At 45.6% G+C, this 71,255-nt stretch overlaps 1 protein-coding gene across 1 annotated transcript; it reads left to right on the forward strand.

Moving 5' to 3' along the window:
• The first annotated feature begins 3,726 nt into the window (after positions 1 to 3,726).
• On the forward strand, positions 3,727 to 49,021 carry EFCAB8 (EF-hand calcium binding domain 8). Its single transcript, XM_058176723.1, has 20 exons — positions 3,727 to 3,806; positions 4,578 to 4,690; positions 5,323 to 5,396; positions 8,067 to 8,197; positions 10,767 to 10,834; positions 11,937 to 12,085; positions 13,483 to 13,620; positions 16,324 to 16,419; positions 17,997 to 18,224; positions 20,684 to 20,754; positions 21,911 to 22,118; positions 23,552 to 23,779; positions 27,994 to 28,131; positions 31,370 to 31,591; positions 33,885 to 34,043; positions 37,637 to 37,805; positions 38,811 to 38,943; positions 40,099 to 40,300; positions 46,014 to 46,112; positions 48,681 to 49,021. Exons 1-20 carry the CDS (start codon positions 3,796 to 3,798, stop codon positions 48,891 to 48,893), a joined length of 2,850 nt encoding a protein of 949 aa, XP_058032706.1. The 5' UTR covers positions 3,727 to 3,795; the 3' UTR covers positions 48,894 to 49,021.
• The last annotated feature ends 22,234 nt before the right edge of the window (positions 49,022 to 71,255 follow it).

Below are 71,255 nucleotides of genomic sequence, written 5' to 3' on the forward strand. Positions count from 1 at the left end.
GGACAAATACTTCGAACATTGCAGATTCTCTTTAGCAGGAAAAAAATAATGCCTACAAGTTGCCTTATAGCAAATCCAGAGGGAAGGGATAATTAGAAATCAGGATCAAACCCACCATGGTCTAGTGCAAGGGTCTCCAAACTCGGCCATTTTAAGACTTGGGGACTTCAACTCCCAGAATCCCCCAGCCAACCGTGCAAATGGCTTCCCCCTTGAGTTAGCTCGTCCGAAGGTCACAAAAGGGGATCACAGGAGGCTGCAACTGTTATAAATAGGAACCAGTTGCCAAGCGTCTCAATTCCTGATTTTATTTATACACTTTTCTTTAACATATATAGGTATTTAGTAAACAGTGTATTGTCTGGGTCATTTTACATATACATAATTCTAGTATTTATTTATTTTATTTATTTATTATTTAAACTTTTATACCGCCCTTTTCCTGAAGGACTCAGGGCGGTGTACAGCCTACATTAAAACAGTTAAATATACAAACTTAAAATAATAATTAAAAAACTTATTCAATAAAGGCCGAAATTAAAACCGTCAAATTGACCATATTAAAATACCCAATAAAATTATTAAAATTGAAAAAAAATTTAAAAATTTAAAAATTTAAAATTCAGGCCAGTCCCGCTTGGATAAATAGATAGGTTTTCAATTCCCGGCGAAAGGTCCGAAGGTCGGGTAATTGGCGTAAACCGGGGGGAAGTTCATTCCAGAGAGTAGGAGCCCCCACAGAGAAGGCTCTTCCCCTGGGGGCCGCCAGCCGACATTGTCTGGCGGACGGCACCCTGAGAAGTCCCTCTCTGTGAGAGCGTACGGGTCGGTGGGAGGCATGAGGTAACAGCAGGCGGTCCCGTAAGTACCCGGGTCCTAAGCCATGGAGCGCTTTAAAGGTGGTAACCAGCACCTTGAAGTGCACCCGAAAGACCACAGGCAGCCACGGCAGACTGCGCAGGAGTGGTGTTACCCGGGAGCAACGTGATGCTCCCTCAATCACCCGCGCAGCTGCATTCTGGACTAACTGGAGTCTCCGAGTGCACTTCAGGGGTAGCCCCATGTAGAGAGCATTGCAATCGTCCAGGCAAGAAGTGACGAGAGCATGAGTGACCGTGCATACGGCATCCCGGTCCAGAAAGGGGCACAATTGGCGGACCAGGCGAACCTGGTAAAAAGCTCTTGATGAAGCTCTTGATGAAGGTATCTTTTCTTTTACATATGTACACTGAGAGCATATGCACCAAGACAAATTCCTTGTGTGTCCAATCACACTTGGACAATAAAAATTCTATTCTATTCTATTCTATTCTATTCTATTCTATTCTATTCTATTCTATTCTATTCTATATTCTATATTCTATATATATATATATGATTGCTTATTTGTGTTGTCCCTTATGATTCTTGATGAAGGTATCTTTTCTTTTATGTACACTGAGAGCATATGCACCAAGACAAATTCCTTGTGTGTCCAATCACACTTGGCCAATAAAAAAAAATTCTATTCTAAATTCTATTCTATTCTATTCTATTCTATTCTATATTCTATATATATATATATGATTGCTTATTTGTGTTGTCCCTTATGATTCTTGATGAAGGTATCTTTTCTTTTATGTACACTGAGAGCATATGCACCAAGACAAATTCCTTGTGTGTCCAATCACACTTGGCCAATAAAAAAAAATTCTATTCTAAATTCTATTCTATTCTAATAATATTCTTTACTTGTGTATAATAAGGTTCTTCCAACTTCTAATTACTACCTTTATTATCTAACCATAATCCCAAATTAGAAAATATTCTGTGTCTTCTTTGTCCTTTATTCTTTAATGTTAACCTATCTGTTTCTGCACAATGTAGCATTTTTGAAATTATATTTTCATCTGTAGGCGTTTCCTCATTTTTCCAGTATTGCGCAAATACAATTTTCGCTGCCGTCAAAACATGTAGTATTAAATATACATTCCCTTTGTCATATACCTAACAGAAATGTTTCTGGCTTTAAATCTATGCATTGCTTTATCAATTTCTCTAACCATGCATGACTGTGTGTATCTAACCAAGCGTCTGAATTTTGATCAGGTGACCACGGGAATATGGCCACTGTCTTAAGTGTGAAAAATGGTCACGAGTCATTTTTTTCCCAGCGCCATCGTTAACTTTAGATGGTCACGAAAGGAATTGTAAGTCAAAGACAATCTGTGGCCCTATGGGGAAAAAAATTCAATTTCTCAATTTTATGTTTGCCATAAGAAGCTTCTGCACTGCAACGCGAGTCGGAGTCCAAATATTTCTTTGCTTTCCCACCCAAAAATTACATTCCTTTGGGAAAACTTTTATTCATTTTTGACCGTTGTTCAGGCGTCAAGGCCCAAGGATACATCAACGTTATAAATGTTTTCTTTCAGTTTCTGATTCGGTGTAAATGTTCAAGCATTGTATTGTATCCCAAGTTTCTTGCGTGTTGCAATTTTACAATTTTAAATTTCTCATATCCTGCTGGGGGCCTTTTATGGGTGGCTTCCCCCCATTAAGGAAGGGGGAAATATTGACCCCCAAGCAAAAGACTTTCTCCCAGTGCAGGGGTCTCCAACCTCCAACTTGTGGACTTCAACTCCCAGAGTCCCTCAGCCAGCAAAGCTGGCTGAGGAACTCTGGGACTTGAAGTCCACAAGTCTTAAAGGGACCAAGGTTGGAGACCCCTGTCCCAGTGGGAGGGCTGGGGGGGATCATAGGGGGAGGAGGAGGGGGAGGGGGAGGTAGCCTCTTAAGACCCATTTCCCGAGTCAGGGGAGTCAAGGGGAAGTGAGAAATTCTTTTTTCTTTTAATTGCTAATTCCAGAGAAGAGGAATGCAGCTCCCGCCTCCACCTTGTGGGGCGGATGGGTTACGTCTGCCATCAGAAATCAGAAAGCTGAGGCTGGAAGGGACCTTGGAGGTCTTCTAGTCCAACCCCCTGCCCAAGGCAGAAGACTTTGTATCATCCGGGTTGTCTACTTTTGAAAACCTCCAGTTTTCATCCATGATTTCTGGAGGAAAGTCATTTTGCTGATTAACTGTTCTCACTGTTATGAAATTTTTCCTTAGTTTTAGATAGGATCTCACACTGAGGGGTTTCCACCCATTGCCTCTCCTTCCTTCCTTCCTTCCTTCCTTCCTTCCTTCCTTCCTTCCTTCCTTCCTTCCTTCCTTCCTTCCTTCCTTCCTTCCTTCCTTCCTTCCTTCCTTCTCAGTATTTTCCTTCTTTCTACATTAAAATCTTCCGTCCTTCCTTCCTTCCTTCCTTCCTTCCTTCCTTCCTTCCTTCCTTCCTTCTCAATATTTTCCTTCTTTCTACATTAAAATCTTCCGTCCTTCCTTCCTTCCTTCCTTCCTTCCTTCCTTCCTTCCTTCCTTCCTTCCTTCCTTCTCTCTTTCCCTTCTCAGTATTTTCCTTCTTTCTACATTAAAACCTTCCTTCCTTCCTTCCTTCCTTCCTTCCTTCCTTCCTTCCTTCCTTCCTTCCTTCCTTCCTTCCTTCCTTCCTTCCTTCCTTCCTTCCTTCCTTCCTTCTTTCCTTCTCAGTATTTTTCCTCTTTCTACATTAAATCAATCCTCCCTCACTCACTTCCTCATCCATCCATCCATCCATCCACCCATCCATCCATCCCTTTCTTAGGTGTGTTCTGTTCACAAGTGTGAGGTTGCCACAGCTGCCTTCTCTCTTTTTACCCAGAGTTCTTTGACATTGGAGGCAGCAAATGTGACCGTCTGTTTTCCTTGGTCGATCTGGACGGATGTGCCACCGCCATGGACTACTGGTAGGTCCTATGGGGGGGGGGGTGTGGCGTTGGAAGGCCCGGCTGGCCCATCTCCTCTCACTGGGGGCATCTGTGGACTGAGAGGAGCCCTTGCTGAAGAACCACCGAGAGCCACAAAAAATTCCTGCTTGTTGGCTTTCTGCTTCTCTACCCTGGCTTCTTGCCCTTTCAGCGTTGGTAGGAATTGGTGGGCTGGGGGAGGGGGGGGTTGGTCTCACCCACACTGACAAGCCAAAGCATTCTTTGTAGCCTGGACTAGATGTTCTCTGAGGTCCCTTTTCAACTCCTTGACCCCACAGTTGTGGTTGAAGATCTTCCACTGATGAATATCTGAAAATATCTGCATGAAATCATCCAAGCAGAGAGAGCTCACGTTTTCCTCCTCCTCCTCCTCCTCCTCCTCCTCCTCCTCCTCCTCCTCCTCCTCCTCCTCCTCCTCCTCCTCCTCTCCTCAAACTCCCCTGCCTTCTCGCACTGATGATATTATCTAGTTGGGTCATTCATGAAACATCTGCAAGAAAGCAACCAAGCTCAGAGAGCGCCAAGGACCTCACAGTCTTCCTCCTCCCCCTCCCCCCCTCCCCCTATTCCTTCCTTACTAGCTCTGATGATAATAGTTTGGTAGTGAAACATCTTCAAGGAAATGTCCAAGCTTGGAGGCCACCAAGGTCCTTCTGCAGGTTGCCAATGAGCAGCCCGTCTCCACCATGCCTTGCCAGGCTCGGTGCCCATAGCAAAATCTTTCTACTCCTTCCTTCCTTTTTGAACTAGGACAGATGGGTGCAAAGGGGTTTTCTGCGTTGGCGACTTGAAGGGCAACGTCCTGATTTTCACCTCCACAGATGTGGTCACCAATGGTCTCTTCAACGTCCGTGGCTACATAGGTGAGAGACGCCGGTTGGCAGCAGGGAGGGAGCGGAAGCTGGGAACCGGGTCGGGTGTGTGTGTGTGTGTGTGTTTCCTCCTTGGCTAGCAAGGTGGACCGGAAAACTAACTCCACACCAAGACTAATGCTACTTTTACAGGTAGTCCTCGACTTACAACGGTTCATTTAGTGACCGTTCAAAGTTACAACCCCCCCCCCCGAAAAAAAAGTGACAGGACCATTCCTCACACTTATGACTGATGCAACATCCCCAGGGTCCTGTGATCAAAATTCCGATGCTTGGCAACTGACTCGTATTTATGACAGTCACGGAGTCTTGGGGTCACTTGATCCCCTTTTGTGACCTTCTGACCAGCGAAGTCCATGGGGGGAAGCCAGATTCTCTCAGTGATTCACTTAACAACAGTGGCAAGAAAGGTCGTGGAATGGGGCAAAATTCACTTAACAAGTGTTTCGCTTAACGATGGGAAATGTTGGGCTCCATGGTGGTCGTAAGCCGAGGACTACCTGTATTTGGTACTCTGGGATCAGCTCCCAGGGTGGCTGAACTAGCCAATGCTGCACTATTTGGAGCGGGAGAAAATGGGATCTACTGGCTCACCAGCGATTCCTTGGATTTCGTCCTCGCAGGGGGCTTAGGCAGAGTGCCCGTCCATCTTCTGATGAAGGGGAAGACTCTGCTGTACCGGAATTTCACCGTATCGGTAAGTCCTTCTCTCTTTCTTTCTCTCTCTCTTCCTCCCTCTCTGTCTTTCTATCTCTCCTGTCATTCTCTCTCTCTCTCTCTTTCTCTTTCTGTCTCTCCCTCCCCTTTTCTCTCTTTCTCCCCTTCTCTTTCTCTCTTTCCCTCTCTCTTTCTCTCTCTCATCATTTTCTCTCTCTTTCTTTCTCTTTCTCTCCCTTCCTCCCTCTCTTTCTCCCTCTCTCTGTTTCTCCCTTTTTCTCTCCTTCTCTTTCCCCCCTTTCTCCTGGTCCAGTCTGGAGTTAGGATGGGTATGGTTGCTCTCAAAACCCACCATTTTCTTTATTAAATTGCTAGGAAGTGGTAATCCAGCATCAACCAGTCTTTGGAGGCCTTAAGATGTCTCTTCTTAACATGATGTTCACGCCGTAATGGCCAAATTCTGTTAAGAACTTTGCAAAGTATTTTCCTTCCAGAGTTCAGGTGGCCCTAATCCTTCTGGGCTTTTATGGGGGTCAGTTCAGGTGTGTGCAGAGACCCATTTCTTGGTTGTGCAGGTGACAATGAGGTGGATTAGTTTACAACTATCTGCTTTTCATTTTTGTATGGTTTGCAATGAATCAGTGAAAAGACTTGCCTTCAAAAGTTATGGGTGTTCCATCACTGGAAGTTTTTCAGAAGAGATTGGACGGCCATTTAATAGAATGGAATGGAGTGGAGTAGAAATAGAATAGAATAGAATAGAATAAAAATAGAATTAGAATAGAATTAGAATAGAAATAGAATAGAAATAGAATAGAATAGAATAGAAAAGGGATGTGGTGGCTTAGTGGGTAAGACACTGAGCTTGTCGATCGAAAGGTCAGCAGTTCAGTGGTTCGAATCCCTAGTGCGGCCGTGTAACGGGGTGAGCTCCCATTACTTGTCCCAGCTTCTGCCAACCTAGCAGTTCGAAAGCATGTAAAAAATGCAAGTAGAAAAATAGGGACCACCTTTGGTGGGAAGGTAACAGTGTTCCGTGCGCCTTTGGCGTTGAGTCATGCCGGCCACATGACCACGGAGACGTCTTCGGGCAGCGCTGGCTCTTCGGCTTTGAAACGGAGATGAGCACCGCCCCCTAGAGTCAGGAGCGACTAGCACGTATGTGCGAGGGGAACCTTCACCTTTGTAGAATAAAATAGATGGAATAGAACGGAGCAGAAAAATAAAATAGAGAATAAAGAATAGAATAGCTTTATTGTCACTTTGAATGCACACTAATCGGCATACATTAAAATGAAATTTCATTGCATACAGCTCTCAAAGGGTCACCACCTCCAATATACATTATATAACCATGACAATAAATGAATAAATAAATACAAAATTATGCATATACCCACATATATTATATGACACAGAGAAACAACAGTCTTGTTCGGATGTATACATGTACATGGTGAGAAAAATGAATCTTGCAAGTTTACTAGACGGATGGCCTAGGGAACAAAGCTGTTTCAGAATCTAGTAGTCCTGCTAGAAATACTTTGAAACCTCCTCCCAGAGGGGAGCAACAGAAAGAGACTGTAAAGTGGATGTATGGGGCCTCTAACAAAGCTTTGAACTCTAAGAACATAGCGTTTATAAGCAGCATTCTGAATAACAGCGAGCTTCGTTTAATCCTCTCCATTGTCCTCACCACTCTCTGTAGGGACTTTCTATCTGTGGCGCTGCTGCTACCACCAAACCAAACAGGGATGCAGTTGGTTAAAATGCTCTCAGTCGTGCCTCTGTAAAAAGTGGCCAGGACGGAAGGAGAAAGATGTGCTCTCTTAATCCAATTCAGGAAATGCAGATGTTGGTTTGCATGCTTCGCTAAGGATGATGTGTAGAGAGACAGTTCAGATTGTTGGTTATCTGCACCCCCCAGATACTTAATACTGTTCACCACCTCTACAGCTGCATCTCTGATACGGAGTGGAGTATGACCATGCTGGCTCTTTCAATTTACTGGGATGGATTAAGGTCTCCTGCCTTGGGCATGGGGTTGGACTAGAAAACCTCCAAGGTCCCTTCTAGCTCTAGAATTCTATGATGCTATCACAACAGACTACTGTATACATTGTTGGGTCCTGTTAAATATTCACTGAATTGTCACACTATCCAGCCCGGATTAAATCTTGTAGTTTGACAGCTGGATTTGGGGTGTTGCTTCCATTTCGTCAATTTATTCTAGAGCAGTTTTGTCCCCCATAAAAGAATTTCACAGGTATTGGTGATACTTCAAAAACCTGGAAAACTGACAAGATGGCAAAATCACACATCCCATTCCCTTCCAGCACCACAGATGTTCCCTAGTTGGGTCATGAAACATCTGCCAGCACACAACCAAGCTCAGAGAGCACCAAGGACCCCATGCAGAGTGGTATTTAGCTGGTTTGGATGAACCAGTAGTGGAAATTTTAACTGGTTTGCCAAACTGGCAAATACAACCTCTGGCTGGCCTCGCCCCTGCCTGCCTGCTGTGTTGAGTTGGCCACACCCACTCAATCATGATCCCCACCAAACCACACCCACAGAACCGGTAGTAAAAAAAAATTGAATCCCACCACTGACCCCCACGGTCCCAGTAAATTGTCATCCCCTAGCCTAGACATTGCTGGTGCAAAGTTGACTCCCCCTCCCCTCTTCTCCCCCTCCCCAACTTCTGCAGGCTGTGCACGGAGACTGGTGTCAACAGGTGATGTACATTCCTCAGCTCAACTTGGTTGCTTCCTGCACACCGGCTGAGAAGTCTGCCATGGCGTTGACCTCGCTACCCCTGCATAACATCGGAAAAATCCAGTAAGAGAGGCTATAATTTCTTTTTGCGTGAAGACTGATGCAAAGAACGAGTGAAGCCGCTCTGCTTTGTCCCTAGTGCCTGTTATTTCCTTGCCATCTTCTCTCTTTAGTGGACTGACTGCTTCCTTGACTTTTTTCCCTTGTTATTAATACGTTGAAAGAAACTTTCATTGCACACCAGAACAACTAGACACAAGGACAGTTTCCCCCCGAAGGCCATCACTCTGCTAAACAAATAATTCCCTCAACACTGTCAAACTATTTACTGAATCTGCCCTACTATTAATCTTCTCATAGTTCCCATCACCCATCTCTTTCCACTTATGACTGTATGACTGTAACTTTGTTGCTGGCAATCCTTATGATTTATATTGATATATTGACCATCAATTGTGTTGTAAATGTTGTACCTTGATGAAGGTATCTTCTTTTATGTACACTGAGAGCCTATGCACCAAGACAAATTCCTTGTGTGTCCAATCACACTTGGCCAATAAAAAATTCTATTCTATTCTATTCTAAAAAAATTATCTTTGGCTCACAAAGCAGAGCTGTGAGAGGGATGTTGGAGTCCTAGTGGACAACCATTTAAATATGAGCCAGCCGTGTTCAGCAGCTGCCAAAAAAGCCAACACAGTTCTGGGCTGCATAAACAGAGGGATAGAATCAAGATCACGTGAAGTGTTAGTGCCACTTTATAATGCCTTGCTAAGGCCACACTTGGAATATTGCATCCAGTTTTGGTCGCCACGATATAAAAAAGATGTTGAGACTCTAGAAAGAGTGCAGAGAAGAGCAACAAAGATGATGAGGGGACTGGAGGCTAAAACATATGAAGAATGGTTGCAGGAACTGGGTATGTCTAGTCTAATGAAAAGAAGGACTAGGGGAGACATGATAGCAGTGTTCCAATATCTCAGGAGCTGCCACAAAGAAGAGGGAGTCAAACTATTCTCCAAAGCACCTGAGGGTAGAACAAGAAGCAACGGGTAGAAACTGATCAAGGAGAGAAGCAACTTAGAACTAAGGAGAAACTTCCTATCAGTGAGGACAATTAACCAGTGGAACTGCTTGCCTCCAGAAGTTGTAGGTACTGCATCACCGGAGGCTTTAAGAAGAGGTTGGACAGCTACTTGTCTGGAATAGTACAGGGTCTCCTGCTTGAGCAGGGGGTTGGACTAGAAGACCTCCGAGGTCCCTTCCAACACTCTGTATTCTTCCACTCTTGATGGAGAAAGTCATCAGCACCACAATGAGCCATTTCCTGAACAGGCTACGCTTGGCTAGGTTTGTCTTCCAGCAGATGTCAGTCCAGGGTAATTTAAATCCTTCAACCTGCAGTTTCAGGCATCTTTGAAAGATCTGCAATTCGGTTTCGGAAGACAGCATCCATGTCTTCTGCTGGAAGTGGGGGCGGGGCAGTAATTGACAACACAAGTAGCAGACCTTTTTCCTCCTAAGATCGTATCTCCCCGGATCCTTTACAGCGTTGCCAAGTTCATACATTTAGATTAAAAGTTATATTACAATGCAAGAATCCCATTGCAATATGGGACATTGGGCAGCAGGTGGCAGTGTTGCTTACTGTATAATTAGAACAAGGAACATGGAATAATAGAATCTTTCTTTCCTTCCCTCCCTCCTTCCCTCTTTCCTTCTCTCATCTCTTTCCTCTCTCCATCCTTTGTTTCCCTCCCTCCCTCCCTCCTTCCTTCTCTCTTTCATCTCTCTTTCCTCCCTCCCATCTCTTCTTCCGTCCTTCCTTCCTTCCTTCCTTCCTTCCTTCCTTCCTTCCTTCCTTCCTTCCTTCTCTCATCTCTTTCCTTCCTCCCTCCTTTCTCTTTCCCTCCCTCCTTCCTTCCTTCTCTCTTTCATCTCTCTTTCCTCCCTCCCTCTCTTCCTTCCTCCCTCCCATCTCTCCTCCCTCCCTCCCTCCTTCTTCTACCTCCTCCTCCTTTCCTAATCATTGTGTCTCCTTCCTTTCTCCTTTGCTTTCTTCATTGCTACCTCCCTTCTTCCTTCTCATCTCTTTCCTTCCTCCCTCCTTTCTCTTTCCTCCTCCTTCCTTCCTTCTCTCTTTCATCTCTCTTTCCTCCTCCCTCTCTTCCTTCCTCCCTCCCATCTCTCCTCCCTCCTCCCTCCCTCCTTTCTTCTACCTCCTCCTCCTTTCCTAATCATTGTGTCTCCTTCCTTTCTCCTTTGCTTTCTTCATTGCTACCTCCCTTCTTCCTTCTCTCATCTCTCTCCTTTCCCTTCCTCTCTTCCTTCCTCTCTACATCTCTCCCTCTCATCTCTCCTTCCTTCCTTCCTTCCTTCCTTCCTTCCTTCCTTCCTTCCTTCCTTCCTTCCTCCCTCCCTCCCTCCCTCCCTCCCTCCCTCTTTCCTCCCTTCCATTCCTCCTTTCCTCCTTTTATTACTTTACACATAACTCAAAGTTTCCCAATCATCTTGTTCTACAGATACAATACTTGGAACCAAATAAATACCTGGGTGGTTTATCGCAATTTAAAATCCCTGAGATGCCACTAAAGAAATTGAATTAAATCAAGGCTTCTTCCTGTTTGCCCAGGTCGGCTTTGATTGTCCTGCGGAAGGGGATCCTGTGCTTTGACTACTCAGCCGAAATGAACATCGTAGGTAGGTGTTCCTCAACCACCACCCGCTTTAAAAGGCTCACCTGGTGCGCCTTTTAATGGGTGCATTTGGGTGTTCTTCTAATCAAACAAAAGGTGATTAAAAGGCCGGAGGCTAAAATGTATGAAGAAGGGTTGCTGGAATTGGGTATGTTGAGTTTAATGAAAAGAAGGACTAGGGAATGACATGATAGGAGTCTTCCGATATCTCAGGATCTGCCCCAGAGAAGAGGGAGTCAAGCTATTCTCCAAAGCAGGGGGTCTCCAACCTTGGCAACTTTAAGACTTGTGGACTTCAGCTCTCAGAATTCCCCAGCCAGCTGGGAGTTGAAGTTCACAAGTCTTAAAGTTGAGGTTAAAGTTGAGTTCTTCTTTTAGAGTCATATGCATCTTTTTCATCATTCTGATTATTCCCTGTGCCATTCTGTTACTCTGTAATTCCGTAAGGGTCTTCTGCTTTAGCAGAGGGTTGGACTAGAACAGGGGTCTCCAACCTTGTCAACTTTAAGACTTGTGGACTTGAACTCCCAGAGTTCCTCAGCCAGTTTTGCTGGCTGAGGAACTGTGGAAGTTGAAGTCCACAAGTCTTAAAGTTGACAAGGTTGGAGACCCCTGCTCCAAAGCACCTGAAGGAAGGAGAAGAAGCAATGGGTGGAAACTAATTGAGGAGAGAAGCAATCTAGAACTAAGGAGAAACTTCCTGACAGTGAGGATAATTAAACAATTCAATTTTTCAGTTTAACAGAATTGGAAGGGACCTTGTAGGTCATCTAGTCCAACCCCTCCCACCCAGGGAGGTTAAATAGGAGTTGAAATCCACAAGTCTTAAAGTTGATAAGGTTTAACCTCAAGGTTGGAGACCCCTGGACTAGAGGACCTCCAAGGCCCCTTCCAGCTCTTGTTATTCCGTAATAAGGGTCTCCTGCTTGAACAGGGGGCTGGACTAGAAGACCTCCAAGGGCCCTTCCAACGCTGTGCTTCTCTTGAGCTGAGGCTTCTGGAAGTGACAATCTGATTCTATGGGATAGAAGTCTATCCTTTGTGTATCGGCATTTCAGAAGAACCGAGGTTTTAAACCATGGTTTATTTTGCTCTTTTCTTGCCAGTGACGGGGGGCTATGATCCCCTGATCCGAATCTGGAATCCATACGTGACCAACAGTCCCATCACTCAGCTGAAGGGCCACTTGACAGCTGTCACTCACATCATGATCAACGGGCAGAAGAAAACCATTGTCAGCATCTCAAAAGACAAGGTGAGGCAGAGAGAGCTTACAAAGATAGTCCCCGACTTAACGGTGTTTCGTTTAACAATGGTTCAAAGTTAGTGTTGTGTCTGCGCCCCCTGAGCCGGGCCTCCTGCCAGAAAGTGACTTGGAAAGTGAGGGGGAAGGGCCGTCAGGACTTACCTGGGGAGCACCGGCTTCCCTGGCTCAGCTCCAGGAGCCAGAGGCAGGCCAGGTGGAGGAGATAACGAGGCCTCCGTCCCCTGACTCTTCCCCCCCCAGGCCATGCCTCCAGACCCAGCTGATGGCAATCAGGCCTGGCTGGACCCTAGGTTTCGTAGGCAGGAGAGGCGGGAACAACAGAAGCAGGGGTGGGCAGGCTTAGGAAGTGCTGAGTCATGGAGCCACACCCCACAGGATATAAAAGCAGCAAGAGCTGCTGTGCCTCTTCGTAGCAGGCAAATCAACTGATTAACTAAGAGCTGAAGTTTGTTCCTGGGTGACTCATCGGCGTCGAGGGAGATAACAGAGACACTTGGCAGGCGCTCACTATTCTGCTGCCAGAGCTGATAGTTGCCAGCTAATTAAGTCATCGCTCGTGTCTCCCGGACTGAGGAGGGGGACAGAACAGTTAGGATGGGCTTGGGGAAAGAGATTTACGGCCTGTCCTCGCATTTACAACCATCACAGGAATCTCCTAGTCCCAGAATCACAATTTGGGCACCTGCCAATCACTATGATTAGTGACAAATAACGTCAACCAGGGAGACTGGATTCACTTAGTGACCGTGGTAAAAATGGTCATGAAATCAGGTCTGCTCATGAGATGACTTGCTTTATGACTGGCCTGACTTACAACAGAAAATCTGGACCCCATTATGATTGTATATTGAGCAGTCCTCGATTTATGACCGTTTCACTCTTCTATCTCAAAAAACTAACTTCAAATCTGGCGATCACACTGAGTATCAACAATGCCCACAAGAAATCCTCGACGTACGACCACAGTTGAGACCCAAATTCTGCTGCTAAGCGAGAGACTGCTCTTAAGTGAATTTTGCCCCGTGTTACAACCTTCCTTTGCCACGGTTGTTAAATGAATCACTGCAGTTGTTAAATTGATAATACGGTTGTTAAGTGAATCTTGGCTTGTCAGAAAGCTGCAAAAGGGGATCCCCGTGACCCCAGGATACAGCAACCATCATAAGTATGAGTCGGCTGCCACGTGTCTGATTTTTGATCAGGTGACCATGGGGATGCCACTACTGCCGTAAGTGTGCAAAATGCTCCTAGGTCACTTTTTTTCAGTGAATGTTCACTAAATGAAACGTAAGTCGACGACTCCCTCTACTGGATTTTTGGCTGGTGATCCTGGCTTGAGGACGGGATCTGCTTTCCTTTGAGATCTTCTCTTCTTCCCTCTCCAGAATATCCGCGTCTGGGATCTGCTGGATCACTTCTGCCTGCAGTCGATTCATGGCCGGAACGTCCCGTTGGGCAACTGCCCCATTTCCTCCGTCTACTATCATCGGCATCAGAATATCTTGATCTGTGCCACTTACAAGGTCAGGGCTGGCTAGGCGGGGTGAACGTTGGCTTGTTTCCCTGGGCGCTCATTGGGCAAGTCTACAAATTGAGAGCGAATGCCACTCCTTACTATTTATTTATTTATTTATTTATTTGATTTCTATACCGCCCTTCTCTTGAAGGACTCAGGGCGGTTAACAGCCAGAATAAAAACAACATAGACATAAACAAAAATTAAAAACAAAATTAAAAAACTGATTCTAAAATTGGCCAAATAAGTTAAAACTATCGTAAACCAACGTGAAAAACCCCCATTAAAATTTCGTTAGGCCAGCCCCGCGCGGTGGAATAAAAAGGTCTTGAGCTCGCATTTGAAGGTCCAGAGGTCGGGGATAAATAATAAAATATAATAATAATAATAATAATAATAATAATAATAATAATAATAATAATAATAATAATAATATAAAAATATAAAAATATAAATATAAAAATAATAAATTAAAATAATAAAATATAAATGTAATAATAATAAAATAATAATTAAAAATAAAAATAATAAAATAAATAATAATAAAATAATATAATATAAAATAAAAAATAAAATAAAACATAAAATATAAAAATAAATAAAATACTTGGGTTACGAAATGTCTGCAAGGAAACAACCAAGTTCAGAGAGCACCAAGGACCCCACAGTTCTCCTCCTCCTCCTCCTCTCTGCAATCCCCACTCCCTTCTACTAGCACTGATGCTGTTACCTAGTTGGGTCATGAAGTGTCTGCAAAGAAACAACCAAGTTCAGAGAGCACCAAGAACCCAACAGTTCCCCCCTCCTCCTCCTCTCTGCAATCCCCACTCCCTTCTACTAGCACCAGGGGTGAAATCTAAAATTTTTTGCTACCTGTCCTGTGGGTGTGGCTCGATGGGTGGGTGTGTCCTGTGACTGAGTGGGCGTGGCCAACTCAATGTCACTCACAGCCATGCCCACTCAGTCACAACCCCCCCCACCAAGCCACGCCCACAGAACCCAGTAGGGAAAAAAAATAATTTCTATTCTGCCTTTTCCCTTTCCCTCGCCACCTGTTCTCCCTTTACCTAGGCCCCGGAGCCGCCACCTGCCTCAGCGGGGTCGGGGAATGCACCATTCCCCAACTCCGGCCTTTCTCCGGAGCTGCCGCCCACTCACCGCCCGCTCGCTGCCTGCTTGCCCTTCGCCTTTGGTCAGGGGCCGGGGCAGTCACCCCCTGCTCGCCGCTTCCTCAACCGGGTCGGGGAATGCACCATTCCCCGACACCAGCCTTTCTCCGGAGCCGCCGCCCGCTCTTCCTTCGCCACGCGGCATATACTTACTTTCTTCCAGCGGCTGGCTGCCAGGAAAGGCAAGCGTCCAAAAGTTACCGGAGTTGCTCTCCTTGAATATGCCGCCTTGTTTCATGCGCTGGCTGCACAAGCGCACACTCAACCTGCCGCTGATAAATAAATGAAATAAACGGTGTGTGCTAGCGCAGCCGGTGCATGGAACAAGCAGCAATGGCGGTGGCATATTCAAGGAGAGGGACTCCAGGAACTTTTGGACGCTTGCCTTTCCTGGCAGCCAGCCGCTGGAAGAAAGTAGCGTGGCGAAGAAAAAGCGGGTGGCGGCTCTGGGACAAGGCTGGTGTCGGGGAATGGTGCATTCCCCGACCCGGTTGAGGCAGGTGGTGAGCAGGGGGTTGCTCCGGGGTCTCAGGGGAATGAGGTATTCCTGGGCCCTGACCAAAGGTGAAGGGGGAACAGGCGGCAAGCGGGCAGCAAGTGGGCGAAGGAAGAACGGGCGGTGGCTCCGGGGAAAGGCCGGAGTCGGGGAATGGTGCATTCACTGACCCGGTTGGGGCAGGCAGCGGCTTCGGGGCCTCGGGGAATGGGCCCCAGCCCCTGACCCAAGGGCGAGCAGGTGGCAAGCTGCCTTCCCGGTGTTCCGGTGTCCAGCTTGCGAAGGCTGGACTGCGGGCTGTGGAGTGGTTTAGGGGCATGGCCAGCCAGCGACTGCTACCGGATCGGCGAACCAGAACCAAACTCCGCTACCTACTCACCCGATCCGGTCCGATCTGGTACCATTTCACCCCTGACTAGCACTGATGATGTTACCTACTTGGGTCATGAAATGTCTGCAGGGAAACAACCAAGTTCAGAGAGCACCAAGGATCCCACAGGCCTCCCCCTCCTCCTCCTCCTCCTCCTCCTCCTCTTCACAATCCCCACTCCCTTTTAGCACTGATGATGTTATCTACTTGGGTCATGAGATGTCTGCAAGGAGACAACCAAGCTCTGATAGCACCAAGGACCCCATAGTTCTCCTCCTCCTCCTCCTCCTCCTCCTCCTCCTCCTCCTCCTCCTCCTCCTCCTCCTCCTCCTCCTCCCCCTCCTCCTCCTCCTCCTCTCTGCAATCCCCACTCCCTTCTACTAGCACTGATGATGTTACCTAGTTGGGTCATGAAATGTCTGCAAGAAAACCACAAAGCTCAGAGGTAGCCACACTCTATAATTTCTCAGGATGTATATTGCAGGTTGGAAGGTTTAGTCCGGCAAGATTCCATCCATTTGATGCCGACTAACGAAGAATTTCACTCAGAGAACATAGAACACAAAATAATAGCATTGGAAGGGACCTTGGAGGTCTTCTAGTCCATCCCCCTGACTCGATTGGGTCTCGCTGTCTTTGGGCTTCAGCCTGACACTTGGTCCCATTTTACTCCAGATTGGGTTATTCTTTGGCGCTGAATTCACCGAGGTGGAACTGAAGACCCAAGAACCTCTGCTGTGCTGTGCCCTCTACAATAAGATCTTCAAACAGGTGACAATTCTGACCTGGGTGGATTGTTGTATCCAGCTGCTTTTTCAAGCCAAGGAGATTTTGAAATGCGGAATCAAAGAACTTGAAGGGAACTCCCAAAGGTGCTTTTTACACCTTCTTGGGGTTTTTTTTCTTGGTTTTCTTCTTTCAAAACGTTTTGCTTCTCATCCAAGGAGCTTCTTCGGTTCTTGGATGAAAAGCAAAACATTTTCCAAATTAAAATGTTGAGACTCGAGAAAGAGGGCGGAGAAGAGCAACAAAATGATTCAGGGACTGGAGGAGAAAACATATGAAAAACGGTCGCAGGAATTGGGTATGTCTAGTTTAACGCAAAGAAGGACTACATGATAGCAGTATTCCAATATTCAAGGGGCTGTCTGCCATTTTGTAAGTTACCTCAGACAGCTGGGTTGTTTCATGTACCTTGATGAAGGTATCTTTTCTTTTATGTACACTGAGAGCAGATGCACCAAGACAAATTCCTTGTGTGTCCAATCACACTTGGCCAATAAAAAATTCTATTCTATTCTATTCTATTCTATTCTATTCTATTCTATTCTATTCTATTCTATTCTATTCTATTCTAAAAAAGTATGTAAACGTGGAGTAGTGTAACAAGAGTGGCTTCACGTTTTACACCGGAAGAGAATAATAGAATTGGTGCTTTTTCAAGAGGCAACTGGACTTTCTGGTTTTAATAACAACAACAACAACAACAACAACAACAATAGACTTGGAAGGGACCAACAACAACAACAACAACAACAACAGAGTTGGAAGGGACCTTGGAGGTCTTCTACTCCAACCCCCCTGTCCAGGCAGCAAACCCTACACCATTTCAGACAAATGGTTAACCAACATTTTCTTAAATTTTTCCAGTGTTGAAGCATTTTCTTTGAAGACATTTCACTTCTCATCCAAGAAGCTTCTTCAGCTCTGACTGGATGGTGGGGAAGGGAAGGATTCCTCCACAGTTCAGTCAGAACTGAAGAAGCTTCTTGGATGAGAAGCGAAACATGTTCAAAGAAAAACCAGAAAGTCCAGTTGTCTCTTGGAAAAAAAACACACCTTTGGGACGACCATGACTTGGATAATGGAGAATCTCCATCAACAACAGAATCAGAAGGGACCTTGGAGATCATCTAGTCCAGGGGTCTCCAACCTTGGTCCCTTTAAGACTTGTGGACTTCAACTCCCAGAGTCCCTCAGCCAGCAAAGCTGGTCCCTAGTTTAAGACTTGTGGACTTCAACTCCCAGAGTCCCTCAGCCAGCAAAGCTGGTCCCTTTAAGACTTGTGGACTTCAACTCCCAGAGTCCCTCAGCCAGCAAAGCTGGTCCCTAGTTTAAGACTTATGGACTTCAACTCCCAGAGTCCCTCAGCCAGCAAAGCTGGTCCCTTTAAGACTTGTGGACTTCAACTCCCAGAGTCCCTCAGCCAGCAAAGCTGGCTGAGGGACTCTGGGAGTTAAAGTCCACAAGTCTTACAGGGACCAAGGTTGGAGACCCCTGTTCTAATCCAACCCCAACTGATCCAGGGTCAGCTAACCCAACTGATTCTGGGATATTTCCCCCTACAGGCAGTCAGCGGCTATTACAACGGGATGGTCACTGTTTGGGATGTCATGACAGGACAGAAGATTATGGAGTTTACCACCACCTCAGACCAAGCCCTGGAGATGACCGCCATGATCTTTGATCCGCCAGAACGGCGACTCATCACCGCTCTGAAAAACGGGATGATCAAACTGTGGAACTTCAACAACGGGGCTTGCCTGATGGAGATTCCCTTTGAGGAGAAGACTGAGGTGGGTGGAAGGACCAAGGTTGGTCTAGTATGAACCAAGGTCCCAAAAGTGCTTTTTTTCCAAGAGGCAACTGGGCTTTCTGGTTTTTTTCTTTGAAGACGTTTAGCTTTTTCATCCATGAAGCTTCTTCAGCTCTGACTGGGTGGTGGAGAAGGGAAGTATTTCTACTCCTTGCAGACAGCTGGTCATTTGCATCCTTTCTGAGAGTCATTGAGGCCACCTGGAGGTTTATCTGTGTCCTCGGGGTCACCTGAGTGGTACAAATGAGTGGTGGAGCCTTCTTCGAACTGCTGAAAGGACCATGTTGTAGACTGGAGATAGATGACGTCGTATCTGTTGAGGGAAGGCTATGTCAGTTTTGACATAGATGGTGTCAACCCTGAAGCTGGCCTGGCTGAAGCCATCTGGGAGCTTCAGTGCTGCCACACTGGGAGCTGAGGGATAGGGAGGGGGGATTAGAGAGAGTTGGGGCTGCGTCGTCAAAACAAAATGCTTTCTCTTGGGAACCAAGGACATTCTCACACCTGGCCGGAGGAAGGAGGAGTGATGTCACCTGACCAGCGGACACTGCCTTGATTGGGCCATGTGACTGATGGTTTGGAATTGGGGGCAAAACTTTCACTTTTAATTAGGTGAAAACCACGGGACCCTTCAGTGTCAGTTTTCACCAGATGTGGTCCGCCAGCAGGCTGCGGAGCTGGCAACGGAGTCGGAGAGTGATGAGGCAGAGGTAGGGCCAGGGCCATCGGGGAGTGAGGTGAGGACTCCAGAGCCTCCAGAGGCTGATACTGGTGGGGCAGAGGAACAGGAGGAGCCTTTTTCCTAATGCACTCATGAGAAAAGCTTCCAGAAGGCAAGAGCAGCTCAAGCAAAAAGGACAACTTGGGAGTAAGGCCAAGAGATGATTGGCCCCTCCCATAAGGCTTAAAACAGACCAGCAAAGGCATTTGAGCTTTGCTGGAAAACAACATTGGTAGCTTCATCTTCTGCTTCGTCTACGTCTTGCATTTATTTTTGTGACTTCTGAACGTTTGCCAAGAAAGGCCTTTGGCAGTTTGCCTAATTGCACCAAGGTTTGTGATAGGACTGAGGAATTTGTGTTGGGAGGAATTTGCTTTAATTTGAATTGAATGACGCTGGGAATGAAGTAATTCTCAGCTGTTCGAATAGTTTTTTGTTTTTTTTCACGGACTGAGTTTCCGACTACCTACTTGGGCCTGGGTCACAATATGTGCCAATATGATATTTCCGATAAAACAATTCTTTTTTTTTGTTTCTCATAAACATATTTAATTGTACAGTCTCTTATTCATCATTAATCATACATATGATCCTTTAACTTTCATTTTAATCATTCATCATCCTAAAAAAAGTATATTAAGATATATTCAGGGTTGCTCTTTTACCATAAATAAAACAATTTTTTGAGGAATCTAACTGCCTCGGAGTTTTTGCTTGCGATGGATCTATTACTTGGAACTCTGACAGATGGCCTCTTTGACCCCTCTTTCAAGCCAGTGGTCCTCTCTCTCCAAAATGTGGACTTTGCTGTCTTCAAAAGAGGGGCCTTTGCCTTTTAAATGCAGATGGACTGCTGAATCTAGTCCTGATGGGTTTTTTCTTCTATGTTGTGCCATGCATTTGTGAAGTGGTTGTTTTGTTTCCCCAATGTACAGATCTGCACATGGGTCACTGCATTGTATTGCCTATACCATGTTGCTCAGTTTGTGCCTGGGTGTTTTATCCTTGGGGTACACAATACAATGCAGTGAGACATGTGCAGATTTGAAGAAGGCTCCACATCCATTTGCACCACTCAGGTGACCCTGAGGATATAGACTAACCTCCAAGTGGCCTCAATGACTCTCTAAAAAGATACAAACAACCAGCTGTCTGCAAGGAGTAGAAATCCTTCTATTCCCCACATCCAGTCAGACCTGAAGAAGCTTCTTGGATGGGAAGTGAAATGTCTTCAAAGAAAAAACAAGAAAGTCCAGTTGCCTCCTGGAAAACATGTTTCCATTTACCTCTTCCAACTGTAATTTCTTTCTCCAGTCAATTTTCCTGCAAGATGTGGCCAAAATAAATGAGACACAGTTTTGTGATTTCGTCTTCTGGACACATGGCTGTTCAGTCTCTTCTTAAAAACCTCCAGTGTTGAAGCACCCACGACTTCTAGTGGCAAACAGTTCCACTGGTTAATTGTTCTCACCATTAGGAAATTTCTCCTGAATTCCAGGTTGCTTCTCTCCTTGATTAGTTTCCATCCGTTGCTTCTTGTCCTGCCTTCAGGGGCTTTTGAAAATAAGTTGATCTCCTTTTTAAGAAGGGACTGGATGAAACAGTATAGGGTCTCCTGCTGGAGCAGAGGGTTGGATTCTGATTCATTGATGGATGGCCCATGGAGATAGCTTCCTACCCTCCTTCCTCCTCCTCCTCTTTTCATCTCTTTCCAATAGACCAACTGCATCTTTTACATGAACCACAGGATTTTTATCACAGATTGGACCAAGAGAGTGACGTGGTATCGGTAAGTCAACACCAAGTTGGGTGAACTTTTCTCTTTTCAGATGGGGAGGGAGTGAGGAACAGTGAGGAAGAGAAGAGCGGTTGGGTTGGGTTGGGTGATACGGCCTCTGCTTTTTCACCCAGAGCTCCTGAGGTCAAGTACTCCAGGAACAAGGTGGGAAGAAGTTGCCCAGCGGGGGGCCACCATAAGATGTAGAACTTGCTTTAGTGGGTTTCAGGCTTCCTGAGAAGAACTGAGAAGGGCCGGTTCTCTGAACCCTCGAGATGGCTTTCTCTGAACCAGGAAAGACCAACAGAAGACAATATTTGGAACTGAGAGTGGAGTTACAGATATTTCCCAGAGTTGTTCTCTGAGCTTGGTGGTTTTCTTGCAGATGTTCCATGACCCAACTACGTAGCATCATCAGTACTAAAAGGGAGTGGGGTTTGTAGGGAGGAGGAGGAGGACTGTGGGGTCCTTGGTGCTCTCTGAGCTTGGTTGTTTTCTTGTAGAAGTTTCATGACCCAACTATGGAACATCATCAGTGTTAGATGGGAGTGGGGATTGTGGAGTAGTAGTAGTAGTAGTAGGACTGTAGGTTCCCTGGTAATCTCTGAGCTTGGTGGTTTTCTGGCAGATGTTCCATAACCCAACTAGAAAACATCATCAGGACTAGAAGGGAGTAGGGTTTTAGAGAAGAGGAGGAGGTGGAAGTGGAGGAGAATGAGGAGGAGGAGGAGGAGGACTATGAGGTCCCTGGTACCCTCTGAGCTTGATGGTTTTCTTGCAGATGTTCCATAACCCAACTAGGGAATATCATCACGGCTAGAAGGGAAGGGGGTTTTAGAGAGGAGGAAGAGGAGGAGGAGGAAGAGGAAGAGGAGGAGGTAGAAAAGGAGGAGGTGGAAGTGGAGGTGGAGGAGGAGGAGGACTATGAGATCTCTGGTATTCTCTGAGCTTGATGGTTTTCTGGCAGATGTTCCATGACCCAACTAGGGAACATCAGCAGGGCTAGAAGGGAAGGGGATTTGTGGAGAGGAGGAGTAGTAGAAAGACGGAGACTGTGGGGAGGGGAGAAACTGAGAAGAATGGTTGGGTTGGGTGGCTCTTCTGTCCTTCTCTTGGCGGGAGGTGGAGCGATGCCTGGTCCTTCCCCTGGTCCTTTCCTCCTGGGCAGAGACTCCAAAGACGAGAACAACGTGATTGAGTGCAAGCGCTGGAAGTCCTACCACGCGGAGGACATCCTCTCCATGGATGGGTACGCCAATAAGCTTCTGGTCACCTCCTCCAGCAACGGAGACATTGTCCTCTGGTACGTCAACTCTGGGCAAGCCTTCTGCCGCTTCAACGCCTCCGAGAGTCCTCTGGCGCTCGCTCCCAAACGGGTAGGTGCAGAGGGTTTCCATGGTGGGTGGGGAGGAGGGGGTCCTGCCCAAGAGCTGGACTTCCATGGCTACCTCAAGGGACCCCCTTCCTCCAGAACACCGTGGAAGCCAAGAGGACGGAATATTTTTCGTTCGGGATTGAATTGTCGGGTCTCTGGTGCTCTCGGAACCGGGTAGTTTTCATTCAGGCACTTCATGACCCAACTAGAGAACGTCATCAGTGCTGGAGGGGAGTGGAGGTAGCGTAGTGCAGGAGGAGGAGGAGGAGACTGTGGGTTCTTGGTGGACTCTGAGCTTGATGATTTTCTTGCGGACATTTCATGACCCAACTAGATAACATCATCAATGCTTGAAGAGGGTGGGATTTGTGGAGAAGGAGGGAGAGGACATTTATTGGGTCCTTGATGCTCCTCTCTCTCTCTCTCTCTCTCTCCCTTTCTTTCTTTCTTTCTTTCTTTCTTTCTTTCTTTTCCTTCCTTCCTTCCTTCCTTCCTTCCTTCCTTCTTTTCTCTCTCTCTCTCTCTCTCTTTCTTTCTTTTCCTCCCTCCCTCCCTCCCTCTTCTTTCTTTCTTTCTTTCTTTCTTTCTTTCTTTCTTTCTTTCTTTCTTTCTTTCTTTCTTTTCCTTCCTTCCTTCCTTCCTTCCTTCCTTCCTCTTTCTTTCTTTCTTTCGTTCATTCTTTCTTTCTTTCTTTTCCTTCCTTCCTTCTTTTCTCTCTCTCTCTCTCTTTCCTTCTTTCTTTTCCTCCTCCCTCCTCTTCTTTCTTTCTTTCTTTCTTTCTTTCTTTCTTTCTTTCTTTTCCTTCCTTCCTTCCTTCCTCTTTCTTTCTTTCTTTCTTTCGTTCATTCTTTCTTTCTTTCTTTTCCTTCCTTCCTTCCTTCCTTCCTTCCTTCCTTCCTTCCTTCTTTCCTTTCTTCTTTTCTTCTTTCTTTCTTTCTTCCTTCCTTCCTTCCTTCCTTCCTTCCTTCCTTCCTTCCTTCCTTCCTTCCTTCCTTTCTTTCTTTCTTTCTTTCTTTCTTTCTTTCTTTCTTTCTTTCTTTCTTTCTTTCTTTCTTTCTTTCTTTCTTTCTTTCTTTCTCCATCTCCCTTAAGCAACTTTGTGCTATATAATAAAGCAATATAAAGGCACAAATAAACGCACAGTTAAAAATAGAATTATGAGCAAGGTTAAGCCTTGTAGGTTAAAAGTTAAAATAAAAGATTAGAAGATTCCAAACAGCAGCCACCTTACTGTAGGGAGGCTGCAATGCTCAGCCTGGTCGTAAGTCTCCTTTGTTCAGGGCCGTCGTAACAATGAGCGAACGGTCGTAACCCAAGGACTACCCGCAATAAATAACGTCTGAATGTCCAATAGGAAGAAGGCTGTTGCATCAAATATCTTTCCTGGAGCTTTTATCGGTCTCGGAAATGAAACAGTCTCGTTTCTCAACTTAGGAGTTCGCCATGAGTGCAGAGCCCCCTCCCCAGAGCGCTGAGGTCAAGAAGATGGAGACCCAGCCGAGTGAGAATGAGAAGAAGTACTGGGCCTACCCAAGGTTACAGAGCACCTCCATATCTGCCCACCCTGTGCGGCCCACCAGCGCGAAAACCCTTGTCGCACCTTCTGGGCCCCCCAAGCGTCCCTCTTCAGCTGTACTTGGAAGCCAGACCGCCAAGCCCCAGGTATGGATGGACCTGGAAGATCGATGGAGATGGAGATGGAGGGGGGGGGGCAGGATGTGGACTTGAGCCTTCCAGGGCTGCTGGCTGACGTTTAAAACCAGGAGACCCGTAGAGAGCTCTTGGGGCGACTCCTGGTATTGTGTTCGGCTTGTCTCACGTTGTTCCGTTGTGGGTGGGTTTGTGGTTTCTCCTTCCTGGGAACATGGGGCTGAAACTTCTCCCACAGTTTGGGTGTGTGTAATATATTGAGCGATGAATGAACCCTAAAGCAGAGACTGTTCTTCTCTTCTGCCTAAATTGGACAGGGATTGTTTTTCCAAACACAATCCTTACAGACTAGGCTAGGCTAGAGAACAGAACGATAGAATAGAACAGAACAGAATAGAATAGGAGAACAGAACAGCAGAATAGATTTACAAAATGGAATAGATTACAGAATAAAGTAGAATAAATTATAGAACAGAACAACAGAATAGAATAAAACAGAACAGAATAGAGAATGGAACAGCAGATTACAAAATAGAATAGAATGCAGAACACTAGATTACAGAATAAAGTAGAATAAACTATAGAACAGAACAGAACAACAGAACAGAATAAAACAGAACAGAACAGAGTAGGAGAATGGAACAGCAGATTACAAAATAGAATAGAATACAGAACAAGAGATTACAGAGTAAAGTAGAATAGATTATAGAACAGAACAGAACAGAACAACAGAATAGAATAAAACAGAACACAACAGAACACAACAGAATAGAATAGAATAGATTACAAAACAGAATAGATTACGGAATAAAGTGGAATAGATTATAGAACAGAACAACAGAATAGATTAGAGCAGAATAGAAAAGAAAAAAATACAGAATAGAATAGATTACAAAACAGAATAGAATACAAAACAATAGATTACAGAATAAAATAGAATAGATTACAGAACAGAACAGTGGATTAGAATAGAATAGGACAGAACAGAACAGATTATAAAATAGAATAGAATTACTAATCACCAAGCAGGTTGCAAAGGATATTTTAAATTATGGTCGCTTCAATCCACAGAGTAGAGGTGGAGGCAGAGAAGAGCAATTTGTGGCCTTTGAAGAAGGGGAGGCGAGGGGTATGATACTCCGTCTGACCTGGGATCCTCACAAAGGCAACTGGATTTTCTGGGTTTTTTCCCCCCTGAAAACTTTTTCCTTCTCATCCAAGAAGCTTCTTCAGGTCTGACTGGCTGGAGGGGAATGGAAGGATTTATATTTTTATTAATCATTTATTTATTTATTAATCAAATTTCTAGACCACCCTTCTCCCGAAGGACTCAGGGCGGTGTACAGCCATATTAAAATACATAGATAGACAATGAATTTAAAATAATTTTAAAATGAAATATTTAGCCGGCCAATTGAACTAAAAATAATAAAACCAATTAAAATCAGTATAAAATTTAAAATTTAAAATTTAAAAGCTAAAAAATCTAATCCAGTCCTGCGCACCTGAATAAGTGTGTTTTAAGTTCACGACGGAAGGTTCTAAGGTCCAAGAGTTGGCGAAGTCCTGGGGGGAGCTCGTTCCAGAGGGCGGGAGCCCCCGCAGAGAAGGCCCTTCCCCTGGGTGTCGCCAGACGACACTGCCTAGCTGACGGCACCCTGAGGAGTCCCTCTCTGTGAGAGCGCACGGGTCGGTGAGAGGTATTCGGTAGCAGAAGGCGGTCCCGTAAATAGCCCGGCCCTATGCCATGGAGCGCTTTAAAGGTGATCACCAACACCTTGAAGCGCACCCGGAAGGCCACAGGTAGCCAGTGCAGTCTGCGCAGGATAGGTGTCACCCGGGAGCCACGAGGGGCTCCTTCTATCACCCGCGCAGCCGCATTCTGGACTAACTGCAGTCTCCGGATGCCCTTCAAGGGGAGCCCCATGTAGAGAGCATTGCAGTAATCTAGGCGAGACGTCACGAGGGCGTGAGTGACCGTGCATAGGGCATCCCTGTTCAGAAAGGCGAACTGGCGCCCCAGGCGAACCTGGTAAAAAGCTCTCCTGGAGACGGCCGCCAAATGATCTCCAAAGGACAGCCGTCCATCCAGGAGGACGCCCAAGTTGCGCACCCTCTCCATTGGGGCCAATGACTCGCCCCCAACAGTCAGCCGCGGCTGCAGCTGACTGTACCGGGATGCCGGCATCCACAGCCACTCTGTCTTGGAGGGATTGAGCCTGAGCCTGTTTCTCCCCATCCAGACCCGGACGGCTTCCAGACACCGGGACAGCACTTCGATAGCTTCATTGGGGTGGCCCGTGTGAAAAGTACAGCTGGGTGTCATCAGCGCACAGCTGGTACCTCACACCGAAGCCACTGATGATCTCACCCAGCGGCTTCATATAGATGTTGAACAAGAGGGGCGAGAGAATCGACCCCTGCGGCACCCCACAAGTGAGGTGCCTCGGAGCCGACCTCTGCCCCCCCGTCAACACCGTCTGCGACCGATCGGAGAGATAGGAGGAGAACCACCGATAAACGGTGCCTCCCACTCCCAATCCCTCCAACCGGCGCAGCAGGATACCATGGTCGATGGTATCAAAAGCCGCTGAGAGGTCTAATAGGACCAGGGCAGAGGAACAACCCCTATGGCCCTCCAGAGATCATCCACCAACGCGACCAAAGCCGTCTCAGTGCTGTAACCGGCCGGACACCGGACTGGAACGGGTCTAGATAGACAGTTTCATCCAGGTGTAAGGGAAACTGATATGCCACCATACTCTCTACAACCTTCGCCGTAAAGCGAAGGTTGGAGACCGGACGATAGTTGCTTAAAACAGCCGGGTCCAAGGCAGGCTTCTTGAGGAGGGGTCTCACCACCGCCTCTTTCAAGGCGGCCGCGAAGACTCCTCCACCAAGGAAGCACTGTAATTGCCTGAGCCAGCCTCGTGTCACCTCCTGGGTGGCCAGCACCAACCAGGAGGGGCACGGGTCCAGTAAACATGTGGTGGCATTCAACCTACCCAACAACCTGTCCATGTCCTCGGGAGCCACAGGGTCAAACTCATCCCATAAAATATCACCAAGACCACCCTCGGACGCCTCCCCTGAGTCACTGCAATTTTGGTCCAGACCGTCCCGAAGCTGAACGATTTTATCGTATAGATAACCGTTAAACTCCTCAGCACGTCCCTGCAATGTGTCATCCCGCTCCCCCTGGTGAAGGAGGGAACGAGTCACCCGAAACAGGGCGGCTGGGCGGTTATCTGCCGACGCAATGAGGGAGGAGGGAGGAGGCGTATTCTTTGCAGTCCGCTGGTCTTTAGCACTCTCTCTCTAAGCATCATTGAGGCCACTTGGATACAGGATACAGATAAACCCCCAAGTGGCCTCAATGACTCTCAGAAAGAATACTAATGACCAGATGACTGCAAGGAATATAAATCCTTCCTGTCGTGTCCACCCCCCACTCCGACAAACGAGTCAAGGAAGTCCATAACAAACTTGGCAACGCAGCCTCTGCAGCTTGCCAAGTTCCTTCGAGGTTTATCAGGGCAGGAAGGAGTCCAAGTTGTGACTTCAGCGATAGGGTCCGGTATCAGCAAACTCGATAAGACTTTGCTTGACTCAAGGTTGGAATGCCAAAAGCAGGTCCTTTATATAGGCTGTGGGGTGTGGCTCCATGACTCAGCATTTATCCAGGCCTGCCCCTCCCTTCCTTCTGCTGGTGTCGCCTCTCAGATCTCCGGAAGCGAGGATCCTCCCACTTTGAATTGTCTTCAGCTGGATCTGCTGTCTGGGAAAGGGAGGGGTCAGAAGGAGTAGGCCCGAGCAATTCCAATACCTGGCTGGCTTCCTGCTCTGACGGCTGAGCCAAAGGAACACACGCTGTATGAGTGAGATTTATTGGGCTACTCCTTTCACTCCTGGAATCGTCTCTGGGCATGGGGCCAGGGCCGGGGGCTGGAGTCATGACAGGCCATTTATCTTCATTATCAGATTCGGAGTCTGATAACACGCCCGGTTGGAGACGGGAGGGGCCCTACTGAGGAGAGGAAGGAGGACGAGTCACAACACTTCCATCCTCCACCATTCAGTCAGAACTGAAGAAGCTTCTTGGATGAGAAGCAAAACGTCTTCAAGGAAACACAAAGTCCAGTTGCCTCTTGAAAAAGCACCTTTGGGACAACCAGGATCCGGGTGGCGGAGAATCTCCATAAACCTTGAATCTCATGTCTTGACAGGCAGCTTGGAGCTCCAAGGACAAAATGAAGAGTAGCAACATCATTCATCCCCCAGCCATGGTGGAGAGCTCCTTCATGAGGAGGGGGAGCCTGTCATGGCAAGAAGAGATCAAGGCGACCCAACGATCCGTGGAGAAGGTCAGGTTTCAAATTAGGGTCTCTTCAATCCATAGGGCAGATGTGGAGGCCGAGAAAAGCAATGGATTTGAAGAAGGGGAGGTGATGGGTTTGTGTGGGATGCTGTGTGAGACCTTTGTTTTCAACCAATGGTTTGGAAGCATGTATACACATATACACAATACACATATAGTATAGGCTGGGTGAAATCAGGCTTAATAGCAGTAATTGTGAGAGGGACCTTGGAGTCTTAGTGGACAACCAGTTAAATATGAGAGCTAACAGTGTGCAGCGGCAGCCAAAAAAACCAATGCAATCCTAAACTGCATTAACAGAGATATTCAATCAAGATCAAGGGAGGTATTAATATTACTCTATAAAGCCCTCGTAAGACCACACTTAGAGTCCTGCATCCAGTTTTGGTCACTGCACTATATAAAAATATGTGGAGACTCTAGAAAGAGTGCAGAGAAGAGCAACCAGGATGATTAAGGGACTGGAGGCTAAAACATACAAAGGACGGTTGCAGGAACTGGGCCTGGCTAGTCTGGTGAAGAGAAGAGAAGGACCAGGGGAGACAGGAGAGCATCTTCCAATACTTGAGGGGCTGCTACAGAGAGAAGTGGGGGAGGGGTGTCAACCTAGAGTCTCAACATCTTTTTTATATTGTGGCTAAACTGGATGCAGGATTCCAAGTGTGGCCTTCCCAAGGCATTATAAAGTGGTATTAACACTTCACGTGACCTTGATTCTATCCCTCTGTTTATGCAGCCTTTATAATTTATAATAGCAATTTTGGATGCTCTGTGTCTCGAAGAGCTACCTCTGCACGTTTCCTCCCTAGTTTAAGATTTTACTTTCGTCCTTTTTGCAAGCTCTCTGGAAAATTAAGAGATTAGTAGTGTGCCCGTTTTTCATTTCTCCGCCAAAGCACCCGTAAAGATCTATCATTCTTAACCGTAATATCTGGAGTCTTTCTGCATATTTTCCCCCACGCAGCTAATCTGTTATCGAAACAGTCATCTAATAATATTGCTCCAGGGTAGCATCTTTCTCCAACAAAATGTTGTTTTTTTTAGAGAAACATTTTGTCAAAGAAATTTATTCCCCTATACACGGGGCAATGGCCACCTAACGTGGCTTTTACAGAAGGTTGAGTTGTGTGTCCTACAGTTTTTCGGGCTGTTTTACCCATCAGTAGTTCATTGAAGTCTGGCGGAAGAAGCTGTAACTATGGGTTTTGCTAAAAGCTGAATTGATCAGCAACTCAGACAAAACTAGGATTTTAACAGATTAACAGAGTTGGAAGGGATCTTATAGGCCATCCAGTCCAACCCCCCACTCAACCAGGAGACCTTACACCATTTCTGATGGATGGCAGTCCAGTCTCTTCTCGAAAGCCTTCAGTGATGAAGCTCCCACAACTTCCCAAGGCAACTTCTGTTCCATCGGTTGATTGTTCTCACAGTCAGAAAATTCTTCTTTATTTCCAGGTTGAATCTCTCCTTGATCAGTTTCCATCCATTATTCCTTGTCTGGCCTTCAGGTGCTTTGGAAAATAGCTTGACCCCCTTCCTCCTCTCTGTGGCAGCCCCTCAAATATTGGAAGATGCTCTCCTGTCTCCCCTGGTCCTTCTCTTCACTAGACTAGCCAGGCCCAGTCCTGCAACTGTTCTTCATATGTTGTAGCCTCCAGTCCCCTAATCCACCTTGTTGCTCTTCTCTGCACTCTTTCCAGAGTCTCAATATCCTTTACAGATTAACAGAATTGAAAGGGACCTTGTAGGTCATCTAGTCCAACCCCCCTACCCAAGCAGGAGACCCTACACCATTTCTGACTGATGGCAGCCCAGTCTCTTCTTGAAAGCCTCCAATGATGAAGCTCCGGCAACTTCTGTCCCATTCATGGATTGTTCTCACAGTCAGAAAATTCTTCCTTATTTTCAGGTTGAATCTCTCCTTGATCAGTTTCCATCCATAGTTCCTTGTCTGACCTTCAAAGGTACCTTGGAAAATAGCTTGACCCCCTTCCTCCTCTCTGTGGCAGCCCCTCAAATAAGGAAAATAAATTGGGATGAATGGAAATGCCGATCGCAATGGACTCTGGCCAAAGGGCCTTTGATTGGGGCTTCCTGATACACACGGAGTCCTTGCCTTACAACCAGCTTGTTTAGTGACCGTCCAAAGTTACAACAGCATTGAAAAAAGTGACTTAGGACTGTTTTTCACCTTACGACTGTTGCAGCCTCCCCATGGTTACGTGATCAGAATTTGGACGCTTACCAATTGACTCATATTTATGATGGTCGCAGCGTCCTGGAGTTACGTGATTCCCTTTTGCGACCTTCCGACAAGCAAAGTCAATGGGGAAGCCCGATTCACTTAACCACCGTGTGATTAATTTAACAACTGCACTGATTCACTTAACAACGATGGCAAGGAAGGTTATAAAATGGGGTAAAACCCACTTAATAAATTTCTCGTTTAGCAACATAATTTTTGGTTCCATTGTGGTCGAGGACTGCCTTTATTTGTACCTCAGGATTGAACTGCAAGGATGCCTGGAGCTCTTGGACCTTGGTTGTTTTCTTGGAGAGGTTTCGTGACCCAACTAAGGAACATCATTAATGCTAGAAGAGAGTTGTGGAGTGGAGGAGGAGGAGGCGGAGGAGAAGGGGGAGGAAGAGGAAGAGGAGGAAGAGGAGGAGGAGGACTGTGAGATTCTTGGTGCCCTCTGAGCTGGGTGGTTTTCTCGCAGATGTTTCATGACCCAAACTAAGTAACATCATCAGGGCTAGAAGGGAGTGGGGTATGTGGAGGAGGAGGAGTAGGAGGAGTAGGGCTTTGGGGTCCTTGCTGCTCTCTGAGCTTGGTGGCTTTCTTGCAGATGTTTCATGATCCAGCTAGTGAACATCATCAGTACTACCGTAGAAGGGAGTGGGGCTTTGCAGAGAGGAGGAAGAGGAGAAAGCGCAGAAAAAAGGGAGGAGGAGGAGGAGGAGGAAGAGGAGCATTGATGGTCTCTGAGCTTGTTTGTTTTCTTCCAGACATTTCATGACCCATCTAAGTAACATCATCAGGGCTAGAAGGTTGCCTAGAACCTAGTTGGGTCATGAAATATCTGCAAGTTGAACGAAAACAGCCAAGCTCAGAGGGAAAGCCAGAACCAGAAAAGAGTCTTCTTTTCCTTATCCGAGAAGATGAGGGGCCACCATGGGGCCATGAAGAAGTCTCAGCCGTCGTATTTTGGCCTCTGCAGGTCCTCTTCCTGAAGACTCGGGAACGAAAGCCCCACGTCGCCGTTTTGCTCACCAGTTGCATGGACGGCTTCCTTTATGCCTGGTCAGTGGAAAATAAAGGAGGGATGTTGGGCAAATTCCGAGCTAGCCACCCCAACAGCCGGGACTCCGTGGTCTGCACCATGTCCACCGATGACAAAGAGTTGATCCTCTTGACTGGAGATTCCTTGGGTTACATCAAGGTCAGTATGATTATTTCCTCTTCTTCTTCTTCTTCTTCTTCTTCTTCTTCTTCTTCTTCTTCTTCTTCTTCTTCTTCTTCTTCTTCTTCTTCTTCTTCTTCTTCTTCTTCTTCTTCTTCTTCTTCTTCTTCCTCCTCCTCCTCCTCCTCCTCCTCCACTTCTTCTCTTGTCATCTCTTGTCTTCTCTTGTCTTCTCTTGTCTTCTCTTGTCTTGTCTTGTCTTGTCTTCTCTTCCTTTCCTCCTCCTCTTCTCCTTTTCCCTCTCTCCTTCTGCTTCTTCTGCTTCTTCTGCTTCTTTTCTTTCTCCTCCTCCTTCTCCTCTTCCTCCTCCCCCTCCCCCTTTTATTTTTGAAGAGTATGAAAGAAGGACTCGGTCTAAAAACTTCCTAACTTTAATTAAACTGCCCGTGTTGTTTCTGGAGGTTACACCCTGTGAAGCTACATCTTGCTGTTTTGACTTTCCTTGGGAAAGTGGGCCATAAATCTGCACCAGCATTAATAAAGAAAGCTTGTTATGTAAACCTTCCCATTTTCTCAAAACCTGCCAACCCATATGAGTAAATACTAGGCACTATTACTAGAAAAGCCAATATATCTCAATTTGCTTGTCACTCTTCCAATGGGCAATGTAGAAATTGATGACTATAATGTATTTTTAGGACAAGGAGATATTATCTATGCATTATTTTTACAGACAGGTGTTGATGGATTGCCGAAGTAGATGGAAAAGACATTTTATTCCAGGGAAGCTGCCAACTAAGGCATCAATTTCAATTCTCCCAAAGTCAGAATTGTTCCGAACTGAGAACCAAGAGACAAGAGCAAGCAGTTATAGTTAATTTTATTTATTTATTTATTTTTCAAATTTATATACCGCCCTATCTCCCTAAGGACTCAGGGCGGTTCACAGGCAGTTAAAATACATATAAATACAGATTAAAAACAACAATTAAAAAACTTATTCTATTGCCAAATTTAAAAATAATATAAATAATAAAAACACCTTAAAACCCATAACTTTAAAATCTAATCCAGTCCCGAGCAGATGAATAAATGTGTCTTGAGCTCGCGACGGAAGGTTCGAAGGTCAGGAAGTTGACGGAGTCCTGGAGGGAGTTCGTTCCAGAGGGTGGGAGCCCCCACAGAGAAGGCCCTTCCCCTGGGTGTCGCCAGACGGCACTGCCTAGCTGACGGCACCCTGAGGAGTCCCTCTCTGTGAGAGCGCACGGGTCGGTGAGAGGTATTTGGTAGCAGTAGGCGGTCCCGTAAATAGCCCGGCCCTATGCCATGGAGCGCTTTAAAGATTGTCACCAACACCTTGAAGCGCACCCGGAAGGCCACAGTAGCCAGTGCAGTCTGCGCAGGATAGGTGTAACACGGGAGCCATGAGGGGCTCCCTCTATCACCCGCGCAGCCGCATTCTGGACTAACTGAAGCCTCCGGATGCCCCTCAAGGGGAGCCCCATGTAGAGAGCATTGCAGTAATCCAGGCGAGACGTCACGAGGGCGTGAGTGACCGTGCATAAGGCATCCCAGTCTAGAAAGGGGCGCAACTGGCGCACCAGGCGAACCTGGTGGAAAGCTCTCCTGGAGACGGCCGTCAAATGGTCTTCAAAAGACAGCCGTTCATCCAGGAGAACACCCAGATTGCGCACCCTCTCCATCGGGGCCAATGACTCGCCCCCAACAGTCAGCCGAGGACTCAGCTGACTGTACCGGGATGCCGGCATCCACAGCCACTCCGTCTTGGAGGGATTGAGCTTGAGCCTGTTTCTCCCCATCCAGACCCGTACGGCTTCCAAACACCGACCACAGTTGAACAGTGGTGGGATTCAACCCATTTTTGCTCCCGGGGGGGTGGGGGTGTGCAGGAGGCTGAGTGGTGCCTGTCACTCCCCCCTGGCCACGCCCACCATGGCCACACCCACCCAGCCGGTCATGAGGGCAGAGAACCAGTTGTTAAATTGTTCGAATCCCACCACCGCAGTTGACTCTCAAATTTCCTTTTACTAAGCAAGTGAGCGTGGTCTCATTTTACGGCCTCCCTTGCCACAATTGTTAAGCGATTAACAGGGCTGTTAATTGAATCCTGCTTCCGCATCGACTTTTGCTGGTCAGAAGGTCGCAAAAGGGGATCACGTGACCCCAAGGCACTGCGACCGTCGTAAATACAAAGCCGGTTGCCAAATGTCCAAATTGAATTCATGGGTGGGACAATGCCTGGGAAAATGTAAGAAAGTGAAAAATCTACCAGAAGTGAATTTAGCTCCCTATCCTGTCCTTTTTTTTCTAGATTTGGGACATCATGGATTATTGCACAGGACCGGAAGTACAAGAGTCCAAATTCGATCTGGGTGAGGAATTTCCGCCCAAGCGGAACCCCTTCCGTGACTTAATCCCAGATTACTGCAGAATTGCTTCAACGTTTTCAGAAGACAGAGCAATCCAGCAGGTTAGCAGAATAACAGAGGAGTTGGGAGGGACCTTGGAGGTCTTCTAGTCCAACCCACTGCTCAGGCAGGAAACCCTATACCATTCTAGACCAATGGCTATCCAATCTCTTCTTAAAAGTTCTTAAGAGTTCTCCACTCCTCTGAATACAACAAAATACCGTATGCCACCAGACTTGAAATCCTGGGTTTAGAAAATTTAGAACTCCGTTGCCTTCGGCATGACCTGAATATAACTCATAGAATCATCTATTACAATGTCCTTCCTGTCGAAGACTACTTCAGCTTCAATTGCAACAATACACGAGCACACAATAGATTTAAGCTTAATGCGAATCGCTCCAATCTTGATTGCAGAAAATATGACTTCAGTAACAGAGTTGTTAATGCTTGGAACGCACTACCTGACTCTGTGGTCTCTTCCCAAAATCCCCAAAGCTTCAACCAAAAACTATCTACCATTGACCTCACCACATTCCTAAAAGGACTGTAAGGGGCGTGCATAAGAGCACCAACGTGCCTACCGTTCCTGTCCTATTGTTTCCTTTTCTTATATCCAATTAATATAGTTATTACATACTCATACTCATATATATACTTATATATTGTATAATTATTTCATGCTTATGCTTATATATACTGTGTGACAAATCAATCAATTAATCAATCAATCAATCAATAAAAGCCTCCAGTGATGGAGCACCTAGAACTTCTGCAGGCAAGTTGTTCCACTGATTAATTGTTCTAACTGTCAGGAAATTTCTCCTTAGTTCCAGGTTGCTTCTCTCCTTGATTAGTTTCCATCCGTTGCTTCTTGTCCTGCCCTTCAGGTATTTCAGACAATAGGTGGACCCCCTCTTCTTTTGTGCCAGCCCCTCAAATATTGGAACCCTGCTATCATGTCACCCCTAGTCCTTATTTTCATTAAACTAAATGATAAATAAACTAAACTAAATGGGCCTCTGTGGCTCAGACTGGTGAGACAGTCTGTTATTAACAGCAGCTGCCTGCAATTAGTGCAGGTTCAAGCCCCACCAGGCCCAAGGTTGACTCAGCCTTCCATCCTTTATAAGGTAGGTAAAATGAGGACCCAGATTGTTGGGGGCAATAAGTTGACTTTGTATATAATATACAAATGGATGAAGATATTGCTTGACATAGTGTAAGCCGCCCTGAGTCTTCGGAGAAGAGCGGGATATAAATGCAAATAATAATAATAATTAAAAAAACTAGCCATATCCAATTCCTGCAAATGTTCTAAATTAGAATAGAATAGAGCTGGAAGGTACCTTGGAAGTCTTCTAGCCCAGCCCCCTGCTCAAGCAGGAGCCACTATATCATTTCAGATAAGTGGCTGTCTCGTCTCTTCTTAAAAACCTCCAGTGTTGAAACACCCATGACTTCTGGTGGCAAGTCGTTCCACTGGTTAATTGTCCTGACTGTTAGGAATTCTCTCCTTAATTCCAGGTTGCTTCTGTCCTTGATTAGTTTCCATCCATTGCTTCTTGTCCTGCCTTCAGGGGCTTTGGAGAATAGCTTGACTTTTGGGGGGCAGCCCCTGAAATATTGGAATAGTGTGATCATGTCACCCTTAGTCCTTCTTTTCATTAAACTAGCCATGCCCAGTTCCTGTATAACTGTTCTTTATATGTTTTAGCCTCCAGTCCCCTAATCTTCTTCGTTGCAACCTCAGTTTTCAGTGCCCAATGAAGAATTGAGCTGATAGTTTCAGCTTTACAAACATCTATTTAATGACCATTCAAAATTACACTGGTGTTAAAAAACATGACTTTAAACTGGTCCTTGCCCTTACGACCGACACAGCATTCACACAGTCAAAATTAGGTGCTTGACAAGCAGCTGCTATACAGGCAAATCCTGGCCTTGCGACCGCAATCGAGACGAAAACTTCTCTCGCTAAGCGAGGCGGTGATTAAGTGACCTTTCCTCCAGTTTACGACCTTTCTTGCCACGGTTGCTAAGTGAATCTCTGAAGTTGTTGTGAACCACAGCGTGGTTGTGAAGCGAATCCAGCTTCCCCCGTAGACTTTGCTGGTCAGGAGATTGCAAAAGGGGATCTCGTGACCTCTGCAACCGACATAAGTTCATGCCAGTTGCCAAGTCTCTGAACTTCGGTCAGGTGAACCATGGAGAAGTTGGAATGGTCGTAAGTGTGCAAAAACGGTCAGAAGTCACTTTTTCCAGTGCTGTTCTTCTTTTTTAAAAAAAATTATTTATGCATTTTTCTTTAACTTTCTTTAACCAAAGGGCCGTAATAGCTCAGGCTGTTAGAAGCCTGTTATTAGAACACAGCAGCCTGCAATTACTGCAGGTTCTAGTTCCACCAGGCCCAAGGTTGACTCAGCCTTCCATCCTTTGTAAGGTAGGTAAAATGAGGACCCAGATTGTTGGGGGGGGCAATAAGTTGACTTTGTAAAAAAATATACAAGTAGAATGAGACTATTGCCTTACACACTGTAAGCCCCCTGAGTCTTCGGAGAAGGGCGGGATATAAATGTAAACAAAAAAAAAAACCTATATAAATATTTAATAGCCAGTGTATTGTCTGGGTCATTTTACATATACATAATAATAGTGGTAATAATATTCTTGTAAAGGTAAAGGTCCCCTCACACATATGTGCTAGTTGTTCCCGACACTAGGGGGCGGCACTCATCTCTTTTTTCAAAGCCGAAGAGCCAGCGCTGTCCGGAGACATCTCCGTGGTCATGTGGCCGGCATGACTCAACGCCAAAGGCGCACAGAACGCTGTTCCCTTCCCACCAAAGGTGGTCCCTATTTTTTCTACTTGCATTTTTATGTGCTTTCGAAACTGCTAGGTTGGCAGAAGCTGGGACAAATAATGGGAGCTCACCCCGTTACACGGCAGCACTAGGGATTCGAACCGCTGAGCTGCCGACCTTTCGATTGACAAGCTCGGCGTTTTAGCCACTGAGCCACCACTTTACTTTTCTTTACTTGTGTACCATAGTATTCTTCCAACTTCTTTCTACCTTTATTATTTAACCATTGATAAAACAAATCCCAAGTTAGAAACTGCTCCATGTCTTCTTTGCCCTTTAACTTTAATGTTAACCTATCCAGTTCTGCACAGTCTAATTTTTTTTAAATTATATTTTCCCCTGAAGGAATTTCCTCATTTTTCCAGTGTTGTGCAAATACAATGATCAAAACATGTAATATTAAATATACATTCCCTCTATTATATTTTTCTGGCAAAATACCTAACAAAAACATTTCTGGCTTTAAATCTATAAGTTGCTTTATCATTTTTTTTTTCTATCCATGCGTGTATTTTTGCCCAAATATTTTTTTTTGCCTTTGGGCAGATCCACCACATGGGATTGTAAGAACCTGGTATCTGGTTGCATTTCCAACCTTTGGCGGACATGTTTTTGAACATCTTTGCTAACCCTGAGCGCAGTTGCAACTTCCAACGGCCACTAAGCAAACCGTTGTAAGTTGAGGACGGACTGGTATTTACGACGGTTGCATCGTCTCATATTTTCCCCCTCCTTTCGTCCAAGGTTTCCTGGTTCCCACAGTGCCTTCCGGCTTCTCTCTTTCCCCGCAGGAATACGAAGGCTGGGTCACCAACCTGATCCCTCCGGTCTGCCTGAGTTCTTGGCGGGGTCACCTGAAAAACATGATCAGCCTCCGATACGTGGAAAAGTTCAAAGCTGTCCTCACAGCCAGCCAAGACTGCACCATTAAACTCTGGCTCTTGACCGGCAGGCACATGGGTATGGAAGGCATTTTCATGGGTCTTGGATGGGAAGTGGGGGAGCTAGCTCGGGTGGGTGAGAAATGGGGTTTCCCCCCAGAGGAGCATTCTCCTAGCTGGTGCATCTCGGCTTGGTTGGTGTTAGTAGGCCCTCTGCTCTACTATCATTAAATGTGTTATGTATTACTGATGATGTTATGTTGTAGTTGCAGTTGTAGTTGTAGTTGTAGTTGTTGTTGTTGTTGTTGTTGTTGTTCTTCTTCTTCTTCTTCTTCTTCTTCTCCTCCTCCTCCTCCTCCTCCTCCTCCCCCCACTCCTCCCCTCCTCCTCCTCCCTATTTCTTCTTCTTCTTCTTCTTCTTCTTCTTCTTCTTCTTCTTCTTCTTCTTCTTCTTCTTCTTCTTCTTCTTCTTCTTCTTCTTCTTCTTCTTCTTCTTCTTCTTCTTCTTCTTCTCCTCCTCCTCCTCCTCCTCCCCCCTCCTCCTCCTCCTCCACTTTCTCTTCCTCCTCCTCCTTTTCTCCTTCTCTATATAAACCCCAATCCTTCTCACACTGATGATGTTGCCTAGTTGGGTCATGAAATGTCAACAAGAAAACAACCACACTCAAAGATCACCAAAGACCCATAGTGATCTCCTCCTCCTCCTCTTGACCCCTTTGACTAAAGAAAAAAATATATAAAAGTACTTTTGTTTCCACCTGGTGCTTGAAGTGTGTATGAAATTTTGATTTCGGGTTTGACCGAGTAGATTGATAGATCTTTACACAAAGGGCTGGTTCATATTATTATGAAAAAAGCAAAAAGTTGTGATTTGATGGTAATGCCTTATTTGACTGCAACAGAGGCAGTCAGAAGTCAGTGTTCGTTTTTCTTATTTTCTTATCCTTCCTCACTTCTCTTCCCCCTCTTCCTCCCCACTCTTTTCCTATTTATTTTTTGTATTGTGTATCTAATTTTATTTTATAACCCAATAAAAATATTAAACTCAAAGAAAAAAAGAGTTTGTTTCTGGGTTGACTCTTAGGGACCTTTGGACAGTCGTTATGGAGTCTGGGGATCTCACACTTAATTCCAGCAGAAGTCCCCGAGGAAATCCGTCACGTGGCATCTCTACACACCCTCAAAGTTCTCAATGAGGGCCGGCAACCACACTGGGAGTGAGTAAATGGACTACTTGGGCCATAATGCACAAGTATATAATGTAGAAGTACAGTATATGTGGTACCTTGCTCAATATCAGTAACTGTGAGAGGGACCTTGGAGTCCTAGTGGACAACCATTTAGATAGGAGCCATCCGTGTGCAGCAGCTGACAAAAAACCCAACACAGTTCTGGGCTGCATAAACAGAGGGATAGAATCAAGATCACGTGAAGTGTTAGTGCCACTTTATAATGCCTTGGTAAGGCCACACTTGGAATATTGCATCCAGTTTTGGTCACCACGATGTAAAAAAGATGCTGAGACTCTAGAAAGAGTGCAGAGAAGAGCAACAAAGATGATTAGGGGACTGGAGGCTAAAACATATGAAGAACGGTTGCAGGAACTGGGTATGTCTAGTTTAATGAAAAGAAGGACTAGGGGAGACATGATAGCAGTGTTCCAATATCTCAAGGGCTGCCACAAAGAAGAGGGACTCAAACTATTCTCCAAAGCACCTGAGGGTAGAACAAGAAGCAATGGGTGGAAACTGATCAAGGAGAGAAGCAACTTAGAACTAAGGAGAAATTTCCTGACAGTGAGAACAATTAACAATTAACCAGTGGAACAAATTGCCTCCAGAAGTTCAGAATGCTCCAACACTGGTTTTAAGTTTTTAAGAAGAGATTGGATAACCATTTGTCTGAAGTGGTGTAGGGTCTCCTGCTTGGGTGCGGGGTTGGACTACAAGATTTCCACGATCCCTTCCAGCTCTGTTATTCAGTGGAACTCTTCAGGACCTCCAGAAGTTGAGGGTGCTCCAACACTGGAGGTTTTCATGAGGAGATCAGACAACCATTTGTCCAAGGTAGTATGGCATCTCCTGCTTGGGCAGGGGGTTAGACTAGAAGACCTCCAAGGTCTCTTCCAAGTCTGTTATTCAGTGGAACGCCTTGCCTCCAGAAGTTGTGGGTGCTCCATCGCTGGAGGTTTTAAAGAAAAGATTGGACCACCAAATGACCGGGATGTTATAATGTCTCCTGCCTTGAGCAGAAAGGTTGGATTAGAAGACCGCTGAGGTCCCTTCCGGCCCTAGGATTCAATGTTCTAAATTCTATGGGACCTTCTTGAGGTGCTCATGGCACATTCCTCCCTCCTTCTTGGTCTCCCCCAGGAGCACCCGCAAAATTGTGAAGACCCTGAGCCAGCAGAAGAGACAGCAATCCCTTCTAATGGGCTTGCTGTCCCCCAAGTCCTCCCTCAGCATCGATGCTGTGGAGAAGATGCAGGATCTCATCCAGAAAGAGACGTGGATGACCCGGTATAACGACGAGCAAATCGAGGCTTCCTTTCAGAGGTGGGAGGAGTCTGGGAAGGTGAGTTTATCTCTCCATCTCCATCTCTAGTCTAGCTCTCTTTTCTCTCTGTCTCTGTCTCTCTCTGTATATCTATTTATCTCTCTATCTCTTTTGTCTCTCTGTCTCTGTCTCTATCATCTATGTCTGTATATTTTCTCTCTCTCTCTCTCTCTCTCTTTCATCTCTTTACCTCTATATTTATCTCTCTCTCTATCTCTCTCTAATCTCTCTAATCTCTCTCTCTATCTCTTTTGTCTCTCTTGTCTTTCTCTCTATCATCTCTGTCTGTATATTCTCTCTCTCTCTCTCTTTCATCTCTTTACCTCTATATTTATCTCTATCTCTATCTCTCTCTAATCTCTCTAATCTCTCTCTCTATCTCTTTTGTCTCTCTGTCTTTCTCTCTATCATCTCTGTCTGTATATTCTCTCTCTCTCTCATCTCTTTACCTCTATATTTATCTCTTTCTCTCTCTCTCTAATCTCTCTAATCTCTCTCTCTATCTCTCTTGTCTCTCTGTCTTTCTCTCTATCATCTATGTCTGTATATTCTCTCTCTCTCTCATCTCTTTACCTCTATATTTCTCTCTCTCTCTCTCTCTCTCGTCTCTCTCTCTGTCTCTATCATCTATGCCTGTATATTCTCTCTCTCTCTCCCTCTCTCATCTTTCTCATCTCTCTCTCTCTCCTCTCTCTAATCTCTCTCTCTCTCTATCCACTCTCTCTCTGTCTAATCTATCTATCTATCTATCTCTCTATCTATCTCTCTCTCTCTCTCTCTCTCTCTCTCTCTCTCTATCTATCTATCTATCTATCTATCTATCTATCTATCTATCTATCTATCATCTATCTATCTATCTTAAGCTATTTTTGTCTGTCTGTCTCTATCATCTTTCTCTTTCTCTTTCTCTTTCTCTCTCTGTGTCTTTCTCTATGTCTGTCTCCCTCTCTCTCTGTCCTGTCTGTCTGTCTGTCTGTCTGTCTCTCATCTATCCATATCTATTTAATTTATTCCCCCCCCCATCTCCCTGATAAGAGTTTCCTGGCTTGTTGGTTGAGAAGGGGAGACATAATTATTTTGTTTTTTCATTTCAAATGTAATCACAACACAAAAATATCAGTCAAGGTAACCCTGTTTCCAGCACTCATATTATCCATTATCCTGGAAAAATTAAATATTTTTAAAATACGTATCAATTAAATATTTTAATATTTAAGGGGAAAATTGTAGCTTGGTGTTAAAGGAGGCAAAATGTATGTGGGAGACAATACAGGTAGTCCTCCACTTATGACAGTTCATTTAGTGACCATTCAAAGTTACAACGGCACTAAAAAAAGTGACTTATGACCATTTCTCACACTTACGACCATTGCTGCATCCCTGTAGCTCTCGTGATCCAAATTCAGACACTTGGCAACTGGTTTGTATTTATGATGGTCACAGGGTTATAGAATAGAATAGAATAGAATTTTATTGGCCAAGTGTGATTGGACACACAAGGAATTTGTCTTGGTGCAGATGCTCTCAGTGTACATAAAGAAAAGATACATTGATCAAGGTACAACACTTGCAACACAATTGATGGTCAATATATCAATATAAATCATAAGGATTGCCAGCAACAAGTTACAGTCATACAGTCATAAGTGGAAAGAGATGGGTGATGGGAACGATGAGAAGATTAATAGTAGTGCAGATTTAGTAAATACCGTATATACTCGAGTATAAGCCGAGTTTTTCAGCACATTTTTTGTGCTGAAATCCTAAACTTATACCGGGTCTGGCTTATACTCGAGTTTTTTTTTTAAGCCCTCGGCTTATACTCGTATATCTGACTTATACTCGAGTTTTTTTCTTTTTCACATTTGCGGACGGAAGCCCTGCCGGTGCAGTGAGAGGGCGGGCGGGGAGCCGCCAGCCTTCTCAGCTGAGGGAGGAGGTTTCCCCAACCGTGGTGCCTCATTTCCACCTTATACTGAGTCCCAGTTTACCCCAGTTTTGGGGTGGGGACCTCGGCTTATACTCGGATCGGCTTATATTCGAGTATATACGGTAGTTTGACAGTGTTGAGGGAATTATTTGTTTAGCAGAGTGATGGCCTTCGGGAAAAAACTGTTCTTGTGTCTAGTTGTTCTGGTGTGCAGTGCTCTATAGCGTCGTTTTGAGGGTAGGAGTTGAAACAGTTTATGTCCAGGATGCGAGGGATTTATGACCTTCGGACACTTAATGACCGTGTGACTAACTTAATAACTGCAGTGATACACTTCACAATGGCGAGGGCTACCTGTATTTAAATTTAGAACCTGCCTGATTTTAGAACGGCTACAGGTGGCTTAGATTTTACAAAAAAAACCCCAGAAAACAATAAAAAGATGTTATTTATTCAGATGTAGGCGAAGGAATGCTAGAAATGGGGGGGGGGTGTTGGAGTCAAAAGAGCCATCAGCCAAGAATCCCTGCATGGCTACAAATTAAGCCCAACCTACCTTGAATTCCTTGGATTTCTATCTCATGCCTAGCAGCTGCCTATTGTTAATTGAGAAGATTCCTGTGCATTGCCACGATTAGCAGTAAATCAATTTCATTGGGCCTTCACCTGTGGACCTGATCTTTCGCACCTGACACCGGGAAAGTCACACTCCATAAGTACATAAGCTCTACCAGCACCCTACTAACCGATTAACAGAGTTGGAAGGGACCTCATAGGTCATCTAGTCGAACCCCCCCACCCTCCCAAGCAGTTAGAAGCTAAGCTACTACAGTTCGGGTGAGAACAATCAAGACCTCTGGAACATCACTAGGGTGAGAGGTTTCAAGAAGCTGTTGGAGATCACCAGCAGAAAAGATTAGGAGAAAACTGGTGGTAGGTCTGAATTAGAATAGAATAGAATAGAATTACAGAAGATCACTCAATCAATCACTCAATCACCCAATCAATCAGAATAGAACTGGAAGGGACCTTGGAGGACTTCCAGTCAAGCCCCCTGATCAAGTAGGAGACCCTCCAGAAGTTGCCTCCAGAAGTTGTGGCTGTTCCATCACTGGAAGTTTTAAAGAAGAGATTAGATAACCATTTGCCTGAAGTGGTGTAGGGTTTCCTGCCTAAGCAGGGGGTTGGACTAGAAGATCTCCAAGATCCCTTCCAACTCATTTCATTTCATTCATTTCATTTCATTTATTTGATTTTTATACCGCCCTTCTCCCGAAGGACTCAGGGCGGTGTACAGGCAAATAAAAACAGACAAGACAATATTCTATAAAATGCACGATTAAAAAACTTATTATAATTTGCCTAAAAATTTAAAATATATAGAAATTAAAACCCCGTTTAAAATTAATAATAAAAACTATAAAATCCGTAAAATTTAAGCCAGCCCCACGCGAATAAAAAGGTATGTCTTCAGTTCGCGGCGAAAGGTCCGAAGGTCAGGTATTTGGCGTAAACCCGGGGGAAGTTTGTTCCAGAGTGTGGGAGCCCCCACAGAGAAGGACCTTCCCCTGGGGGCCGCCAGCTGACATTGCTTGGCGGACGGCACCCTGAGAAGTCCCTCTCTGTGAGAGCGTACGGGTCGGTGGGAGGCATATGGTAACAGTAGGTGGTCCCGTAAGTACCCAGGCCCTAAGCCATGGAGCGCTTTAAAGGTCATAACCAAAACCTTAAAGTGCACCCGAAAAGCCACAGGTAGCCAGTGCAGTCTGCGCAGGAGCGGTGTTACGTGGGAGCTACGCGTAGCTCCCTCTATCACCCGCGCAGCTGCATTCTGGACTAGCTGAAGCCTTCGAGTGCACCTCAAGGGGAGCCCCATGTAGAGAGCATTACAATAATCCAAGCGAGAGGTAACGAGTGCGTGAGTGACTGTGCACAAGGCATCCCGATCAAGGAAGGGGCACAACTGCCGAACCAGGCGGACCTGGTGGAAGGCCCCCCTGGAGACGGCCGTCAAATGGTCTTCAAACGACAGCCGCTCATCCAGGAGGACACCTAAGTTGCGCACCCTATCCTTTGGGGCCAATAACTATTCTATTCTATTCTATTCTATTCTATTCTATTCTATTCTATTCTATTCTATTCTATTCTATTCTATTCTATTCTATTCCAGACAAATGGCTGTCCAATCTCTTCTTAAAAGCCTCCAATGATGGAGCACCCATAACTTCTTTTTTTTTTCATAAAAAAGTTTTATTTTTACAATCATATCAAACAGCTCATCCAATGTACAGTTATATACAATTAGTCGGGCTTGCCCAGTCACCACCCCCCTTTTTAACACTCTTCCCTCTTCTACCTTCTTCTACTTTCCAGACCTTCCTCTCCTTCTCTTATCTACATCCTGTCCTCCCTCCACCCTACACCTTCCTTCTCCCTCTTCTACCCCTCTTCCTTCCTCTTCTCCTCTTTCCTACCTCCTACTCTCTCCTCTTTTCTCCCTCCCCACCGTTCTAAAATGGTAACTGGGCAGACCCGACCCTACATTAATTATATTTATACATCTTCAATAATCCCTGTACATTAATCATCACTCCATCTCTACCCTCAATCCCCCAATTCCCCTCTCCCTTACCCCCCACCCCGACTTCCCAGAACAAAATGCAGGGTATCAAAACTAACAATCATAATCCAAAATAATTCCTAAATTATAATCTCTAGTCACTCCACACATAATCACATAACATCCATAACTTCTGAAGACAACTTCTGGTTAGTTGTCCTCACTGTTAGGAAATTTCTCCTTAATTCCAGGTTGCTTCTCTCCTTGATGAGTTTCCATCCATTGTTTCTTGTCCTGCCTTCTGGTGCTTTGGAGAATAATTTGATCCCCCTCTTTTTTGGGGCAGCCCCCTCAAATGTTGGAAGACTGCTATCATGTCAGCCCTAGTCCTCCTTTTTTTCTAGACTGGCCATACCCAATTCCTGAAACCGTTCTTCATACATATTAGTCCTCCGGCCTTTAATCATCTTAGTTGCTCTTCTCTGCACTTTTTCCAAAGTCTCAACATCTTTTTTGTAATGTGTTAAGCAATGAGTAACGTATCTTTTTTTTTTATTGAAAAAGTTTTAAAAAACAAAAACATTTCCCCCCCTTTCCCCCCCTCCCAGAAAACCCCTTCCCCCTCCCTTCCCACCCTCCCCTGGCTTCCCGGGTCAATCACAAGGTATTGTTATACATAAACCAAACATAGAGTAAAATTTTCCCTTCTAATCCAATTAACCTCATCTAAACCTTTTCATCTCCCAACCCCCTCCCCATTACATAAAATAATACTTCCTAATTATTCAAAGGCAATCTGATATTTCTTAATCTGATATCTGTTTTGTAGATAATCAATCCATTTTTTCCATTCAATTAAATATCTTTCCTGCGTATTGTCTTTTAAAAAAGCTGAGATTTTAGCCATCTCAGCCAAATTAATGACTTTCAGTATCCATTCTTCTATTGTAGGTACCTCTTCTTTCTTCCAGTATTGTCCAATCAACAGTCTTGCTGCTGTTATTAAATTCAGAATCAGTTTAGTTTCAATTCCTGTACAATCCGTTATAATTCCCAAAAGGAAAAATTGCGGCAGGAATTTTATCATCTTCTTCAGTACATTTTGAATAATCCACCAAATTCTTATCCAAAAGGCCTTAATTTTCTTGCAAGTCCACCAAATATGAAAATATGTAGCGTCATCACAATCACACCTCCAACATTGAGTAACGTATCTTGATTTGTCTATCCTCCACCTGCAGAAAAGTGACATTCTGGGCCATGCCTACAAGCAGAAGGCCCGCCGGCCTATGCTGAAGCAGCTTCCAGAGGTGAAGGCCTCAGTGGCCAACAAGGACCAGGTGAGGAGACAAAAGGGAGCTTTGAATGAAGGTGGAGACTTCAGAACTTCTCTTGGAGGGTCAACATGTCACATGAGCCAACTTCCGGAGTGGGCGGGGACTTCACCGATGTTCCTGGTCCCACCACCTGCTAAAGCTTCCAGAGATCATTTCTGGTTCAAGGTTTTGTGTTTTGTTGTCACTGAATGGAAGGTTTGTGATAGGATTTTGGAATCCTTGATGCTCTCTGATCTTGGTTGGGTTTTTTTTTGCAGATGTTTTGTTACCGTACTAGGTAACATCATCAGTGCTAGAAGGGAGAGAGGGTTGTGGAGAAGAGGAGGAGGAGGAGGAGGAGGAAGAGGAGGAGGGGGTGGGGGAGAAGGAGGGAGGAGAACTGTTGGGTTCCACTTAGTGCCCTCTGAGCTTGGACCTTTCCTTGAAGATGTTTCATTACCAAACTAGGTACTGTCATCAGTGTCAGTAAGAAGTGGGATTGAGGCAGTGGTTTTTTTACTACCGGTTCTGTGGGCGTGGCTTGGTGGGCATGGCTTGGTGGGCGTGGCAGGGGAAGGATACTGCAAAATCCCCATTCCCTCCCCACTCCTGGGGGAAGGATATTGCAAAATTTTCATTCCCACCCACTGTGGGGCCAAAATTTCCGCTACTGGTTCTCCAGAACCTTTTAGAACCTGCTGGATTTCATCTGTGGATTGATTGAGGAGGAGGAGGATAACCGTGGAGTCCTTGAGGCTCTCTTGAGCTTGGTTTTCTTACAGACATTTCTCCCAAAGGTGCTTTTTTCAAGAGGCAACTGGACTTTCTTGTTTGTACTTTTGAAGACGTTTCACTTCTCATCCAAGAAGCTTCTTCAGCTCTGACAGGACAGTGGGGAAGGGAAGGATTTCTACTCCTTGCAGACAGCTGGTCATTTGCATCCTTTCTGAGAGTCATTGAGGCCACTTGGAGATTTACCTGTGTCCTCAGGGTCACCTGAGTGGTGCAAATGGGTGTGGAGCCTTCTTGGAACTGCTGAAAGGAGCTGCGTTGTAGACTGGAGGTAGATGATATCTTATCCCTCTCCCTCTGTTGAGAGAGGGGCTGTTCAGTTTGGACATAGGAGGCCTCTTTGACTCCTCTTCCAAACTAGCAGTCCTCTCTGTCCAAAATGTGGACTTTGCTGTCTTCAGAAGAGTGGCATTTGAAGTGCAGATGGATGTGTTCTGACCCAGGCTCCCTTAAAAAGCAGGAAGCAGAGTCTTGGTCCGGGCAAAATCTCTTTTATTTACATAATTGTGAATTCCTTTCATTCACAGTCTGCACGGCCTGTCTAAACAGTCTTTCAGAGGAATATTTATCAACACAGAGCTTATCTTGTTTGGCAAACTGCCACGTAACTTGTTTCCAAACGCAGTACAAGGCAAAACTTTTTTTTTTTAAATTTGCATTTATATCCCGCCCTTCTCCGAAGACTCAGGGCGGCTTACACTGTGTCAAGCAATAGTCTTCATCCATTTGTATATTTATATACAAAGTCAACTTATTGCCCCCAACAATCTGGGTCCTCATTTTACCTACCTTATAAAGGATGGAAGGCTGAGTCAACCTTGGGCCTTGTGGGGCTTGAACCTGCAGTAATTGCAAGCAGCTGCTGTTAATAACAGACAGACTTAGCAGTCTGAGCCACAGAGGCCTTGGCACAGAGTCTCTCAGAGTCACAGAATGAAAGAATTGTTTCCTGCAAAAGCCCTTTCCCCGTTTGCTCCCCTTTTGTTTCCTATGGGAGGGCCAATGATCTCCAAGGTTTGGCTTTACTCCTGAGTCGACCCTGCTTTCTAAATTGTTCTTGCTTTCTGGCAGCTCTGCGCATGTGCACACTGGGAACGGGCTCCAGCTGTTCCACTGCCTCACTGCTGTCTAACTTCCTCTCTGCCTCCAACGCAGAGCCCTCGTCTGAGCTTTCCTCAGCCCCCAGGACTGGCCCAAGTTCCTCTCCAACCTCCTCACGGTCCAACTCTGCTGCCAGCTCCACTGGCTACCAGTGGGCCACAAACAGGATGGCTGAATCTAGTCATATGTAGTCTTAGTTCTCCTATTTTGTGCCACACGTTTGTGAAATGGCTGTTTTGTTTCCCCAACGTACAGATCTGCACATGGTTCACTGCATTGTACTGCATATACCAGGTTGCTCAGTACAGGACCAAGTTATTTGAAGGACCGACTTTTTCCCAGTCACATCTACCGGACTGTGGACTGTTCAGTTTGGACACAGATGGCCTCTTTGACCCCTCTTTCAAACCAGAGGTCCTCTCTGTCCAAAACGTGGACTTTGCTATCTTCCAAAGAGTGGCCTTTGTCTTCTAAATGCAGATGGGCTGCTGAATTCAGTCCTGATGGAATGGAAGTATAGATCCTTCCCTTCCCTACCATCCGGTCAGAGCTGAAGAAGCTTCTTGGATGAGAAGCGAAACGTCTTCCAAAAAACCCCAGAAAGTCCAGTTGTTGCTGCTTCAAAAAAAAAAAAAAAAAGGCACCTTTGGCTTTAGAGGTTTAAGTTGCAGCAGGTGTAACTATGTTTTCTTTCCTCAGCCGCGGATCTACCACTGTATCCAGTACACGGACCTTCACCCGTTGATTAGTCCCCAAATTCCCGACGTTTTGGCGGAAGCCCAACAGATGCAGGCTTTGGCCGACATCAAAGGTCTCCGGAAGGGCAAACGATGGATGGCCTTGACTGGCGTCATGAAGCCCACTGTGAAGAACATGATGCTACGCAGGAACGCCCTCGTGGTCAAGGAGTGATTCCCTCAACCCAAAAGTTCAGGAGCTCAGACTTGCAACTCTTTCCAGGCCCGATCCGGCCCTGTCTCCAAATCCCTGTGGAAGACTTTTTGCAAAAGGGTTTTAAGCGGCCGAAGGTTGAAAATAAACAGGAGTAGTGAAGGTTCCACGGCTTGGGATGGTCTCTCTGGCCCAAGGGAGGGTGGAGGAGGGTCCCTGCTGGAAAAGGCCATTCGGGGCTGATGCATAAGGGAGCCAGAGATTCTAGAGCAGGTGTTTAGAGGGAGGGGCTTATGACCCATTTCGAAGGGAAAATGGGCTGGTCGATTTTCTCCATGGTTTCAAAGTTTTATTAGTTTATCAGAATATAAAATATAGGTAGTTCTCAGAATGACAGTTCTTGGAATGGACCTTAGAGGTCTTCTAGTCCAACCTCTCCTCCTCTCCTCTCCTTTCCTCTCCTCTCCCTTCCTCTTCCCTCCTTTCCTTTCCTTTCCTTTCCTTTCCTTTCCTTTCCTTTCCTTTCCTTTCCTTTCCTTTCCTTTCCTTTCCTTTCCTTTCCTTTCCTCTCTCCTCTCCCTCCCTCCCTCCTTCCTTCCTTCCTTCCTTCCCTTCCTTCCTTCCTTCCCTTCCTTCTCTTCTCTCTCCTCTCCTCTCCTCTCCTCCTCTCTCCCTCCCTCCCTCCCTCCCTTCCTTCCCTTCTCTTCTCTCTCTCTTCTTTTCTCTTCCTCCCTCCTCTCTGCTCCTCTCCCCTTCTCTCCTCTCCTCTCTCCTCCCCTCCGCTTCTTCTCTTCTCTTCTCTTCTCTTCTCTTCTCTTCTCTTCTCTTCTCTTCTCTTCTCTTCTCTTCTCTTCTCTCTCTCTCCTCTCCTCTCCTCTCCTCTCCTCTCTCTCTCTCCCTCCCTCCCTCCTTCCCTTCCCTTCCCTTCCCTTCTCTTCTTCTCTTCTCTTCTCTCTTCTCTTCTCTCTCTCTCTCTCTCCCTCCCTCCTCTCCTCTCCCTCCCTCCTCCCCTCCCTCCTCTCCTCCTCCCCTCCTCTCCTCTCCTCCTCTCTCCTCTCCTCTCCTCTCTCCTCCTCTCCTCTCCTCTCCCTCCCTCCCTCCCTCCTTCCTTCTCTTCTCTCCTCTTCTCTTCTCTCTTCTCTTCAAGTCTTTTCCTTCCTCCCTCCTCTCTGCTCCTCTCCCTCCCTCCTCTCCCTTCCTCTGCTTCTTCTCTTCTCTTCTCTTCTCTTCTCTTCTTCTCTTCTCTTCTCTTCTCTTCTCTTCTCTTCTCTTCTCTTCTCTTCTCTTCTCTTCTCTTCTCTCCTCTCCTCTCCTCTCCCCTCCCCTCCCCTCCCCTTCCCTTCTCTTCTCTTCTTCCTCCCTCCTCTCTGCTCCTCTCCCCTTCTCTCCTCTCCTCTCCCTCCCTCCTTCCTTCTCTTCTTCTCTTCCTCCCTCCTCTCTGCTCCTCTCCTTCTCTTCTCTTCTCTTCTCTTCTCTTCTCTTCTCTTCTCTTCTCCTCTCCTCTCTTCTCTTCTCTCTCCTCTCTCTCCTCTCCTCTCCTCTCCTCTCCCCTCCCCTCCCCTCCCCTCCCCTCCCCTCCCCTTCCTTTCCTGATTATGGCTAGATCCTAACCGTCACTGCTTGTAGAGATGGGTTGTCCATTTTCAGGTGTGTTCAAATAATGCCTGGACAGCAACCTATCTGGGTTATTTAAACTCCCACCCAGGGCAAGGGGTTGGATTGAGTAACTTCAGCAGCCCTTGGGTGAGATAAAAAGAGTGAGCAAAGCCTGTGTTGGAAGAAATATCCATCTGGGTTCAGTTCCAAGTGGGGACAAAGACACTGGAAACATGGAGACTGCTTGGAAAGATGGTTTAATGGTGGTCAGGATCACATGGCTTGAGTTCCTGAACAGAAAAGGGCTGAGATCCTGTGTGCTCCCTGGTTTTATGCTTTTTCTGAGCTTTGAACTTTCTGGGGCACAGGAAGAGTATCCTGATTGGTTGTCAGACTCCCAGGGGGTGGGGGTCTTAGCTAGCCTTGCTGGCTGTCTCTCAAGCTTGCTTGAGCCTTGCCATGTGATGAGTTTCAGTTGCTAGATGGGTAGGGGCTAATCCTATCTTTGTCATGTAGACAATGGACTGGCTCAGGCCTTAATGGCTCATTGACAAAGGTTGGGTGGAGCTCCTTTGTCTTTAAAACATGTTTCTCCATTTCTCATCCAGGAAATAATATTCTGCTTTTAAATATTTCCTAGAATATTTCATTCTTCTAGGGGGGGGGGGTGCTAAATTCCTACAATCCCTACTTTTTTTTTTTTTCAAAACATGAGTTTTGAAACATGCTCTTGGCAAAAATTAAAATTGATCAAATCAATGGGTGCTTTTAATTTTTCTGATGCAAAGGAAGCCATTGATAGAGACAACAGAAAAAAGATTCCTTCAGTGGCTCCCAAAAGCTTTCAACCATGAAGGTCTAGCAGCCAGGGGAAAAGGTCTGGTAAGAATTTTACAGTATCCAATTTTCTATGTCAATTAATTTCAGCTGTTAGATATCACTTTCTGAGAGCTTCCAGTCAGGTCAAGCAAGCACACATCCCAAAATTTTCACAGCCATGGTTTTCCTTTAAATTACAGGCTGTCCATTTCCAAGGGTTGGTTACTGAACCTGCCCTAGCTCTTACTTAAGTCTATCCAAGAGTCCAAATTGAGGTTAATCAGTGTGCAATCCAGGCTTTTTCCTTTCTTTCTTTTTTTTTAAAAAAATTATACACAATGAGCCCTGGGACTTCTACTCATGAGACCACCAGTGCAACATATCTTGCTTTACTGGGCAACTGGGCAGCATCATTTGTGAGTCATAGTCAGGGCTTGGGTTTTGGATATCACTTTTTCTGCTATCTCTTCAAGAGAGGAATTGCCTGAGGGGATGCCTCCCCATGGAATTAGCAGGAGATCTGACTCCTTGGGCTTTTAGTGCCACAGAGCGAAAATCAACTTAAAAGTCTTGTGTGGAGGTAAGTGAAGGGAATAGTTTCAGTCTAATTCTGAATGGTGTTTCTCTCTGTGTGTGCCTGTGTATGCAGCTATTTTTACAATACAGGCAATACAAACAATACAAACATGCTGGACAAATTTCCTACCATTAGACAGAAATCTAAGGTGTTCAGAACTTGCTGTGGTAGCCACTCAAATACAATCCTTACATGAGTACTTTAGACTGATTACAATGTAAATGAGACAAGAAAGAAAACCTTACAATGAATTTCCACCTCCCCATAGTCTTTCCAGTTGTCTTCTGGGAATTGAAAACAGTCTTTTAGTCTTTACTTGTACATATCAGGGTCCTTTTTTCATGTCTGCTGGGTAGCATGCTTGTTGGTCAGTCAGGTTTGGAAAGGTCTGCTCCAATCTGGTTGCTGTGATGACTTTCAGTGGGGGCTGGATTCAAACTCAATTCCTGGCTCCAACAAATGGAAGGTCTCCTCTGGGGGCAGCATCTGGAACCATGTGCTCTGCTTCCACAGTTGCAGAGTCATCTTTTCAGGGCTGAAATACATTAGAACAGAATCTCCTCCCCACTTTTGTGGGTAATCTTCTCAGGAAAGGCATTGTAACAGGATTAAAAAGGTGGGGGGGAAGATATCTTGCAGGCAGAGTTTGAAAAGATACAACACATCAATATTGCAGTTACTAAAAGATAATGCAGTTTCAACAAAATGGAGACACAACTGATGAGAAAGAAAAAAAAACTGGATTCACATGCTTCAAGAAGAGGTAAAATCATTTAAACACACAGTAAATGCAAACTGAATTTTTTTTTTCTCTTGTAAGTGAACTTAAAACGTTTCCTCATAAACTTATCTTGTAAGTGAACTTAAAATGTTTCCTTATAAACTTGAGTTGTTACTTTAAGATAAAGAGAGGGAAGGAGACAAAAGCAGAAATGAAAAGTTCTTTGTACCCAGTTTCCGGTGGCCACACGAAAACAGGGTAAAGGCTCTTTCTTTCTTTTTTTTCTCTCTCTCTTTTCCCTATTTTCATTGTTTCAACCTTTTGTTTTTGTTTTTCCCTAACAATTTAAAATTCTTGTCTCTAGAGATCAGATACATTTTACAGTTACAATTACTTCAAGGGCCCACAAAGACAGACATACACACATAAAAAACAAGGAGGACAAAGAGAGGAAAACAAAACTCTGAGATTTACACACAAACTGATCATTCCCGCCATAAATCTCAGTTAAATTAGGGAAGGCACAAACCTTAACAGACAGACCACATGGTTCCATAGAAGACAGAGAAAGAGACAAACAAACAAACAAAACAAACAAAAACCCAAACATTCCTATTTATATATTTCCCTTTTCTTTTAAGTACCTTTATTTAGCCAAATTTGTTTCCTATTCTCATCTCTTAGCAAAGTCCATTTTTCACATAGTTTCCTCAACTTCTTTTTTCGCATACCAGGCAAAACTGGCAGCCTGCGGGCATCTCAGGCCCCAAGCAGGTTTTCCAGGGATTTCCTCCACCCTCGAGCTACAGCTTCCCATGTTTTCCTCTCCGATGTGAGGTTTTATTTTTCACTTTGGCTTAGCCGGGTGGACCCTCCTACAGTTTTCAGAAAAAAAAGTTCTGGGAAGGACTTCGACTCCCTTCTGTCGAAGTATTGGCCCCTTCCTGTTAAGGGAGCTTCGTTTTGGATCAAAAAGGTGATCCCAGAGGACCTACTGCCCCTCCAGCAGGTACGAGCACCTCCTCAACACTGCTTCCTGCTTCCTTTTTCGCATACCAGGCAAAACTGGCAGCCTACGGGCATCCAGGGCCCCAAGCAGATTTCCTGCTTTTTTCGCTTACCAGGCAAAGCTGGCAGCCTGCGGGCATCCCGGGCCCCAAGCAGATCTCCTGCTTTTTTTTTCGCTTCCCATGATCCTCGGAATGTGAGGCTCACTTTGTCATAGCCGGGTACTCCCGCAGTTTCACAAAGGCCAGGCCATTCCTTGAGTGTGGGGCAACCTGGCCTCTATTTGGCTTCCACATGCCAGGATCTGCCTGGCTGCCAGGCTGTGGTGCCCCTGATGGCATTGAGCTGAATTGCGTCTTGACCTCATCATACTGACGTCTGTCCCGGTCCTCTGCGGCACCGGCTGGCTTTTCATTCACCACCATTGTTCCTGACTTTGATCTTTTGAGCTTGGCAACGGGCGGCCAAGCGTTGGTGATGGATATCAGGGCTTTAGTAAGGCCACACCTGGAATCCTGCATCCAGTTTTGGATGCCACATTACAAAAAAGAGGTTGAGACTTTGGAAAATGTGCAAAGAAGAGCAACTACGGTGATTAGAGGGCTGGAGACAAAAAAATATGAAGAACGATTGCAGGAATTGGGTGTGTCTAGTCTGATGAAAAGAAGGACCAGGGGTGACATGATCCCAGTATTTGAGGGGCTGCCACAAAGAAGACGGGGGTCGATTTATTTTCCAAAGCACCTTCAGGCAGGACAAGAAACAATGGATGGAAACTAACCAAGGAGAGAAACAAACTGGAATGAAGGAGAAACTTCCTGACAGCAAGAACAATTAACCAGTGGAACTGCTTGCAACCAGAAGTTGTGGATGTTTCATCACTGGAAGTTTTAAAGAAATGGTTGGGACAGCCATTTGTCTGAAATGGCATATAGAGTGTCCTGCTTGAGCAGGGTTTGGACTAGAAGACCTCTAAGGTCCCTTCCAGCTCTGTTGTGATTGACTGATAGGGTAGCCCAATGGCTTCCTTGGATGCCTGACAGCACCCATTCCTCTTGAGAGATGCCCAGAGATCTTGGGTGGGGACTGGTGGTCAGTGAAGAAGCATTTGGGAGGGAGAAGGAAGGTGTTCTGTCCCCCCACCTCAGTCCAGGAAGCACGAGAAAATGACTCAGTTAGCCGGCAATTGAGTCCATGGCAGCTATCAGCTCTGGCAGCAACCCAGCGAGCGTCTGCCAAGGTTTTTCTGTTATCTTTCTTGATGCCGGCGTGTCAACCAGGAAGTCAGGAATAAACAGCACTTCAGCTCAAATTCTCTCCAGGCAGTTTGATTTGTTCGTCACGAAGCAGTAGAGCAGCCCCTCCTGCTTTTATACCCTATGGGGTGTGGGTCCGTGACTCAGCACTTTCTAGGCCTGCCCCACCCCTGCTTCTGTTGTTCCCGCCTCTCTTGTCTATGAAACCTGGGATCTAACCAGGACTGATTGTCCTCAGCTGGGTCTGGAAGCGTTTCCTGGGCGGGGGGAGATACAGGAGACGGAGGCCTCGTCACCTCTTCCACCTGGCCTGCCTCTGGCTCCTGGAGCTGAGCCAGAGAGGCCGGCCCTGCGGAGGGGAGCCCTGACGGCCCTTCCCCCTCACTCTCTGAGTCACTTTCTGGCAGGGGGCCAGGCCCAGGGGTGCAGGGGGCAGGGCTGGAGCCACAACAGAAGGCCACAAATGTGACCTCATGCAGGACGGCTGTTCTGTGCAAGAGGGAGGCTCATGAAGATGTTTGGGGACTGGATATTTTGGCCAAATGCCTTGCAGACGACAGCTGTATAAATCCTTCCCTTCCCCACCATCCAGTCAGAGTTGAAGAAGCTTCTTGGACGAGAAGTGAAATGTCTTCAAAGAAAAACCAGAAGGTCCTGATGCCTTTTGAAATAGCACCTCTGAGATATCTTCACCATGCTTGTCCTCCAGTGATATCAATTCTCAACTTCCCGAATGATGGACCTGCCCTTTCCTGGTAGTCTCCCATCCTAATGCTTTTTAAGTTTCTAGCAAATCTACACGGGTGAACCCATGAAATCAAGAGTATTTAGGCTTGACTGGACTGGGAGCAAGAAGTCTCTCACTCTATCACCAGGTCGAAGTGGAAGCTATGACCACTTCTGGATTCCCCTCCACCCAGGTCCTGCAAGATGGGTAGAAAAAATGGTAGAAGCCCTTTCAGGACAACCTTCTTGCGAAGATGATAATCTGCCCAACATGTTTTTCCAAGAGCAAATGGGCTGCTGGCCTCCAATGGTTGCTTCATCTTGGCTTAGACCCAAAATGAAAAGCAGAAAAGAAAGGAGCGGTCCCATCTTGCTCCACAGGTGTCCAGAGATATTACTCAGCCTCAACCTGTTCTCCAAAGCACCTGAAGGCAGGACAAGAAGCAACGGATGGAAACTAAGCAAGGAGAGAAAGCAACCTGGAATTAAGGAGACGCTTCCTAACAGTGAGGACAATTCACCAGTGGAACGGCTTGCCTCCAGAAATTGTGTGTGCTCCAGCACTGGAGGTTTTTAAGAAGAGGTTGGATGGCCATTTGTCCAGAATGGTACAGAATGGAGCAGGGGGTTGGACTAGAAGACCTCAAAGGTGCCTTTCAGTCCTACGATTCTATTATAATCCGTGGAAAAGCTTGCCTACAGAAGTTGTGGGTGCTCCAACAACACTGGTGGTTTTCAAGCCAATTGGACGGCCATTTATCCAGAATGGTACAGGGTCTCCTGCTTGAGCAAGGGGGGGGTGTCAGACTAGAAGACCTCACAAGGCCCCTTCCCACTCGGTTATTCCGCTCTGATCTTCTCTGGAGTAAGGCTCTGTCATCCCCACACGAGTGAGGGCTTCTCTTAGGCACACCCTCTGCATTGTTGGCTCCGTTCTCCAGCTCCCTTGTGCTATATAAGAACACTTCGTTTCCGGCTGAGCGAGGTCTGGGGAAGGCAGCCACCGACGGTCAGATCGAGATCAAACAGATCTGCAAGAGGTGTAGAGGGAACCTCTGGAGGTAGAACATCCCAATCAACACTTTCAAACCCCAAGGTTGAACCAATAGATAGATAATAGATAATGGAATTCTTTATTGGCCAAGTGTGATTGGACATACAAGGAATTTGTCTTGGTGCATATGCTCTCAGTGTAGATAAAAGAAAAGATGCATTCTCAAGAACCATATGTTACAACACTTAATGATAGTCACAGGGAAACACTCAATATAAATCTTAAGGATACCAGCAACAAGGTTGCAGTCATACAGTCATAAGTGGGAGGAAAAGTTTAATAGTAGTGCAGATTTGGTAAATAGTTTGACAGTGTTGAGGGAATTATTTGTTTAGCAGAGTGATGGCGTTCGGGGAAAAAAATTGTTCTTGTGTCTAGTTGTTCTGGTGTGCAGTGCTCTATAGCATCGTTTTGAGGGTAGGAGTTGAAACAGTTTATGTCCTGGATGCGAGGGGTCTGTAGATATTTTCACGGCCCTCTTCTTGATTCGTGCGGTATACAGGTCCTCAATGGAAGGCAGGTTGGTAGCAATATTGTTTTTTCTGCGGTTCTAATGATCCTCTGAAGTCTGTGTTTTTCTTGTTGGGTTGCAGAACCGAACCAGACAGTTATAGAGGTGCAGATGACAGATTCAATAATTCCTCTGTAGAACTGGATCAGCAGCTCCTTGGGCAGTTTGAGCTTTCTGAGTTGGCGCAGAAAGAACATTCTTTGTTGTGCTTTTTTGATGACGTTTTTGATGTTGGGTGTCCATTTTAGGTTGTAAGATATGGTAGAACCTAGAAATTTGAAGGTCTCTACTGTTGATACTGTGTTGTCTACTATTGTGAGAGGTAGGAGTACGGGAAAGTTTCTCCTAAAGTCCACCACCATTTCTATGGTTTTGAGTGTGTTCAGTTCCAGATCGTTCTGGTCGCACTACGAGGCTAGTTGTTCAACCTCCCATCTGAGCTGAAGGACTTGCCTGCCCCACACGATGTGGATGATGGCTCCGTCTTGACTTGGAAGGGGTTATGCTGCCCACCCCTTCCCTATTTCTCATCACTGGAGACTTTCAAGAAGAGATTGGACTGCCATTTGTCAGAAATGGTATAGGGTCTCCTGCTTGGGCGGGGGGGGGGGGTTGGACTAGATGACCTACAAGGTCCCTTCCAACTCTGTTCATCTGTTAATCATTTTTTTCGGCTGCTTTGGGGCCTTCCTCCTCTAACCTCTGTGTGTGTGTGTGTGTGGGAGGTCTGCAGGATATTTATTTATTTGTACAGGTAATCCTCAACTTACAACAGTTGGTTTAGTGACCCACTTACAATGGCTCATTTAGTGACCGTTTGAAGTTACAACACCCCTGGAAAAAGTGACTTTTGGCTGTTTTTCACCCTTACGACCGTTGCCACGACCCCGTGGTCATGCGATCAAAATTCGGACGCTTGGCAACTGAATCATATTTATGACGGTCACAATGTCCCGGGGTCATGTGATCCCCTTTTGCGACCTTCATATGCACCAAGACAAATTCCTTGTGTGTCCAATCACACTCGGCCAATAAAAAAACTCTATTCTATTCTTCTGACCAGCCAACTCAATGGGGAAGTCAAATTCACATAACAACTGTGCTACTACTTTAACGATTCATTTAACAGCGATGGCAAGAAAAGTCATAAAACGGAACAAAACTCACTGGACCAATGTCTCACTTAGTGACAGAAATGTTGGGTTGGATTGTGGTCGTAAGCCGAGGACTAGCTCTATCCCACACTTATTGGAGTCAACCGGAGTGAGACAGGTGGCGCATAAATCTCATAAATAATTTTTGCAAACTACTCCAGGCTACAAATGTATCTAAGACAACTTCCTACTCCTATTTTACCTGCAACACCCATAGGACCGGGATATCTTCGGGACCGCCTTCTGTTACCACATGCCTCCCACCGGCCGGTACGCTCCCATAGAGAGGGTCTCCTCAGGGTGCCGTCAGTGTCGGCTGGCGACCCCCAGGGGGAGAGCCTTCTCTGTGGGGGCACCTACCCTCTGGAATGAGCTTCCCCCAGGACTTCGACAACTTCCTGACCTCCGGACCTTTCGCCGCGAGCTGAAGACGTATCTATTCTTCCGAGCAGGACTGGCTTAAATAGGGTTTTTTTATATATGGATTTTATTGGGGTTTATTTTATATTTTGTATTGTATTTTAAATTTTAGGCCATATTGAATAAGTTTTTTAAAGAGTGTTTTTTATTGTAATATATTGTATTATTTTATCTGCCTGTTCACCGTCCTGAGTCCTTCGGGAGAAGGGCGGTATAAAAATTAAATTATTATTATTATTATTATAACACCCGCCCTGTGAGTATGGTCGAAAGGAATCAAGATCGTGGCTTTGACAGGTTAATCAAACTTCCATCTGTCTCCCATCAAAAACAGGCAGCCTTAGACAGAAGTTCCAAATATAAAAAGAATCCTTTGTTTGTGTAATTTTATCTTGAATTGCACACAGCTTACAAAGGATTTTTGTTTTTTTAGGAGGAAAGTTTTTGTTCAGCTAAGTTGACCCAGTATCTTAGCAATGAAGAATGGAAGATAAGATTTCTAGACACCGGGCACATACTATCACATGGGGTGGATGTATGTGAAAGCAAAGAATTATTGGCTAAAAACATATACATGGTTAGAAAAAGTGTTAAAGCTGCATATAGGTTTTAAGCCAGAAATATTTTTGTTAGGTATAATACCACAAAAATATAAAAAGGGGAATTTGTGTTTAATATTGCATGGAAAGTATTGGAAAAATGAGAGAAGGAGATGTAATTAAAAAAAAATTGAATTGTGAAGAAATGGATAGACTGACATTAAAGATAAAAGAAAAGGAAGATATAGAGCATTTTCAAATATGGGAATTGTTTTATAAATGGTTAGATAATAGAGGCAGAAATTAGGAGCTGGGAAAACATTATTATGTAAGCAAATTGAAGCAGACAATACACTGTTCACAAAGCAGAATAGAATGAGTGAGCTTAAAGGGACCTTGGAGGTCTTCTAATCCAGCCCGCTGCTCAAGCAGAAGAACCAATTATGTATGAAAATGCACAAATAAATTATTGAGTCTAAAAAAAAAAAAAAGAAGATAAGATTTTCAGCTGCATTGCCTCTCCATCTGAAAGTCTAGAGAGAAGACCTGATACATTCTAAGGATTAAAGAGAGTAGAGATTAGACTGAACCAAGGAAGATTCCAGTAAAAAGGAAGGTTTGGAAGAAAATTGTATTGGACTTCCATAGCAGATGACTTCGTTTGGCCACACAGTGCTGTGTACCCGACGGCCTGAGGGACTCTTCTTCTGCATCCACCATCCTTTTGGACCTCTGTCCTTGGGGGCCACCTGAAATAATCCAGGTCTTTCTTCTGTCTCCAGGTTCCTCCAAGCGCCAGGATGGCCATGCGTCTCCTTCTGAGTGTTCTGGTCACCTGTATCTCCTATCATGGGACGTCAGCCAACACGGGATGTATCATCTCCAGAGGCGCCTTGGAAAATTGTAAGGGGGCTCAGATACGAGGTTGACTTCTGCTCCCTTATTGATGGATTTTGGCTGTGTCTCAGTGGGGTCTACCTTTCTCTCCTCAATGATCTTCACAATGGACCTAATAGGATAACGGAGTTGGAAGGGACCTTGGAAGTCTTCTAGTCCAGGGGTCTCCAACCTTAGTAACTTTAAGGCTTGTGGACTTCAACTCCCAGAGTTCCTCAGCCAGCAAAGCTGGGAGTTGAAGTCCACAAATGTTGTGCCTCGCCCACCCTCCTCTCCTCAGCCGGGCCCCTCCCATCTCCTGCTATCTGAGCCAGAGACTGATAGTGAAGAAGAATGGCCTGGCATGCCTCCAGCCCCCAGCCCTGGCACCATGCCCGGACAGACTGAGCAAACAAACCTCCCTCCTACAGCGTGTGAGCACGAAGCCAGCCACGAGCTAGAATTGCCGGCAGCTGAGGACATAAAGACACAGTGGACAGATCCCTGCTTCTGGAGAATGGAGAGGCGACGTCAGCAAAAGGAAGGGAGGGGCAGGCCTGGATAAGTGCTGAGTCATGGAGCCACACCCCATGGCCTATATAAAGGACCTGCTTTCTGGCATTCCTTGAGTCAGGCAAAGTCTCATCTGGTTGCTGAAGTCACACCTTAGATTCCTGCCTGCCCTGAGAACTCTGACAGGAATTTGGCACTTTACAATCAAATAGAATTAGCTCACCTCACTGGGTTTCCTGTCCAGTTTCCCGGAAGAGGCTGCCAACAAAGAGAGATTTAGCTACACCACCTTGAATTTCTGGAGAAGGCTTCGGATAGAGACAGTGGTGAAATGTCTCGAGGGAAATTTGGTAAAGCAAATTAGAAATCAGTCTCAGGAGCATATAAAGAGATTGTATAATGTGTTACTTGAAATAGATTCTGAAAGGGACTTGGTAAAGGACTGTATGATAAAGTGGGCACAAAATTTTCAGGAGCCAATATTATTGGAAACGTGGGAAAAAATTTGGGTTAGAAATGTTAAATTCACGCAGGCACAGAATCTGAGGGAAAATTTTTATAAAATGTTTTATAGATGGCATCTAGATCCTAAAAAATTATCGTGTATGTATCCAGATATGCAAGCAAAATGTTGGAGATGTAATTGTGATGACGCTACATATTTTCACATTTGGTGGACTTGTAAGGACATAAAGGCCTTTTGGATAAAAATTTGGTGGATTTTACAAAATGTTTTGAAAAAGAAGATAAAGTTCCTGCCGCAATTTTTCTTGTTGGGAATTATTACGGATTGTACAGTAATTGAGACTAAATTGATTTTAAATCTAATAACAGCAGCAAGATTACTAATAGGACAATACTGGAAGAAAAAAGAAGTACCTACAATAGAAGAATGGATATTGAAGGTTGCCAATTTGGCTGAGATGGCGAAGATATCAGGCTTTTTGAAAGACAATACGCAAGAAAAGATACTTAAAGGAATGGAAAAATGGATTGACTATATTCAACGAGATATCAGACTAAGAGTTATCAGACTGTTTTGAATGATTATGATGTATTATTTTGATTGTTTTGGGGAAGTTAGGAATTGTGGGTTCCTGCAAAACAGGCCCGTGTGACATTGATGTGAGTATGAATAGAATAGAATAGAATTCTTTATTGTCCAAGGGTGACTGGACACACAAGGAATTTGTCTTTGGTGCATAGACTCTCAGTGTACATAAAAGAAAATATACCTTCATCAAGAATCATAAGATACAATACTTAATGATAGTCATAGGCTACAAATAAGCAATCATATATATATAGAAAATAGAATAGAATAGAATAGAATAGAATAGAATTTTTTATTGGCCAAGTGTGATTGGACACACAAGGAATTTGTCTTTGGTGCATAAGCTCTCAGTGTACATAAAAGAAAAGATACCTTCATCAAGAATCATAAGGTATAACACCTAATGATAGTCATAGGTATAAATAAGCAATCATATATATATATATATAGAATATAGAATAGAATAGAATAGAATAGAATAGAATAGAATTTTTTATTGGCCAAGTGTGATTGGACACACAAGGAATTTGTCTTGGTGCATAAGCTCTCAGAGTACATAAAAGAAAAGATACCTTCATCAAGAATCATAAGGTATAACACCTAATGATAGTCATAGGTATAAATAAGCAATCATATATATATATATATATAGAATATAGAATAGAATAGAATAGAATAGAATAGAATAGAATAGAATAGAATAGAATAGAATTTTTTATTGGCCAAGTGTGATTGGACACACAAGGAATTTGTCTTGGTGCATATGCTCTCAGTGTACATAAAAATGTGGCGAGGAGTAAAGGAGGAGAAGGGCAGGAGGCCTTGAGTCCCGTTTTTAAATATCCATAAAAGTATCTTCCCCTCTCCCTAGAGAATCAAAGGGCTGTAGAACTGGTTCAGCTGAGATCTTGATTTCCGCTAAGAGCTAGTTTAGTATAATGGTTAATGTGCTGGCTTAGAAGCAGGAGATTAACAGAGGGATAGAATCAAGATCACGTGAAGTGTTAATACCACTTTATAAGGCCTTGGTAAGGCCACACTTGGAATACTGCATCCAGTTTTGGTCGCCATGACGTAAAAAAGATGTCGAGACTCTAGAAAGAGTGCAGAGAAGAGCAACCAAGAGGATTAGGGGACTGGAGGCTATGTGCAGGGGGGTAGCATATTGCATTATGAGCGCCGGCACACGCGTGTGCTGTTGCACGCACGCGCTTTCGGCACACAACGAGAAAAAGGTTAGCCACCACTGGCATGGGGCTTCTTGCCTGAGCAGAGGGTTGGACTAGAAGACCTCTAAGGTCCCTTCCAATTCAGTTATTCTTTGTCTTCTTCCTTTTGCAGAATGCTGTAGCGGGAAGAGTTTTCCCGCTGTGAACATGGTTTAGAAATATACTGAATGGTGGGTATTGCTGGCAGCCCCCTTTTGCTCCAACTGCTGGTAGAATTATATTCTCTGGACAGGGGTCTCCAACCTTGGCCACTTTAAGCCTGGCGGACTTCAACTCCCAGAAGCAAAGCTGGCTGGGGGATTCTGGGAGTTGAAGTCCTCCAGGCTTAAAGTGGCCAAGGTTGGAGACCCCTGCTCTGGAGGGAGGATGGGATCATTAGTCCTGGTTGGTCACACTGATACCTGCACAGATAGATAGATACCTGTGGAGTTTCTCCCTCCTTTGTTTTCTGGAGGAAGAAGACGATGGCGTACAAGGGGCACCGTCTTTGTGGACCCTCTAGCCACATGGAGTCCCAGGAGCAGCAATGGTTGGGGGGTTGAGGGGGAAATTTAGGAACGGAAGAGGCACCTCTGGTAGTTCCCATGTAGGAGATCAGCAGGTGGAGCTGGGGTGGTGGTGGAGGTAAACGGATTTGTGTCAGGGGCAAAGAACCAGGGCCAATGGTCAGGTTACAGCATCGAAGATTTATTAAAGGTTTATGCAGGGAGTCCTCGACTTACGACCGCAACTGAGCCCAAAATTCCTGTTGCTAAGTGAGACATTTGTTAACATCTGCATGGTGGCGCAGTGGTTAGAATGCAGTACTGCAGGCTACTTCTGCTGAGTGCCAGCTGCCAGCAATTGGGCAGTTCAATCCTGACCTGCTCAGGGTTGACTCAGCCTTCCGTCCTTCCCAGGTTGGTAAAATGAGGACCGAGATTGTTGTGGGGCAAGAAGCTGACTCTGTAAATCACTTAGAGAGGGCTGTAAAATATATTCCTATATTTTCCTTCCTTCCTTCCTTCCTTCCTTCCTTCCTTCCTTCCTTCCTTCCTTTTTCCTTCCTTCCTGGTAGCATAGTGGTTAGAAGACAATATTGCAGGCTAACTCTGCCCCCAGCCTGGAGTTCGATTCTGACCATTTCAAGGTTGACTCAGCCTTCTGTCCTTCCAAGGTCGGTAAAATAAGGACCCAGATTGTTGGGGGCAAGAGGCTGACTCGGTAAACCGCTTAGAGTGGGCTGTAAAAGCACTGTGAAGCGGTATACAAGTGCTATTCCTATATTTTCCTTCCTTCCTTCCTTCCTTCCTTCCTTCCTTCCTTCCTTCCTTCCTTCCTTCCTTCCTTCCTTCCTTCCCCTTTTCCTTTTCCTTTTCCTCTCTTTTTCCTTCCTTTCTTTTTCCTTCCTTCCTGGTAGCGTAGTGCTTAGAAGACAATATTGCAGGCTGACTCTGCCCCCAGCCTGGAGTTCGATTCTGACCGTTTCAAGGTTGACTCAGCCTTCCGTCCTTCCGAGGTCGGTAAAATGAGGACCCAGATTGTTGTGGGGCAAGAAGCTGACTCTGTAAACCGCTTAGAGATGGCTGTAAAAGCACTGTGAAGCGGTATATAAGTCTAAGGGCTATTGCTAAGTGAGTTTTTCTCCACATTACAACTGTTCTTGCCACCGTTGTTAAGTGAATCTCTCCATTTGTTAAGTCAGTATCACGGTTGTTAAGTGAATCTGGCTTCCCCAGGGATCAGAAGATCGCAAAAGGGGATCACGTGTCCCCAGGACATTGTGACCGTCATAAGTGTGAACTAGTTTCCAAGTGCCTGAATTTTGATCCATGGGGATGCTGCAATGGTCGTAACTGTGAAAACAGTTTTTTTCAGTGCCGTAGTAACTGCAAATGGTCACTAAACAAATGGTTGTAAGTCGAGAACTTCCTGCACATGTTTGTGTCTGACATTAGAAGATGACGCAGGATGAAAATCTCTTTCATTCTTTTTTGAATTGTCTCTCTAGTTAACCTGAAAGAAAGATTATACTTAGTGTTACCGAAATATATTTCCTGTAATACATGCAGCACCGTGTTTATCGACAGGTGAGAGAAAAATATCTGTTTCCAAGGGCTGGCTGGGTTTTATTTTAATCTGTTTATTCTTATTTATCCCTCTCTCGGCTGCCTCAACCATCGAGGTAGGTCTACAGGGGTGTGTTCTGTCCCCCTCGCCTCCGTCCGAGCGATGGCTTAATTAGCCGGCACTATCAGCTCTGGCAGCAAACTAGCGAGCGTCTGCCAAGTGTCTCTGTTATCTCCCTTGATGCCGATGAGTCAACAAACAGTACTTCAGCTCTAGTCAAGCAGTTGATTTGCCTGCCACGAAGAGGCATAGCAGCCCTTGCTGCTTTTATACTCTGTGGGGTGTAGCTCCGTGACTCAGCACTTCCCACCCCTGCTTCTGTTGTTCCCGTCTCTCCTGCCTACGAAACCTAGGGTCCAGCCAGGCCTGATTGCCATCAGCCGGGTTTGGAGGCGTGGCCTGGGGGGGAAAGAGTCGGGGGACGGAGGCCTCATTATCTCCTCCACCTGGCCTGCTTCTGGCTCCTGGAGCTGAGCCAGGGAAGCCGGTGCTCCCGAGGTAAGTCCCAATGGTCCTTCCTCCTCACTTTCCAAGTCACTTTCTGGCAGGGGCCCCGGCTTGTGGGGGGTGCAGACACAACAGGGTGGTATTAACTTACTTTCCCATAATCTAGTTTGCAAATGTGACTTCTGCACATGTGCATGGCCTTCCGTGCATGGGCTTTGCTTGTGCATGCGCCTGGCCTCAGAAACATGCCTAAACAGGGCGGCAGAGAGCCAGGGTGGGTGGACCTGCCCATCTGCAATTTCTGCTACCAGTTCGCCTGAACTGGTCCAAAATGAGATGAATGCCACCTCTGTACATGTATCTCTGTTACAGAGGTGGGTTTCAGCAGGTTCTGACCAGTTCTGCAGAACCGGTAGCGGAGATTTTGAGTAGTTTGGAGAACCGGTTGTAAAAATTCTGACTGGTCCCGCCCCCATCTATTCTCTGCCTCCTGAGTCTCAGCTGATGATAGAACAGAATTTTATTGGCCAAGTGTGATTGGACACACAAGGAATTTGTCTTGGTGCATATGCTCTCAGTGTACATAAAAGAAAAGATACGTTCATCAAGGTACAACACTTACAACACAATTGATGGTCAATATATCAATATAAATCATAAGGATTGCCAGCAACAAGTTATAGTCATACAGTCATAAATGGAAAGAGATGGGTGATGGGAACTATGAGAAGATTAATAGTAGTGCAGATTCAGTAAATAGTCTGACAGTGTTGAGGGAATTATTTGTTTAGCAGAGTGATGGCCTTCGGGAAAAAACTGTTCTTGTGTCTAGTTGTTCTGGTGTGCAGTGCTCTATAGTGTCGTTTTGAGGGTAGGAGTTGAAACAGTTTATGTCCAGGATGCGAGGGATCTGCAAATATTTTCACGGCTCTCTTCTTGATTCGTGCAGTATACAGGTCCTCAATGGAAGGCAGGTTGGTAGCAATTATTTTTTCTGCAGTTCTAATTATCCTCTGAAGTCTGTGTTTTTCTTGTTGGGTTGCAGAACCGAACCAGACACTTATAGAGGTGCAAATGACAGACTCAATAATTCCTCTGTAGAATTGATTGGGAGGAAATGGAGATTTTACAGTAACCTTCCCCTGCCCCGTCCACCAAGCCATGCCACGCCCACTAAGCCAAACTCACAGAACTGGTAATAAACATTTTTGAAACCCACCACTGCTCTCTGCTCGGGAGAATGCCAGCCAAGAACTGGGGGAATCACCAAAAAAACCCCACCCAACTTGCATTTCTACCTGGGCTAGGAAGTTGCACACCTGGCTGTAAGGGGCGGGGCTTCTGTGGTGATGTCACAGGGCAGGTTTCATTAGTTGGTCCAGAATATGGTTTACTACATTATTTTAATTTTTTTTTACCGTTTAAAAATGTTTTAATTTATAATATAAAATACAAAAGAAAATAAAAGGAACATAAGGGATGGAGAAGGGAAGGGAAAAGGAAGAAAAGGCCTTGACTTCCAACTCCCTTTGATGCAGTAGAATGAGATAATTATAGCATCCAACCTCGACTTTTAACTTTTACATAATAATATAAACTAGCTGTTTCTATAAAAGCAAACCTGTCTAATCGGTAAAACCGAAAATCGAAGTCTTGATTTCCCCCCCCCCCCACCTCAGGCACAAAGTCCAGAAGTGGTTTCCAAGTAGAGCCAAAAATAATTGTGTGTATGTTTTTTTTAAATCAAAGCAGTCAGTTTTAGCCTTCTCTACTAGCTCCATCAACTTTTGCAGCCATTTGTCCAAGATGGGAATCGAAGTGTCCTTCCATCAACATATATAACATCAAAGTTTCAGGTGGTTTATTGTAATTTCCCTGTGGGTCAGTCCCAGCCACAGGCACAATTTGTGCAGCAATGACAACACCGGTACTTTCTGGTCTCTTGCTTCTGCTATTGTTTAACAATCCCCTGAACCACATCTCCATCCTCCCCTTCTCCAATTTTTCCTCCACCAACCCAATCAGAGATCATCTTCTTTTAACGACCCCCATAATCACTTGCAGGGTGGAATCTGAATGCAGCTGAGTGTTTACTGGCTGGATGCCCTTCCTGTCGCCAATGCGGAGTTTTGTTCAGCAGATGTATATTCTCAGTGTGCCCAAAGAGAGAAATAACTGCCTCTACCTAGGATTGAACTCACAGCCTCCTGATTGTGAGGCGAGAGCTCCGCCTCTAGGCCACCACACCAGACCTATTTCCAATCGGAGATAATGCCAAGATATTCCTGTCTTTATCTGCTAGTTCAGGTGTGATTCCAAAAGTGCTTTTTCAAAAGGCAGCTGGCCTTTGTTTTTTTTTGTTTTTTTGAAAACATTTCGCTTCCCATCCAGGAAACCTCTTCAGTTCTTCAGTTTTCAAGGACAAGGAAAACCGAAAGTGTCTGGTTGCCTTTTGAAAAAGCATCTTTGGGACAACCTGGATGATTTGAATCTCCATAGATGTTCAGATGGGATGCAAGAAGGACATATAGAAGGAATAGTTCTGCCTGCTTGAGCAGGGGGTTGGACTAGAAGACCTCCAAAGTCCCTTCCAACTCTGTTATTCTGTTACAAGCCATGGCAGGAATCTGTCGTGTCCCACTCCTCCTCTGACGGCCGGGTCGGGGAAGTCTGTATCAAGCATGGCCACAGAGCCTCTGCAGCTTTGCCAAAGTTCTGTCAGAGTTCTCAGGGCAAGCAGGAGACCAGGATGTGACCTCAGCAATCCAAATTAGACTTTGCCTGACTCAAAGAATGCCAGAGAGCAGATCCTTTATATAGGCCATGGGGTGTGGCTCCATGACTCAGCACTTATCCAGGCCTGCCCCTCCCTTCCTTTTGCTGACATCGCCTCTCCATTCTCCGGAAGCGTGGATCCGTCCATCCTCCAGCTGCCGGCAATTCCAGCTCGTGACTGGCTTCAGGTTCCTCATGTTCACATGCTGTGGGGGAGGGGTTTATTTGCTCGGTCTGTCCAGGCATGGTGCCAGGACTGGGAGCTGGAGGCATGCCAGGCCATTCGTCTTGCTCTGTTTGTCCGGGCATGGTGCCAGGACTGGGGGCTGGAGGCATGCCAGGCCCTTTGTCTGCACTATCAGTCCCTGGCTGAGATAACAGGAGATGAGAGGGGCCCGGCTGCGGAGAGGGGGGCAGGCGAGGCACAACAGAATCCCTTCGGGCAATGGCTTGGTCTTAGTCCTGTTTCCATGTTCTCCTGAGGCTACCCTTGACTTGTCCTTAGCTCATGGGTGAGGTGGGCTTTGGTTACTGATTGGTTTGATTTCAGTCCTGTGAAATCAAATGCAGGAACCCAAAACTGATAGTCAAGTCTCACTGAAACAGGGGTCTCCGACCTTGGTTCCTTTAAGACTTGTGGACTTCAACTCCCAGAGTTCCTCAGCCAGCTTTGCTGGCTGAGGGACTCTGGGAGTTGAAGTCCACAAGTCTTAAAGGGACCAAGGTTGAGACCCTGCACTGAAATGTCCCAAAGGTGCTTTTTCAAAAGGCAGCTGGCCTCTGGTTTTTTTTTTGTTTTTTTGAAAACATTTCGCTTCCCATCCAGGAAACCTCTTCAGTTCTTCAGTTTTCAAGGACAAGGAAAACCGAAAGTGTCTGGTTGCCTTTTGAAAAAGCATCTTTGGGACAACCTGGATAATTCTGAATCTCCATAGACATTCAGATGGGATGCAAGAAGGACATATAGAAGGAATAGTTCTGCCTGCTTGAGCAGGGGGTTGGACTAGAAGACCTCCAAAGTCCCTTCCAACTCTGTTATTCTGTTACAAGCCATGGCAGGAATCTGTCGTGTCCCACTCCTCCTCTGATGGCCGGGTCGGGGAAGTCTGTATCAAGCATGGCCACAGAGCCTCTGCAGCTTTGCCAAAGTTCTGTCAGAGTTCTCAGGGCAAGCAGGAGACCAGGATGTGACCTCAGCAATCCAAATTAGACTTTGCCTGACTCAAAGAATGCCAGAGAGCAGATCCTTTATATAGGCCATGGGGTGTGGCTCCATGACTCAGCACTTATCCAGGCCTGCCCCTCCCTTCCTTTTGCTGACGTCGCCTCTCCATTCTCCGGAAGCGTGGATCCGTCCATCCTCCAGCTGCCGGCAATTCCAGCTCGTGACTGGCTTCAGGTTCCTCATGTTCACATGCTGTGGGGGAGGGGTTTATTTGCTCGGTCTGTCCGGGCATGGTGCCAGGACTGGGAGCTGGAGGCATGCCAGGCCATTCGTCTTGCTCTGTTTGTCCGGGCATGGTGCCAGGACTGGGGGCTGGAGGCATGCCAGGCCCTTTGTCTGCACTATCAGTCCCTGGCTGAGATAACAGGAGATGAGAGGGGCCCGGCTGCGGAGAGGGGGGCAGGCGAGGCACAACAGAATCCCTTCGGGCAATGGCTTGGTCTTAGTCCTGTTTCCATGTTCTCCTGAGGCTACCCTTGACTTGTCCTTAGCTCATGGGTGAGGTGGGCTTTGGTTACTGATTGGTTTGATTTCAGTCCTGTGAAATCAAATGCAGGAACCCAAAACTGATAGTCAAGTCTCACTGAAACAGGGGTCTCCGACCTTGGTTCCTTTAAGACTTGTGGACTTCAACTCCCAGAGTTCCTCAGCCAGCTGGCTGAGGGACTCTGGGAGTTGAAGTCCACAAGTCTTAAAGGGACCAAGGTTGGAGACCCCTGCACTGAAATGTCCCAAAGGTGCTTTTTTTCAAGAAGCAACTGGACGTTCTTGTTTTTCTTTTGAAGACGTTTTGCTTCTCATCCAAGAAGCTTCTTCAGCTCTGACCAGGTGGTGGGGAATGGAAGGATTTATATTCCTTGCAGACAGGAATAACTTCTTTTAGAGGGTCCTTGAAGCACTTTGAGGGGTGTTTCAAGTCCTTCAACTGCATAAACAGAAGGATAGAATGAAGATCATAAATAATACCACTTTATAATGTCTTGGTAAGGCCACACTTGGAATACTGCATTCAGTTTTGGTCGCCACGATGTAAAAAAGATGCTGAGACTCTAGAAAGAGTGCAGAGAAGAGCAACAAAGATGATTAGGGGACTGGAGGCTAAAACATACAAAGAATGGTTGCAGGAACTGGGTATGTCTAGTTTAATGAAAAGAAGGACCAGGGGAGACATGATAGCAGTCTTCCAATATCTCAGGGGTTGCCATATAGAAGAGGGAGTCAAGCTATTCTCCAAAGCACCTGAGGGTAGAACAAGAAGCAACGGGTGGAAACTAATCAAAGAAAGAAGCAACTTAGAACTAAGGAGAAATTTCCTGACGGTGAGAACAATTAACCAGTGGAACAACTTGCCTCCAGAAGTTGTGAATGTCCCAACACTGGAAATTTTTAAGAAGATGTTGGATAACCATTTGTCTGAAGTGGTATAGGGTTTCCTGCCTGAATAGGGATTGGACTAGAAGACCTCCAGGGTCCCTTCCAACTCTGTTGTTGTTGTTGTTGTTATTGTTATTATTATTAGAGCTGGAAGAGACCTTGAAGGTCTTCTAGTCCAACCCCCTGCGTTAAGCAGGAAACCCTTCAGTTCAGAGCTGAAGAAACTTTTTGGATGAGAAGCGAAACTTTTTGGATGAGAAGCGATTTTCAAAGAAAATCCAGGTGCCTCTTGAAAAAAACAAAAGCAGAAACTTATCAGTTATGTTTCTGTACAAGTTCAGCGAAAGCCAAGCATGTCCCCTCTCTTCCTTCTTCTCGTCATTTAGGGCTGTGCCTACAT

Source organism: Ahaetulla prasina, chromosome 3 (genome assembly GCF_028640845.1).
Source record: "Ahaetulla prasina isolate Xishuangbanna chromosome 3, ASM2864084v1, whole genome shotgun sequence".
Taxonomy (NCBI): Eukaryota; Metazoa; Chordata; class Lepidosauria; order Squamata; family Colubridae; genus Ahaetulla; species Ahaetulla prasina.

Excerpts from the sequence above, each read along its gene's own strand:
- EFCAB8 (XM_058176723.1), top strand. Across the intron at positions 13,621-16,323 it reads TGATCTGTGCCACTTACAAG|ATTGGGTTATTCTTTGGCGC; the intron begins GTCAGGGCTGGC and ends ATTTTACTCCAG. Across the intron at positions 40,301-46,013 it reads GGTGGGAGGAGTCTGGGAAG|AAAAGTGACATTCTGGGCCA; the intron begins GTGAGTTTATCT and ends CTCCACCTGCAG.